The following is a 72,089-nucleotide window of genomic DNA, read 5'->3' on the forward strand; positions in this document are numbered from 1 at the left end:
AAACCCAAACCCTAACCCCAAAAACCCTGGTAACCATATCGAAAGCGAATATAGAGCTCTCGAATGCTTTCAAAAGTTCGCTCCGCCAAAGTTTGTTGGGGGACCCGACCCGGACGTTGCCGAAAGATGGCTTGAAAAGATGGTTGATATATTTGCAGCCCTACACTACCCTGACGAACGGCAGGTGACTTTTGCCGTGTTTCAGCTTGAGGGGGCGGCCCGTTCCTGGTGGAACGTAATCCGACAGAAATGGGAAAGGGAGCAGACGCCCAAGACTTGGGTGAATTTCATCCGAGAGTTTAATGCGAAGTTTTTCCCTCCTCTAGTTCAGGAGAGGAAGGAAGACGAGTTTATTAGGCTCCGCCAAGGGGCTCAAACTGTGGCGGAATATGAGAATCAATTCACCCGCCTGTCCAAGTTTGCGCCTGAGTTAATCATGACGGAACAACGACGGATTAGGAGCTTTATTCAGGGTTTAAATGTTGAGATTCAAAAAGACCTCGCGGTGGCTCAAATCAATGCGTTTAGCGAGGTTGTGGAAAAGGCCCAACGAGTTGAAAGTGCACGGTTGCAAGTCCGGAACTTCCAAGCGAAGAAGCGTGGCTTTCCTGGGAGTAGTTCTGGACAGGGTGAGAAGAGTACTCCCTCTAAATTTGGACGAGAAACGGGAGGTGGTCGACAATCTGGTTCAGGTAGAGGGACTCCATTCAGGGGTGGCCAAGTTGGGCGAAGACAAAGGGGAAATGCTCAGAGTGGCTCGGCTTCAGTATCTCGCGGTCCCTGCGGGCATTGCGGGAAGCCAAACCACAACGAAGATAACTGCTGGAGGAAACAGGGCAAATGTCTGCGATGTGGAAGCGCAGACCACCAATTGGCTACTTGCCCGGTCCTGAAACAAGATGGAAAGGGAAGTCAACCACCGCCGAAGACCAATACTGGACTAGCAAAGGGAGGTGGGTCCAAACCTAAAGTGCCGAGTAGGGTGTATTCCTTAGAGCCCCATCAGGTCCCAGAGTCTTCAGAGGTTGTAAAAGATACGATCCCTATTTTCCACCGCTTTGCCAAAGTTTTAATTGATCCTGGTGCCACTCATTCGTTTGTTAACCCTGATTTCATGTGTGACATCGATATAAAACCTGCTAGTTTACCATATGACCTAGAAGTTAGTACACCTACGGGGAATCAACGTTTGGTGACTAGTATGGTTTATAGGGATTGTGATGGGTGGGTAGGTGAAAAGAGATTTTTAGGAGACTTGATAAGCTTGTCCATTAAGGGGTATGATGTGATTTTGGGTATGGACTGGCTAGCCAAATATAATGCCCAACTGGATTGTAAAACGAAAGTGGTGAAATTTTGCATTCCTGGTGAGGCAACCTTAAGGTTGGATATAAGGGGTAGGTTAGCCTCATCTGTTTTAATTTCGGGCATTCGAGCTAGGAAACTGATAAGTAGAGGGGCGTTAGGATTTTTGGCCTTTTTGATTAACACCCTTACGGATAAGTTAAAAGTGGAAGACGTGGCCGTAGTGAGGGAATTTCCGAATGTATTCCCTGATGAGTTAGTAGCCTTACCTCCAGAACGGGAGATAGAATTCCAAATAGACCTGTTACCTGGAACCTCACCTATCTTAAAAACCCCTTACCGAATGGCGCCTGCAGAACTTAAGGAACTTAAGTTGCAATTACAAGACCTTTTGGAGCGGGGATTCATTCATGAGAGTGGGTCTCCTTGGGGAGCTCCTGTCCTATTTGTAAAGAAAAAGGACGGAACCTTGAGGATGTGTATTGACTACCGGGGTCTGAACAATGTTACGATCAAGAATAAATATCCACTGCCCCACATCGACGAGTTGTTCGACCAGCTGCAAGGAGCAGTGGTTTTCTCAAAGTTGGACCTCCGACAAGGATATTATCAGTTGTTAATTAGGAAGGAGGATATTCCGAAAACTGCTTTCAACTCGAGATATGGGCATTACGAGTTCGCCGTTATGCCCTTTGGACTGACCAATGCTCCCGCCGCCTTTATGGACCTAATGCATAGGGTTTTCAAACCCTATCTGGACCGATTTGTCGTTGTGTTCATTGATGACATTTTGGTCTACTCTAAGACACGCGAGGAGCATGAGGAGCATTTGAGAGTGGTGTTGCAGACGTTAAGGGAACATCAATTGTACGCCAAGTTTAGTAAATGCGAGTTCTGGTTGGAGAAAATAGCATTCCTAGGGCACGTAATTTCCCACGAAGGTATTTCGGTGGACCCGGCAAAGGTAGAGGCGTGACAAATTGGAAGAGACCAGAAAATCTCACAGAAATTCGCAGCTTTCTAGGGCTAGCTGGGTACTACCGACGTTTCATTAAAAATTTCTCCAAATTAGCAGGACCTTTAACTGACCTGACAAAGAAGCATGGTCGGTTTGTCTGGAACGCCCGATGCGAGACAAGTTTTTAGGAACTAAAGAGAAGATTGACCATGGCTCCAGTACTGGTTTTGCCAAATGGAGTGGACGGGTTTGCGGTGTATGCAGACGCGTCGCGAGAAGACCTGGGGTGCGTTTTGATGCAGAACCGTAATGTGATTTCTTTTGCCTCTAGGAAGTTGAAACTTCACGAGTAGAACTACCCGACCCACGATCTGGAACTAGCCGCAATGGTTTTTGCACTGAAAAAGTGGAGGCATTACCTATATGGGGTAACCTTCGAAGTGTACTCGGATCACAAAAGTCTTAGGTACCTCTTCTCCCAGAAGGAATTGAACATGAGACAACGACGGTGGATGGATTTTTTGGAAGATTATGACTGCACAATCAACTACCATCCGGGAAAAGCAAATGTGGTAGCCGATGCCTTGAGTCGTAAGGTGCAAGTAGCAGGGTTGATGATTAAAGAGTGGGATTTATTAGAATCCGCATGTGAGTGGAGACCCAGTCTTGGGAGCCATAAGGTGCTATTTAGCAATGTTAGGGTGACCTCCACTCTACTGGAACGCATTAAAGAGGCGCAAAACGAAGATTTGATGGTACGGAAGTGGGGAGAGAAGGTGGAGAAGGGAGAAACAACGGACTTCAATTTTAGTCTTAAGGGCATTTTGAAATATCGAAACCGAATAGTGGTACCGAAGGAGGAGTCGTTGAAAATAGAGATTCTGGAGGAAGCCCATCGGTCCAAGTATACAATCCATCCGGGCAGCAGCAAGATGTATCAAGACCTGAAAGAAACATATTGGTGGGACAATATGAAGAGGAAAATCGCTCAATACGTGCAAAAATGTCTCGTTTGCCAACGGGTGAAAGCAGAGCATCAAAAACCATCGAGTCTGTTACAACCCTTGGAGATACCCGAGTGGAAGTGGGAAAATATCACCATGGACTTCGTTTCCGGTTTACCGAGGACGCAAAGAGAACACGATACCGTTTGGGTGATCGTTGACCGCTTAACCAAGTCGGCCCATTTCTTGCCGGTGAACATGAGGTATTTCATGGACAAGTTGGCCCGACTGTACATGGACAAGATAGTAAGGCTACATGGAGTTCCGGTGAGCATCGTCTCCGATCGGGATCCACGGTTCGTATCTCGGTTTTGGCAGAAGTTTCAAGAAACCTTGAGGACTAAACTCAATTTGAGCACGACCTATCACCCTCAGACAGATGGACAGTCAGAGCGGACGATTCAAACTTTTGAGAACATGCTACGAACTTGCATTCTGGATTTTGGAGGCAACTGGGGTCAACACATGACCTTAGTAGAGTTTGCGTACAACAACAGCTTCCATTCGTCAATTCAGATGGCTCTATACGAAGCCCTCTACGGACGCAAGTGCCGGTTGCCGATTTACTGGGACGAAGTTGGCGAAAAGAAAGCACTAGACCCGGCAACTATTCCATGGATGGAAGAGACTCAAGAGAAGATCAAGTTGATACGGCAACGACTCCAAACAGCTCAAAACCGACAAAAGAGCTAGGTGGATAACCGAATAAAGGACTTGGAGTTTGAAGTTGGAGACCATGTGTTCCTCAAGATCACACCCTTACGAAATGTTACAGTGGGCAAAGGAAAGAAGCTCCAACCGCGGTACGTCGGACCCTACAAGATCCTCCAGAGGGTAGGAGCGGTCACGTATCGATTAGAACTGCCATGCAGTCTCTCTCGAATTCACGATGTCTTCCACGTCTCCATGCTAAAGAAGTATTATCCCGACCCATCCCATGTCTTACAACCGAAGGAGATCGAAATAGACGAATCGCTGGCCTATGAAGAGAAACCGGTCCAAGTGCTCGATCGAAAAGTCAAAGAGCTCCGCAACAAGCAGATTCCGCTAGTGAAGGTACTATGGAGAAACCATGGGATAGAGGAAACTACTTGGGAAGTGGAAGATGAAATGCGAAAGAAATACCCAAACCTTTTTGGGAGTTAAGGTGAGAAATTTCGAGGCAGAAATTTTTTTAAGGGGGAGAGAGTGTGAGAACCCGTAAATTTTCTAATAATTTTCCTAGGGTTTTTCCCCTTTAATGGCATCTTTTCTGCATTTTCTGGTTTAGGAAAATTTTTCTGGTGAATTTTATGAGTAGTTATAGTTTTTAGATGATTTTTCTTGTATTGGAGAGTTTTTGAAAAATTAAGGATATATAACGGACGTGGGACCCACTAGTGCGAAAAGTTTAAAAAAATTCGGTCAATTAGGATAAGTTCTGGATACTGGTTGAAATTTATCGGGTGTTAAGACATAAGTAGATGATGAGATGTGATTGATGTGAGAGGAAACAAAAGGATATGGATGCTTTTATGGAGTGACAAGTGTCACTTTGTGGGTGGTTACACTTGTTTGACACTATTCACCTTTTTTTACTTTTCTTACCAATTGAATAAATATCTTAAAAATCACCAAAAATTCACTCTTGTCTTCTCCATTGTGGCCGGCCACCTTGAGCCAAGAAGAAAGAAAAACTCTTCAAGATTCTTGCTTCCATCTTGCTTGAGTGTAACCATCCAACCATTTGATCTTGTTTCTACTCCATAAAACCTTTCCATTTGGTGATAGTAAGTGGTTTGGTGAAGTGTTTGGGGAAGCTAAGGTGACAAACAACTCTTCCTCTCTTGTTTACTAGGTGAGTGGTGATTGAACTTTCTCCTTCACTTAAGGAAGCTTAATTTGTGCCTAGTGGTGGCTAAAGTGTTGAATTTTGTGGTTTATTTCTTACTTTTGGATGAATTGATGAAGTTTTCAATTTATTGGTGATTTTTCTGGTTTAATGTGATCATGATGTTGTGTCTATCTATGATGGTTGGAAATGATGGTTAATGACTCTAGTAGCTGTACATGATTGGTATTTGCAAGCAATTTTGGGTTTGGAAGGAAATGTGGAAAGTTAGGGTTTCATAACCCTCATTTCTGTCCGGTTTTGTATCTCATGGTTAGAGGCCGAATTGGCCTTGGCTTAAAACATAAAAGTTGTAGGTATTGATGTGTTAGAGATGGCTGTAAAATTTCAGGTCAATCGGAGTAGTGTAGAAGGAGAAAAGTCGAAATTACTATTGCTGTTCTGGATTCATCCGAATGTAAGAACTGTGTCTGAAATTGCTTGTTTTGACTGGAATTGCTTTGGATTTGGTTGTTGAGGTCTTCTGATGAAATGTAGCTTGATGTTCTAGCTACCGTATTCCTTTGGAATTTCTGAATTTGGACCTGTATAGACTGAGTTGTACTGATTACAGCAGAATGTAGTTTGTGAACCTGTTATTGTGGTTCTGATTTAGTATCTTGCATATTTGACCTAGTTGTGCTAGGAATTGGACTGAGTGACCTTCTACATTGTTGTAGCCCTGTTTCTTAGTTTCGAAACAGTGGGTCTTACACCCTAATCCGATAACCGTAGTGTCTTTGGTGCTATTCCCGCAAAATGAGGTCAAGCATTGTTTTTATCAGGGTTAAAGCTAATGTCATTTCCTGATTTTCTGGTTACCTATGATGCTTGTATATACTTATGAAACCCTATTGGGGTTGTGATTGGCATTGCTTTATGACTCGTTATCGAGTCTCATTGTACTTGTTTGCGTGTTCTAGGGCGTGACGGTGGTTCACAACGTACTTTTGACGACGGTGCATGAAACATCACCTACTTGATTGGTGAGTGTACTACTCACATGAATATTTACAATGTGGCTTTGATATATATGATTGTGATGCCATGAAGGTTTACTTGGCCATTGAAATTGGTTAAGGTGAGGGTGTACTTGACCGCCCTCACCCCTTTTGATACTGTTAATGACTGTTTACCGTTTCACTGTAATACTGAACTTGATATATGAGTTATTGAATTCCATTTCATGGAAACCTGATTTGGTGTCGTTTGGACGAATATCCAACGGCCTTACTGTATTACTGAGCTCAACCCCGTTGGTAGTCAATTGAATCGAGCCGGCGAGGGCTTGGTCGTGAAAATTGACATGCCACGGGGACTGTACTGGGGAATCTTGTAGTAATGAGACTCTTGATTCCGGTATACTCGAGTATTGGCAAAAGCTACTGTTTGCAGTGTGGGCCCGGTTGGGGTATGTTGGGTGGAAGGAATGGAAGTGAAGTGAGGTCTACGGTTGGTACTCTTAAACATTGACGGAGGGTCAATGAGGTTGGATCAAGAATGTAAGCGTGGAAAGGGGCTCTTGAGAGCCGTCCGTATCCTTTACCGATTTGTTTTATTCCTTAATTGTGTACTTGAAATGAAAGGTTATGCAATATGCTCTTCGTTGCTTATGTGGTAGTAACTCATTGAGCTTTAGCTCACTCCGTTCCATTTGTTTTCCTTACAGGAAAATGATTATTTTGGGAAAGGTTGTGCTAGTTGGTTGTCAAGTTGAGCTCATGTAAATGTATATTTTGAATAGCTCCTTGAGGGTGAAAACCCTAAGTGTTTTGTTTCAACCAATGGTTGGTTTGTAATTGGCTAATTGCACATGTATGAGCTTGTTGGATATTTTGGTATGCCGCTTTGGCTTGTAAATGTTGAATTTCGATGTATATATGTTGGATTGATGTTTGGTTGAATTCCGGATTCTGACGTGGCCGGTACTGTTCATTATCGGCTTCGATTTTCGTTTTTTTTATTTTGTGATTTTGACTTATTTGCGCGCGTTGGTGTGTTCCAGAACGTAGTAGATCGATGTAAACTGATCCATTAGTTCTGGCGAGAGTTGGGCAGGCAGTCCGCTAATCCCTTTGGTTCGCCTTAGGGGAAGGTGGGGCTGTCACAATGCACAGGCTGCAATTACATATATAAAGAGAACTTAGATGTATATCAGAACTCCGTTTGTTTTTATGAAACTCATTAAATCAATGTAAAAGCTTGGTTGAGTGTACACCTTCCTAGCCTGTTTGCTAGTCATTGTGGTACTTCGTGCAGCAGGAGCTCCTTTACTAGTTGACTGTGGTTGAGTGGACGACTCAGCAATTGGTTCAGCTGCGCTTGCTTCAGGTGCCTATAAGAATGATATTTAACATTATTAATACATACAGATGCTATACAAATGACATTTAAGTGTACAAGGAAAATTACCCTATAAAATTTGGAGTTAGGGTGAATGGGATTCTTGCACGTCCGTGAGTTATGCCTTGACTGAAAACATCTCTTGCAATGTACCACAAGCTCCTTTCTAGTTGATACTTGACTCTTCTTAGGCTCATCTTGTGTTCTTCGGCGTAGTTTCTTTGGTCTACCAGGCATTCTCCTAACCGCAGGGGGGGTTTATGGACTCTTCTTCAGCTGTTATCCAGTAAATATCACTTGGAACAGGTGTGATAGTATATGCATATGTTTTCAGATATTCTGCTCTAGTGTAGCAAGCATGCACATAATTTTTAATAGGTAATCTACATACTCCTATCACCGCACATGCATGGGCACAAGGATAACCTGTTAATTGAAAATATCCACAGGTACATGTCCACTCACGCAAGTCTACTACCACACATTTTCTCACACCACAGTCGACCTCATACTTGTGACCACTGTCCCAGGTCACAACAAATGTCCTACTCAATCTCTGATTCTTGTCGATCTTTTCTGCTATATTAGGACAGATCTCTCCTTGAAACTTTTGCATTCCAGATCTCTTTGTTTGAATTCTCTGCATCAATCTCCTCCTTATCCATTCAAGCATCCCAATGATAGGTAACTCTCTTGCTTCTAATCTATAGTTGTTGAATGACTCATTTAGGTTGTTTACCAGAATGTCACATTTACTATAACCTGTAAAATGTGATCTACTCCAAAGGGCTGGTGGAATTCTGCTCAACCATTCAGTAGCTTTTTTGTTTGCCTTTTCTAGTTCAATCATTGCCATTTTCCATTCCCTTTCATTGCCAGCACTTGCAGCAGCCCAAAACATGTCTTTCATTTCCTTTCCTTTGAACTTTTGGTTAAAATTCTGGTACATATGCCTCAAGCAAAATCTATGCTCTGAATTTGGAAACAGTTCATCCACAGCATGCACAAGCCCTTTCTGTCTATCTGAGATAAAGGTCCAAGAAATGTTATCTTTTCCCATGCCCAAATCAGCCATTAGCAACTCCAAAAACCATTTCCAGGAGTCATACCGCTCTACCTCTACCACTGCAAATGCTATTGGCACCATGTTGTCGTTGCCATCTCTGCCAAGTGCTGATAATAATTGTCCACCAAATGTTGTCTTAAGGAAACAGCCATCTAGACCAATTATTGGTCTACAACCATCAAGAAAACCCTTCTTACAGGCATATAAGCAATAATATAACCTTTGAAATGTACCCCTTGAACCATCAGGAGGCTTGTCAATCTGCATTTTTACAGTACTTCCAGCATTTTTGTCTCGAACTGTGGCTGCATAACTCCAGAGTTTTTGATACTGCTCCATGTCCGTGCCTAACATCATATCCTTTGCCTTACGTTTAGCTCTACCAACCTTAGCAATTGACACGTTGATCATTAAATCTCTTCTGATGTCATTCTTCAACCCCATCAAATCAACTTTTGGATTATCCCTGATCTTCTCTTGATATTTGTTGCTCAGATATGAGGCTGTTGCATGCTTATTTTGATATTCTCGAGCACACACATGCTCACCCTTCAGTGACTTTATTTGGAAGGCCGATTCATTTTGAATTGGTGTTGCCTGAATCCTCCAACTACAACCTTTTGCACAGATGGCAATAATTTTTTTAGAGTAGTTTTTCACCCAAGTAACTTCATAACCCTCTCTTACTAGCCATTCACACAACACAGATCTAAACACTCAAAAATTAGTAAACCTCTGCCCCACTTTCAGCTCAAAGTGTGGCTTCCCAAACTCAACTTCAGGATTGAAGTCAAGGCAGTCCTCTTCTTCTCCACTACCAGATCTAAATCTATCCAGCAAATCTTCATTTGGAACCACAGGTTCTTGCCAATCCTCTTCAGTCACCTCAGTATTCCCTACCCTTTCATCTTCTTCTCTCAAATCTGATTCTCTAAATGTTGCAGAAGATTTTTTGATGTTTGCAGCTTCATCTTCTGATGGCCCTTGAGATGAAACAAGTCATTTTTCAATGCTTACATCTTCAACATCTGATGGCCTTTGAGATGAAACAGGGGGGTCAATTTGCCGAATCACATCTGGCCCTCTAGATTGTGAAGTTTTGCTGGCCCTTTTCTTTCTCATAGAACCCTTTTTAGGAGAACTTTTTTCATCCGTCTTTCCACCAAATGAGAATACATGCACTGGCAATTTTTTTATGTCTCCATCTGCCCCTGCCCCACATTTTTTGTTATAGTTGCTGGGTCCAGCAGTATCTTTCTTGGGGCTAAAGATGTCTTCATCTTCTATTGTTTCCAACCCATCTTTTAACCATTCTAGCTCTTCATCATCTTCACATGCACCTGTCCCCGTAGTGTTAGTGACCCCACTATCTTCATGTCCACAGGTTGTATCAGGGCCTTCATTTTTTATTCCATTACTGACCCCACCATCTTCTGGCTCCTTTTCAAATGGCTCATCCCCACTACAAGCATAAATTAGCCTTTCCATTGGCAAGTTCCAGTAGCACTGCTTCATTAAATTAATATCATTATTGTCCCTAATTGGGTGTAGACCACCTTCTAAATCAACATTTGGGACACAAAACCAAAACGTTACTTTATTTGCTTCTTCATCTACTTTTTTAAATATTCTGCACAGGCTCACTATCGATAACTGATCTTCAATTCTGTCTTTGAAAATAGCCATGTGGGTTCCTGTGTAGTGGAGCCTTGGTTTTTCTCTAAATCTCCCACCAAAATACATATGTATCTCAACTTTGTCCTCGGATTTCTCCTCTGTGATACCATGACAAGCAATAAATTCTCAGAGTCTTTCACAAGTACACAAAAAACTAACATAATACAATCAGAACAAACAATTGAGGACCACATTGGACCACAACATGTCTCGATATAAGCCATATTAAGATAATGACAGATTATAGAAACTAGCATGCTTGACTAATCATGGCATTTAACAGTAGTAATTGATCAATAGAAGTAATACCGCACTTTGATAGTATAACTTCAAGCCAAAAAGACGGACTGTCGGACTCAACAATTGAGTTTGACCAAAAACAAGGGATGACCAGATTAGGACCTGAAACACGTAGCCTTATCATCCCAAACAACTGAGGCATTGGAACCAAAGCTGCTAAATGCATTTTTGGAGGGACCTCTTCTATAAAGCTGTCTCTTTTTAAGCTTTCAAAAATTATCAAAACTTTACCAATTTGAAAGTGATGCTTAAACTATCTATCTATGCAGCTAGGTTTGCTGGGCATACGTCAAAAACCTTTATCTTCATTAACAACATTCGTAAATTAATCAAAAAAGCTATCTTTGTTAAATAATGGCCTCCCAATTTAATCTGAAACCAGTAAATAACAATTTTTCTTGTACAACATACCCCAAAACCCGAATTGAAATAGATGAGAGATGATATACTAACCCATTTTTCTTCGATTTTTTACCGCAAATCTTCACTTCCTCATATTCTCCGTTGATCTTGATATTTGATTGAAATAACAATCGAAATTTTTGCTGAAAATTGGCTAGAAAAGGGGCTGCTCTATCTCTCTCTAGGGTTTTCTATTTCTTTCTCTCTCTCTTCGTTGGTTTCGATAGAATGAAAGTGCAAAATTACTTCTGCAATTTTCGCTTATATCAAAAGGGTATTTTCATCTATTCACTCATCTCCGTCTGTTTTGCTGATTTCCGTCCACTTTTCAGGTTAATTCAAATCACGGGGTATCGACTGGTATGATATAAAATCACAGGGGACTTTTATATATGATTGCTTAATTACAGAGGGCTTTTTTGTTGTTTATCCTAAATGATACAACTTACGTTTTTCCATCCCCAAATTTCCACCAATCTGGTTCATACCACCTGTGGCTCCTGCCAAAGTTCCAATCAAGTGTCAGGACAACAAGAATGAAGGCAAGAAACGATGACGTATGAAGCAAAGTGATTTTAGTAGGACGATGTCGTTTTAGCAAAATGTGAGAGTTGTTGTAGAAACACGTGATTGGTAACTGAGTTAGTTAGGGAGGTTATTTCAGCTGATTTGTATAAAGATGACTGGAGAGAGAATCCATGTAAGCATCTAACAGAAATATCATTTTTTCTCTTTTGTCTCTCTCTCTCTCTCTTCCCTTCCGAATCTCTCTCTATCTCTCTCTCTGGTTTCCCTCTTCTTCTTCTTCCCCTCTTCTCCCTCTGCAACTCTTTCAGCTCGCCTGAGCTGAATTCTTCCCCAATTCCAGATTATGCCACTTAGTTCCTGACAAGTGGTATCAGAGCTTGTCGAATCCTCGGAACTGAGCAGAATGGCGGAGAGCACCAGATTCAAAACACTGGAGGAGCAGATCAAGAAGCAAGAATCCAAGCTTCAAGAAATGATCGAAGGTCTGCAAACATCGCACCACCAGCAGCAACAGCTACGCAATGAGCTTCGAGCTGAACTGGAAGAAAACAACAAGCGGATGGAAGGATTAGTGGCAGGAATGAAACAGAAGGTTAGCGCCTTCATCAAGCTGATGATGGAAAGAGAAAAGTCCTGTACGGAAACTGGAAGAACCCTAAGTGATCAACCGCCACTATTGCCGACGCCTCCACCCAATCAGAGGTTGCAGTTAGGGGGTGAGGCTGTCAGGAGTGAGAGGAAGGAGTCAGGCAAGATTCTAATTCCTAATCCCCCCAAGATTGACTTACCTTTGTTTTCTGGGGACAATCCGAGCGACTGGATCAGGAAGTGCCACAAGTACTGTACGAATTACCAGATTTCGGAAGATCAAAGGTTAGAAGTGATCGAGATGTACTTGGAAGGTAAGGCGGACAGGTGGTTCCAAGGAGTGAAGGCAGAGAGACCGGGGATAACCTGGGAGATGTTTGAGGAATTACTGTGTAAACGATTTGGTTATCAAGCAGGAAAGGATGTAGTGGAGGAATTCAACAAATTGCACCAAGGTGGGAAGGTCGAGGAGTATCAAGAAAAGTTCGAAGAGCTCAAGGTATTGATGACTGTAAGGAATCCACATCTGAGTGAGGCTTATTTCATATCAAGCTTTATTAGTGGACTGAAAGAAGAAATTAAGACTATGATTAAGATGCTAAGACCGACATCCTTATCTGAGGCTTTTGACTTAGCTGTGTTACAAGAAAATGCATTGAGCCTACAGTACAGAAATTCCAAGGAAAGTGTGAAAGTAAGCTCAGAAAACAGATTTGGAATGTCAAGGAGTTCTTCTCAACAGCTGAATCATAATTCGAACTACAGGGTGCCTCCAATTAATTCGTTTAAAAACACTCATTTTAAAGGCAGGCCAGTTTCATCTGCAGATTCGGAATCCAGGAGGATTTCTGCACAGGAAATACAGTACAGAAGGAACCATGGCCTCTGTTTCAAATGCGGGGAGAAGTATGGACAAGGGCATCAGTGCAAGCTTAGCCACTTAAACTTCATGATTAGCGAGGAGGAAGAGGAATCTGACTTTGAAGATGCGGTGGGAGAACAGGATGAGGCTACAGGCCAACCTGGTCAGGTGATGGAGATGTCCCTGCATACCTTGTCTGAGGCTCTAAAAAGGAAGACCATAACATTGGTAGGGAGGCTTGATGGAGAGGAAATGCTGATCTTAGTGGACACAGGTAGCTCAGACAGCTACATCAGCAGCGAGAAGGTAATTGCATTTGACATACCATACCAGCTGGGTAATCCTTTTTCTGTAATTGTGGGTAATGGTGCCTGTGTAACAGGCAAGGCAATTTGTCCTAAGGTAGTTTGGGGAATTAACCAACACAAATTCTGCTATGACCTTAAAGTGATGGATCTGAGTGGCTGGGATATAATACTTGGTGTAGATTGGATGACTCAGTTTAGTCCTATAACCTTTGATTTTCATAAATTGACTATCTCCTTGCAAGATCAAGGGGAGGCTGTACACTTGCATGGACAGGCTGAAGACTGTGATCTAGACCTCATTAGAGGAAATGACTTGAGGACTTTCATAGAGTATAAGAGGCAACTGTGCATGAACATGCGATTGGGACAGGGTGACAGGGTCCAAGAGACTGTTATTCCTACGGGAATTCAGAATGTTATTGATGAGTTTGCAGATGTTTTTGAAACCCCTACTAAGTTGCCCCCATCAAGGGGAATAGATCATGAAATTCCATTAAAGCCTGAGTGTCAGCCTTTCAAAATGAAACCTTATAGATATCCTCACTCTCAAAAAGAGGAAATCGAACAACAGGTTAAAGACATGCTGCAGCATGGAATAATCACTCACAGTAACAGTCCTTTTGCTTCGCCAGTTTTGTTGGTGAAGAAGAAAGAAGGGACTTGGCGTTTCTGTGTAGATTACCGAAGGTTAAACGAGATGACTATAAAGGATAGGTACCCTATTCCAAATGTGGATGAACTTCTCAATGAGTTGGCCGGATCCAGGTATAAATCCAAGCTGGATCTCACCTCAGGGTATCACCAAATTAGAGTCAAGCCCAAGGACACGTATAAAACTGCCTTCCAGACTCATTGTGGCCACTATGAGTTTCTGGTAATGCCCTTTGGGTTGACGAACGCTCCAGCTACATTTCAGGCTCTCATGAACCAAGTATTTCAGCCATACCTGAGGAAATTTGTTCTAGTTTTCTTTGATGACATCCTAGTCTACAGTCCCACACTGGAGTCACACTTGCAGCACCTGAAGATAGTGCTATCAGTTCTGAGGGAACATAAGTTGTTTGCCAAACGCTCAAAGTGCTCATTTGCCCAGCTGACAATGGATTACCTTGGCCACACTATAACAGAAGAAGGGGTGTCTATGGACAGATCCAAGGTTACCAGCATCATGGACTGGCCAGTCCCACGAACAGTGAAGGAACTGAGGGGATTTTTGGGATTGACAGGCTACTACAGGAGATTTATCAGACACTATGGGATTGTATGCAAGCCTCTCACGGAACTGCTCAAAAAGGACAGCTTTACATGGACTCCAGAAGCTCAAGAGGCTTTCTGCACTTTAAAACACATAATGTGTACGGCTCCTGTCCTGAGTTTACCAGACTTCCAGAAGCCTTTCACTATTGAAACAGATGCAAGTGGAGGTGGTATTGGGGCAGTCTTGATGCAGGAAGGTCATCCTATAGCTTTTTTAAGCAAGGCTTTGTCACCAAGGAATCTGGGATTATCAGCTTATGAAAAAGAATTATTAGCTTTGGTTATGGCAGTCACCAAGTGGAGACATTACTTGGTAGGATACCATTTTGTTATCAAAACTGATCATCAGTCATTGAAATATCTGTTGGATCAGAAACTCACGACTGCGCTACAACACAAGTGGCTGACCAAGTTATTAGGCTTAGACTATGAGATTCAATACAAAAAGGGGGTGGAAAACAAGGTGGCAGATGCCCTTTCTAGGCTGCAGGAAAGAAAACAGATGGACCCTGCTACTACAGCCTCATGTCTAGCACTGTCCACAGTCAAACCAAGCTGGATGCGGGAACTCCAGGAGAGTTACTCAACAGATAACCAATGCAAAGACATTATTGCTCAGTTATTATTAGACCCTACTTCGCAACCAAGGTATGAGTGGAGTAATGACCTGCTTAAGTACAATGGTAGGATATATGTAGGAGCTACCACTGGATTAAGGAGCAAGATCATCCAGGCCCTACACTCTTCTGCTGTGGGAGGACATTCAGGACAGAGGGGATGCTGGCAAAGAATTAAATCCCTTTTCTATTGGCCTTCCATGAAACAGGATGTTGTTCAGTTTATATAAGCCTGTGACATTTGCCAGAGATACAAGACTGAGCATGTACATGCTCCAGGTCTTCTGCAGCCACTGCCTGTTCCTCAGATGGCTTGGACTCACCTGACCATGGACTTTATAGAGAGTTTACCAAATTCACAGGGGTATGACACCATACTGGTGATCATTGATAGGTTCACCAAGGTGGGACACTTCATAGCGTTAGCTCATCCTTTCACTGCTAAGTAGGTAGCTCAACAATTTTTAGACAGCATTTTCAGACTGCATGGCCTGCCAGAGTCTATTGTCTCTGATAGAGACAGGATCTTCACCAGCACTTTCTGGAAAGAGCTGTTCAAAATGATGGGAACGGAGTTGCATTACAGTTCAGCTTATCATCCTCAAACTGACGGACAAAGTGAGCGATTGAATCAATGTGTGGAGTCCTACCTCAGATGTATGACTGGTGAATTTCCAAAACTTTGGAGTAAGTGGTTGGCAATGGCAGAATGGTGGTACAACTCATCTTACCACTCCAGTCTGCAGCTAACTCCATTCGAGGCCTTATATGGTTATAAGCCAGTGCCCTTGCCATTGGGTCCCTACTTGGATACTATGATACCTGCAGCGGCTCAACTTCTTCAGGAGAGGATATGGATCTCTAGCAGCATTCGTGATCACCTGACTAAAGCTCAGCATAGGATGAAGTTTTTTGCGGATCAGCATCGAACAGAACGTTCCTTTGAAGTTGGAGACTGGGTATTCCTTAAACTGCAACCGTATAGGCAGCAGTCAGTCGCCATCAGGAAATGTCTCAAATTGTCTGCCAGATTCTATGGACCCTTCCAAGTAGAAGCTAAGGTGGGATCAGTGGCATACCGCCTCAAGTTACCTGCAGGGGCCAGAATACACCCTGTGTTCCATGTTTCACTATTGAAGAAGAAGATTGGACCAGTGCAGCAGGTGTCAAACAACCTGGCTGAGTTCGACAATGCTGACCAATGCCCCTTACAACCAGAAGAGATCTTGCAGAGAAGAGCTATTGTACGTAATGGACAACCAGTCGTTCAGTTTTTAATCAAATGGAGCCAACTGGGAAATGAAGAAGCCTCATGGGAGGATAAGGATTTCATCCTTGCGCAATTTCCTCATTTCCAGTCTTGAGGACAAGACTTTTTCTTTGCGGGAGGCATTGTCAGGACAACAAGAATGAAGGCAAGAAACGATGACGTATGAAGCAAAGTGATTTTAGTAGGACGATGTCGTTTTAGCAAAATGTGAGAGTTGTTGTAGAAACACGTGATTGGTAACTGAGTTAGTTAGGGAGGTTATTTCAGCTGATTTGTATAAAGATGACTGGAGAGAGAATCCATGTAAGCATCTAACAGAAATATCATTTTTTCTCTTTTGTCTCTCTCTCTCTCTTCCCTTCCGAATCTCTCTCTATCTCTCTCTCTAGTTTCCCTCTTCTTATTCTTCCCCTCTTCTCCCTCTGCAACTCTTTCAGCTCGCCTGAGCTGAATTCTTCCCCAATTCCAGATTATGCCACTTAGTTCCTGACATCAAGACAACTCCATGAATACTGACTCATAGCACAGTTTAAAAAAAAAAAAAAAAAATTCTGTAGCCGCTCAGTTCCGAAACCATTTTTCACTAATCAAAATTTGTGGCCCACTCACTGTTCAGAAAACACTTCGCCTGACATCATACACCCAACATATACGCGAGACTTGTCCGCATATCTAGCGAGTGTATTTCCTAATGCATCTGCAGCACAAATGTAGGAAAAGCCTTTTATATTTGACAGCGACAATCCGGATCTGAAATTATTTCAGCCCCATTATAGAATTCAAAAGGTGCGTTCATGAGTACGAACATAATCTAATGGTTAGAATCACAGTATCTTGTCTCACAGTGAGGGTGTGATCCACACACTGTCCCATCCCCTTTTCAACTTCTGCCTTCCCAACACTACCTTTCCAAAAAAAAGTTGAGAAAATGAAGAAAAGGGCGGAGAAAAGATGAATAAATAAAATTCAAAGGCCACGTCAATGTTTAAGTATCCCAACAAACCATGTATGCCAGACATTTACAGTAAGATCTACTGAACGCTAGAAAGTTTTGCCTGCAGTTTTGTCTAATAATTACCAATATTCAAAAAGACATCATCATTGATTTTTGCAAAAGAAGTCAGCATCCCAATTTTCTGCAGCATAAGCAAAAAATGACCTTGTCTTGTTTGGCTGTTCTTCAGGTGCCTCAACATGCGATCTGGGGTTGGAACGGTCATCAGAGCAACCGTTTCGAAAGGTGTAATATCATTTGCACATGATATAATATCATCTGTATAAAATGTAATAATAGAACAATAGCAAGTAACATTAGAACAATATTTTTATGTGTCTCACACGACGTGAAAATCGAATTACAAAGAATGATCTGAGCTGCATAAATTTTTTTATCCTAATCATGGCCGTGAACCTTCCGGTTGTCAGAGAACCGTTTCAGCCCCTCCTCCCTCAACATGGTTTTCCTGCCAAAAATAGAAGTAAAGATGTCATTATCAACCAAATAGTATACTGACTGTAATGAAAACCCAAAAAAAGGGGCAACAAGATGTAAGAATATCGTTTGTTGAAAAAGATGTAAGAATACAAGTAATTTCTGAAAAGACTCAATGAGTTGACGTAACATACAAGAATGAGAAAATCATTGGTCTCTTTATTTTCATTGTAGGAATACAAGTAATTTCTGAAAAGAATCAATGAGTAGACGTAACATACAAGAATGAGAAAATCATTGGTCTCTTTATTTTCATTGTCAATGCTTCTGTCCAAGCTGTCTGAACGGTTAAAACTGCAAGATAATTCAAATCGCAGACTCACAGCCACCGCTAGAATGGCTTCCAAGAGAGATCAGTTGAAGAAAAAGAAATGAAATATGGCAAAACAAAAGAAATGATACCTCCTCCCAATAACAAAACGTGCAATTATTCCCTTCTCATCCTCTACCTTTTTCAACACTTTACCTGCAAAGAGGTATAACATGTAGGATTACACAAACAATTACAACTGAAAATCCACATAACAGAAAACTTATAAATGTGAACATTTAAGCAAATTATTATAAAAGCCTTACATGATAAAATGTCATATAAGCTATATCAGAAGAAAAAAAATGGTAATACTTTGTTTGCTTTCAATAATTACTGAAATTTTAGAACATTTATATTTTTCCCTTTTCTATTTTATCATATTATCTCAGACATGAGATTACAAAAGCATGCATGAAATCCTTTTAGAAGGAATCCAGGATCAAGAGTATAAACATTGACATATGAACATCAAGGAAGTCAGCCCTTTGAGTCTATGAAGTTGACCTAAGAAATTATACAAAACTGACCACCAAAATAATTTCATGTTGGCAATATGATTTGTTAGTGGATTTTTCCAATAATGGATCCTGCAACGGAGTGACATGAAGATTAAGTGGATCAAGGAACACACATATATAATTGAGCTTTAGGTAATGAATCATGGCACTGATATCTTCCTTCTTGGAGAGGTTGGAGCATCTTGACAAGACGACAGTCTTTTTCCTCTCCCAGAATGTGTGAGAGAAGGGGGAAAGGGGGAGGGGGGGGGGGGCTGAATTCAGAGAGTGCATACTTAGCAGGTGCAAAATGAAGATTCTATAAATTGATAATCACATGTCTATGCTTCTAATAATCTGTATTCCAACCCTTTAACAGGGAGGCAACCTTCAGAGAATAAAAACGTAGAACCTCTTATTAGAGCTACAGTATTTTAGAGTCTGCCAAATAAATCGTCTAGATCTTTTGTTCTTCCAAATCTTTTAACAGGTCCATCTGATACGTAAATTCATTTGGTCTTCCATAGAAATAGATGATTGACAAGACAAGACCATGAAGCCGCCGCACTCTTAATACCGATAGAACTGAGCCCTACTTCTATCCACAAAAACCAAACGGGTATAAGAGCATAATGTATGTGAGATAAAAAGGTGATAGGGAAATGTGTTCACGGAAAACGTAACAATTTTTCTACGGAAAATGGCTGTCAAAACACAGCCAGCTACCAAAACTGCATAGATAAACGAAGACGGATCTGTAATAAATACCAGTTCCCATCCAAGCCTTGCGTACAGCATCTCTCTTGCTCTTGTGACTAAATCCTGTAAGTATTCCTATCACTACTAGAGGCCTTTTATTAGAAATACTGTCCTATTTTTCTCTGGCAAGTGACTGGAAACGAATCCCTCCTGTCTAGCTGCCACCAGTTCCATCTCCAATGCAGACAATTTCTTCTTTTGTTCCCTGAGAACAGAATATTTTCATTAGAATTGTAAGTAGTAGTAGACATAGATGATGTCACAACAATCATCTTATTCACCTGCAAGCAATAATTTTTAGAGTATCGTCCACTGATATTGCTGAATGTCCCTAAACAGCAAAAGCAACTGTCTGTAGCAATTCACATTTGATCTCCACTTGCACATTTGAACCAACAAAAAATGTTTTCATTCTGATTTTTACACCAGCGGATCGGCATTGTCATGACAGCTTACTGAGAAGGGTAGGTCCAGCAATAAATGACAGACCATACCATCCATTAAACAATTCCAGCAATTCATGGAGCAAATTTCATCATCAACAAAAGATCAAGTACCTGCCCAGTAATTCTATCAAGCTCCTTTGTCAAGAGAACCCTCTCTTCTGCATCCTGCCATAATCTGTATCCACGATTTAATGACAACAAATAAATAAAAAGAAAACATGTATACTCTTTAAAGAAGGTGTTTTAGTGAACAAATATTTATACAACGTAACATCGAAATTAAGTTGCTCCGCGATCATCTCAGCTAAACAACAATTTCCTAGGATCCGCTACGATCCACTCATACTCGGTAATTTTTTATTGCTCACAACTGACGCTAATATCCAAATTTGCCTCTGATTATTAACGACAAACACTAAAATACAGGGAAAGAAGACAAAAATTATATAATCTAACCGAAGAAAAATCACATTAATTCAGTGAAGAATTTGAATCATGGTAAAATGAAACTCACCTGCCGGCAACTTAAAGGAAGCTAAGGCGGCGAACATGGATAACATCGTTGAAGTCCGAGATCGAATCACTATTCCGGAATGCCGATTAGCATTTGAGACCTTAGTCTGCATTTTCTTCTCTTTTTTTTCCTTGTTTAACTATTATTTTTTTTTCCTTAGCGATTAATCAATCGAAGAGCGATCGGGCTACAGCCAACTCAGCTCAATCCGAGTGAGTAGAATTACAGTTGACTCATTGCTGATTTGCGGGAATCATCCAAGAGGAAAGTAGACAGTTCGGTTTCGACGTTCCCAAGTAAAGATTTCCGTTGTGAGAGGGGAGGGAAAATTTTGAAATAGCAGGGACACCGATGGTGCAACATCTCAGGCACATGGTACCGCATTCTGACTCCAATGCGTTTTCACTCACACGGAGATAGTTGGGCTCACCTGGAGCCTGGGCTGTCTCAAAAGCTTTTTGTATCTTGAATCCCCGGCCACTTAGTCGTTAGCCCAATCCATGACTACCAGTGTCGGTGGATCCTCCTCTAATATGGACTCGAAAACTATGGGCTGTCTCGTTTTCTCTGACCAATAGCCTATAACGTCGGGGACCAACTCCCTTCAAAAGTTGCCATTTAGAGAGAGATACAAATGTTCCCATTTTTTTTCACTAGCATTTTGTTTTGTTTTTGTTTTTTTTCCGATTGTTTTCATTCAACTTTTGCTCCTCCAACTAAAAATAGAAAAATGATCAATTTCGTCCCTAAATTTTTTGTTACTGTCGATTTAGTCCCAAACTTTTATTTCTAACTAATTTGATACTTGAACTTATTTCGCAGTTCCAATTAAGGACTTTCGCAGTGGCACCACTATCTAAAATTGATCTGGCCCCTAATTAATTAATTAATTAATTAAGGGTATTATCACGAAACTGTAATAAAACAAGTAAAACATATCAAAAATCACCAAATAAAACTTTTAAATCATGTAAAAAATCGCTAGGTAAAACTTTTTAAAATTTTAATATTGTAATTTTTTACACAATTTACTTGATTTATTATAGACCCATAAGTGATGTTTCCAATATACCCTTATTTAGTTGGCCAATTAAGAGCCAGATTAGTTTTAGATGGTGAAACCGCCACAAAAGTCCTTAATTGAAACTACAAAATAAGTTTACATATCAAATTGGTTAAGAATAAAAGTTAAATACTAAATCAACACTAGTGAAAAATTTAGAGATGGAATTTGCTATTTTCCCGCTAAAAATTTACAATTGCCCAACTAAACTGATGCAGTTGTTGACAGAAAGGTGCTTGATTGGCAGTTCACCTAAATTCAGCTTTAGGATCGCTATTAGTAATTGTAAAGACTCAATAGGCTGTCCATCCGCCTGGCTACCATATGATGGTATAATGAACGCCACACGAAACGTATTCACGTGATTCATCATCCCAAATGCTTGCGGTCGATCCATGGGTCACGTGTACGGTATTTCCCGATTGATTGTTTCACAAGTTGAACAAAATATAATATATATATATATATAAACATATACATACATATGTATATGTATATCTTCATCATCATCATAATCATTGAGAGCAAAGTACGGAATATATATATATATATTCCAATATGTATCATCATCCATAGTAGGATTCCTGTGGGAAGACCACCTAAACTTTTAGCAAAATTAGGAGAAAGAGACCAAGAAAATGACAGAGACGTTGGTGACGTTGATGGATGGACTAACAGTAACCAAATCCAGACAAATTTTAGGCTAACGCCTCTATTCTCGCCGTTTTCCCATTCCAAGGTGCCAACAAGGAGTATATATATTTACCTCAAAAAAAATGCAGAATTAATTCTCTATATGTTGATAATTTATATTAATAACTATGGATGCATAACATCCTTGTATAATTTGAATTCGCACTTTGTAACATCATTTAAATTAAATTTGTTAGCGTAAAATAAATTACACACCGACAATAATGTATAAATATTTATTCAAAAAAAAAAAGAGTATCATATGTATTTCAGAACCACTGATGCTTTGTGAACTTTAATAACATGCACTAGAAACATTTCTTTAATATCATCACTTTATCATTCCGTGACTGTGGTACATGTTTGAAGGCAATAAGGTAGGATGTATATTGCTTCAAAAAACAAAAAAAAAAAAAGAAGTAATACTTAGGATTACATTTTGAGTCATTTTCCATTTTGCTTTCCACCGCTGGCCTATTACAAAACTGCCCTACCGAGCCCTACTTAGGATTATATTGTAAAACTGCCCTACTTAAGATTTAAAATTATTAAATTTTAATTTTTTTTTCTTGTTTCATAAATCTCACTTTTCTTTTATTTAAAAAAGAAGAAAAAAAAAGAATCTGGCACGCATTAAAATGTGTAGGACTCCACACATTTCTATTACTCTGTCAACGGACGCAGAAAACACCCTTGGCTTAAACATTTTTAATTTTTTTTAATTGCAAAATACATTATTTTAAAAAATGTTTTTCTTAAAGAACTCTCTTTTTTTTTTTCAAAGCCTCAAAGAACTCCATTCAATGCATCTTGTCATGTGTATTATGCGCATTAATACATAATACATGAGATGGTAATCTAATTAATATTTTTTAGCTGTCAAATGATAATGTAATTTATAGGAATACCATAAATAAGAGCTTTGGCGCTATTTGTTTTACCATTTTTCTTCAAAAATTTTTGCGTTTCCTAGGAACAATCATTTTTTTTATCTTACATATATCAAACCACTATCGTATTTTTTTTTTAACAAAAACTCCAAAAAATAGCAATATAAATAGGGTTTTTATTATCACTCGGTATCTCTGAGATATTTGAAAATGAAGAAAAATACCAACTAGTTGAATAAGTACTCTTCCAAAGGAAAACAAGTACTCTCCAAGAGTACATGTGGACAGCAGGATTTTTTTTCTTTTTCTTTTAATTTTTTGGGAAAATTACATCTAATCCACAAATAGTGAACAGACTATTACAATTGACAGTTCAACAATACCACAAACCAACTCGCCAATTGTGGGAGCTAGTAACAATAGTGATATTTCTTTCGACCAAAAACTCTCCGAGTCCTTAGATTTCAATGAAAACCCCGACAGCCGTACAAGTTTGGTTGGGGCCGATAGTGATATTTCGTGTACCTTTGAAAATTTGAAAGTAGCTTTCAATTTTTAACGCACAAAGCAGTACAAAATAAATTTTTTTTTTTTGGATCCGATAAACCTACACTCACTTTATACTTTCATTTATTTTATATTAAGGGAAGGGCGATCTCTTTTTTTTTCAGATATAATAAATCTGCACTTACTCTATATTAGGAAAAGGGGAACTTGAAGAGACTCAAAAAGAATTCAGAAGGGACAGAACCATCATTGATTCAGACGGGTATCTATGTACTCGCTGATAATATTTTCTAAAAAATCTAAATTTCACAATATAAGCAAGGAAAATTGATCTCTTGATCTATATGCAAATAAAATTTTAAAACTCTCTTGATATTCAATTATTTTAGGAGTAGTTGGTTGGTACAAATGATTGTGTGGTGGTTGTAATGTTTACTTTTTTTTTTGCTTTTAGAATCAATCTGATTTTATTCGCCACTAGTCAACAACGTTTGAGTCAGTTTAAAAAAAAAAAAAACGAGAGATCTTGGGCCTCTGCAACTCCATACTTCATATTTTAAAAAAATCACTGTTCTGGGGTCAGATTCGTATAAGGATTTAAAAGATCGCTACTTTAATTTAACCGTCTCTATCCCGAAAAATACCCTTAATAGAAGATAAAATTAGCTTTTTAATCGCACAAGCCACCTATTCTATTCACCCCTCTTCCTTTTTACATAGGACAGTGATTGGGTTACAGACACCAGTAACTTTTGAAAATGTTACATACGACTGTTCTCCAAAATTTCGTCAATTCATTAAACACGGAACGCACCAATATAACAAAACAAACCACGTTCCGAATCTTGCATGGCCTCCCTGCCACTGCAGCCAAAATCCCTACACCCCCGGCCCCGGCCCCGGCCCCGGCCCCGCCCCCGGCCCCGCCCATCCACACAAATCCATTGTCTCCCCACTTTTAATTCACCCTCTGCCTCTGCCTTTATTTTTTCTCCACTTTGATGCTTTGCCATCAATCTTGCAATCTCTCTCTCTTCGCATGTTCCCTTCATCCTCTGGCCCCTATTAACCACTGATGGAATTAAACTAAACTGGACTGCCAATTTTTTTTTTTTTGTAATATAACAATTGTATAACATATTTTATCTTAATCTACAGGAAAGATGGAGTTTAAGAAGATTTGTATGTTAGAGTTTAGTAGGTATGCAGACTTAATTAAATCAAGAGAATGTTATGACATAACATTTGAATTTTTTTTACTGTTGATGGGGTTGCAAATAGGATTTAAATCCCCACCTACGATCTAAAGAGAGACTTTGGTGGCCAACTTTTCTTTTGAGGTTTTCAATTTTTTCATGTTTCTTTATTGGCTGCAAAATTTCCTGTTGTCTCCGTCGAAGAAAGGGAAAAAAATGCCAAAAAGAAAACGCCAAACGTGAATAAGCTTGTCGTTTTCACGGCAGGGATCCCATGGGGTTTGGGCAAGACTACGGCGGAGATAAGATGATTTGTGTCCGCCACTTAAGGAACCAAATTGCATTTTTCAATATTTTAAGAATTATTAGGAGAATTAACAGGACAAGCTGGTTGACTATCTTTCCTAAAAGAATTAAAAGGACAAGCGGGTTGACCATGTTTCCTAAAAGGCTGTATGGTACCGAAATGTCCGTAAGTCCAAAATGACTTATGGACTATAATAACAGTACTCCCTCCATTTCAGTTTGATAGTCCTATTTTCTTTTTTCGTCTGTCTCAAATTATAGTCCACTTTTCAATTAAAAAATGTAGTTATATTTTAATTTTTCTAAAATATTCTTATTCAATATAAGTTGTTGTTACTATAAACCTACCCTATTTAATAAGAGTTGATCCTTTTTTTACTATCAATTCAAGTTTTCATAAAGTTGTATTCTAATTAATGTGAGGGTATTTTAGAAAAATAACTACCTAAATTGATTGTTCCAACAAAGTTAACTACTTTTCTTAAACGGTATGAAAAAAAATCAGGACTATCAAAGTGGGACGGAGGGAGTAGTATTTTCCTTTTCCATAATTTGTATCATTACTAAACATAATTTTAAAAGAGTAAATTTTATATATTATTATAGCTGAATGAAAAATACAGGAGTAAATTTTAAATTTAAATTATATATATTATATATATTTAATATTGATAGTGTATATACTTAAGATTAGTTTATTTTAAAACAGTGCAGCCATCATGAATTTTACATAAAAATATTTTTTGAGAACAAACTCAAACCTGCATGGCGTTCTCACGAGATAGTGTGGCACTCACTCTGGCTAGGCCGTATGATTTGTGATTTGTCCCCGCGCCATCATCTCTGACTTGTCAACGATCCAAGTCCAGTGGCTCCTCGCGTCCCTGTCGGGTCTTGCAGGTTGTTTTGGTAGACTACTCTTCTTTATAAAATCAATACTGACAACATCTCTGCCGTACTAGTGTATTTTCTACTTCTGTCCTTTGAAGTGTGTGCCTTTCTAAAGTGCATTGGTATCTCAGTGTCGTTGTTTTTTTTTTGGGTAAAAAATAATCTGCACCTGCATTGCATGTGCCTATGTTGAGACGGCGGGGCGATATGTGAGAAACGGGAAGAAGCGGAGAAATACGAGTAGGATTTGGATTCTATTTTCAACACATGCTTAAATAAATAAACACAAAGAAAACCAACACACACCCCTCTGCTCTCTTGGGAACCTGTTTCCTTTTTCATGGTTTTTTTTTTTTTTGAGTTGATCCAAAATATTGTACTATGCCCGAGCTATTTTATTTGTGTTAGTATTGATTTCTGGTCCACATCGTCATTTCTTTGTGTATAGGAAAGACAAAGCCGTGGAGGGTTGGTAATAGTATTCTATTATTTATGATCCCCATCGTCATTTCTGTGCATAGGGAAGACAAAGCCGGGGAGGATTGGTAATAGTACTCTATTATTTGCAATCTGGAGGATTTGAGAGTTTTGAGGGAGGACACCTTTGCCAATCCAAGGTATGTTGTCGTTGTCATGCTTGCATTTTTGCTTGTTAGTACCAGTTATTGAGCAAGTTTTCTAGGTGATTGAGATGGGTACGAGTACAATGAGATGGATGCTATGAACATATTCTACCATGACTGGTCATGCAGTTTTTGATCAAACGAACTCTGCCCGCAGTGACTAATTAGTCCCATTTTCTTGTCTTCAAGCAGTCTAAAGAATTTTTTGCTGATCATGTTTTTTGATGTGTTGCATAATTTATCTTGCAAGTGTGTGGTCTATTGGTTGGCTCTTCTATTTATTATCTCCACATTCTTTAAGCAATAAGCTGTGCTTCTCTTGATCCTTCCACTTCCTTGATGAATTCAAAATGATCAGAACCTTTTTTTTTTCGGTGCGTCGCCTGTTTGAATGGTGTGGTAATCATTTTCTCGTGTTTATCAAAATTCAGAATCAACAGGGCAAAGACGGTTTAAGGACGAGATGGTGGATCTTTGGAGTATATTTTGCGGGGCATCTGATTGTACTGACAGCAGTAGGAAGTTTTGCGGTGCTAATTTAGTCTCTGCAGCACTGTCCTCCACGTGTATTAATCATGCCTTGATCATTTCCTTCGATGTTTTGCTCTTAATTGTGTTCCTAGCCATTTTTTTCTCCAGAACCTCGTCAAAATTCCCATGGATGCATGCGCAAACTCGTGCTATTTCAGGATTGCAGTTGATATCTGCCACTTTCAATGGTCTTCTTGGACTTTTATATTTGTGTGTGGGGATTTGGATGTTGGTAAGAGAGTTACGGAAAACCCACGGTGCATTGCCTCTCCATTGGTGGTTGTTGCTAACTTTCCATGGGTCGACGTGCTTATTAGTGGGTTTAACTGTGAGCCTTAGGGGAAAGGTTTTTTCACAAGCGCCTTTGAGGCTGTTGTCCATTCTTGTATTCTTGTTTTCGGGAATTGCTTGTGGGTTCTCTCTTGTGACTGCCATTCTCGATAAAGAGGTGTCATTTAGGATGGGGTTATACATATTGTCTTTGATAGGAGCATGTTTACTGTTGTTGTGCACCTACAAAGGTTACAAAAATGAGGACAGCACTGAAAATGATCTTAGGGCCCCCTTAAATGGCGTGGCCAGTGGAAAAGGCCAACTTGATTCTGTTGGCTGTGTCACTCCATTTGAGAAAGCTGGATTTATCAGTAAAATGTCATTTTTGTGGTTGAATCCATTGATGAAAAGGGGAAAGGAGAAGACTTTGGAGGATGAAGACATACCCAACTTGCGTGAGGAAGATCGAGCAGAGTCCTGCTACTTGCTGTTTATGGATATATATAACAAACGGAAACAAGTTGATCGACTAGCCCAACCATCAGTGTTGAAGACAATCTTAATATGCCACTGGAGGGAGATCTTCACATCAGGGTTTTTTGCATTTCTGAAAATAGTTACCGTCTCTGCTGGTCCTCTTCTACTACAAGCCTTCATTCAGGTTGCAGAAGGAAAAGAGAGTTTTGAATATGAAGGTTATGTCTTGGCTGTTTTGCTTTTTATCTCAAAGAACTTGGAATCTTTGTCCCAAAGACAGTGGTATTTCAGAAGCAGACTAGTAGGTGTGAAAGTAAGGTCCTTGTTAACGGCAGCCATTTATAAGAAGCAACTAAGACTATCCAATACTGCCAAGTTGATGCACTCAAGTGGTGAGATAATGAACTATGTTACAGTGGATGCCTACCGGATTGGAGAATTTGCTTTCTGGTTTCATCAGACGTGGACAACGGGTCTTCAGCTCATCTTTGCACTTTTAATTGTCTACCGTGCTGTGGGGCTTGCTACAATTGCATCCTTGGCGGTAATAGTTCTTACCGTTCTTTGTAATACTCCCCTTGCAAAATTACAGCACAAATTCCAATCTAAGCTTATGGTGGCACAAGATGACAGGCTAAAGGCTATTTCAGAGGCACTTATCAATATGAAGGTTTTGAAATTATATGCATGGGAAAGCCATGTCAAGAAGGTTATTGAGAATCTAAGGCAGGTTGAAGAAAAATGGTTGTCAGCTGTTCAGCTGTGTAAAGCATATAATAGCTTTCTTTTTTGGTCAACCCCTGTACTCGTCTCTGCTACAACATTCGGGGCTTGCTATTTCCTTGGTATTCCACTATATGCAAGCAATGTTTTCACATTTGTGGCAACATTACGACTGGTTCAGGACCCTATTATATCTATTCCTGATGTTATTGGAGTAGTCATTCAAGCTAAGGTTTCTTTTAACAGGATTGTGAAGTTTCTCGAGGCACCTGAATTGGATGTAGCAAATGTGAGGCAGCTATGCCTTGGAGAAAACACAAGTCGAAACATTATTATAAGATCTGCTTCTCTCTCGTGGGAAGAGAATTCATTGAAACCCTCTCTTAGAAACATAAATCTGGAGGTTAGACCTGGTAAGAAGGTTGCTATATGTGGGGAGGTGGGCTCAGGTAAGTCAACCCTTCTAGCTGCAATTCTTGGAGAGGTTCCAGTTACCTGTGGAACTGTAAGTTAATTTCTTGTTTCTTTGACGTACTTCTATTGAACTGATTTTATCTATGCCTATGAAACTCCCTAACAATTTTTGTCATAGATGGGATTCTTGTAGAAGGCTTTAAACATAACCTGATCATCTCTTATGTGATAAATTTATCTTCATTCTACAGGTTCGAGTGCATGGAACTATTGCCTATGTTTCCCAATCAGCATGGATTCAGACTGGAAGTATTCGAGACAATATTTTATTTGGGTCTCCAATGGATTACCAGAGATACCAACAAACATTAGAAAAATGTTCATTGGTAAAAGATTTTGAGTTGCTCCCTCATGGTGATCTCACTGAAATTGGAGAAAGGGGAGTTAATCTCAGCGGTGGACAGAAGCAGCGGATTCAACTAGCACGGGCTTTATATCAGAATGCTGACATATATCTACTCGATGATCCCTTCAGTGCTGTTGATGCACACACTGCCACAAGCTTATTCAATGTCAGTACTTTATCATATTATTCTCATCTTCTTATTTTCTGGTAGTCTGGAGTCTGGGAGGGAGCGTTGATTGCATGACCTCATAATTCTGAGGCTTGCTTTACATCGATTGACCTCCTCCTGTTGTGGAACATGCTTAGTAACACTCCTTTGTGATGATGTACAATCTCACACCATTCTTGGCAGGATTATGTCATGGGAGCTCTAACTGGGAAGACTGTCTTACTTGTAAGCCATCAAGTTGATTTTCTTCCTGCATTTGATTGTGTTCTGGTGAGTTTACCCCTGGGAAATTTTTACGCTGTAACTGTTGTTGTTTTCATTTGATTTGTACCTTTAGGCATTTTTTCTGGTAACCTGATTCCACTTCCTGTGATAAAGCCTGAGAAATATATCTTTTTAGATGACTTTTCAGTTAAATCTAGGATTAAGCCACTGCACCCCCCCCCCCCCCCCCCCCCCAAAAAAAAAAAAAAAACAACAACAGCAACACAGCAAAGGGAAAGCCTCTTTCTACTAGATGCTATGATGTCTGAAAATCTTGGTTTTGCGTTATGATTTTTTTCTGCTTTCATAGGTCAATTGATTACAGGTTTTCAGATTGATCACATTTTCCTAGCAATAAAAAGTTATTTAGCGTTGGAGGTGTTGCACATAGCCATCTATATTACTAAAAATTTGGATATCAAGTTACTCACGCAGTGAGTGCTTTTAGTTATTAGTGGAAAGCAAAACAGCTGGTTTCGTTACCCTGAATATTACTCCCAAGGAAACTGGCACACTAAATCTACTTGACAACAATATACTTACTTCTACCTTGTTTGACAGTTTATGTCAGATGGCGAGATTCTCAATGCGGCTCCCTATCATCAGTTACTAGCCTGTAGTAAAGAATTTCAGAGTTTGGTTGATGCACACAAAGAGACTGCAGGTTCTGAGAGGATTTCAGAAGTTACTTCCTCCCCAAGTTATAAAACTCCTAACAAAGAAATCCACAAGACATACAGTGACAAAGGTTCTAAAGCATCAGCAGGTGATCAGTTGATCAAGCAAGAAGAGAGAGAAGTCGGGGACACTGGCTTTAGGCCTTACATTCAGTATTTAAATCAGAACAAAGGCTTCTTGTTCTTTTCTTTGGCTGCTTTCTCTAATCTTACTTTCGTGATTGGTCAGATATCACAGAACTCTTGGATGGCTGCAAATGTTGACAATCCTGAAGTTAGCACGCTGAAACTAATTGTAGTCTACTTGGTCATTGGGTTTTCGTCAACATTTCTTCTGCTCAGTAGATCTCTGAGCACAGTTGTTTTGGGTCTGCAATCTTCAAAATCATTATTTTTTCAGCTATTGAATTCTCTTTTCCGCGCGCCCATGGCATTTTATGACTCTACGCCTTTGGGAAGGATATTAAGCCGGGTAAGGATAGTAAGAGTTTCATGTATGCCAAGTTGAGTACACATCTAAAGGCTTGGAACTAAAAGTAACGCCCATTGATTTTTACTTGAGCAGGTCTCGGTTGATCTGAGCATTGTTGATCTCGATGTTCCATTTAACTTGATTTTTGCTGTTGTAGCAACTTTGAATTTTTACTCTAGTGTTGTGGTGCTAACCGTATTCACCTGGCAAATTTTGGTTGTCTCGATACCACTGGTCTACTTGGCTATTCGGTTACAGGTAACATGCTGGCCGGCTTGTTTCATAAAAACTTTTGCTTATCAATTTAATGACAAGAAAAGATTATAACTAGTGTGTTAAAAAGGGTGAAGACCTCTGAATCTTTTATTAGTGTCAAATGGCTTGCTTTTCCTTCTTGTCAGTGAAGTAAGTCGCTACGTCATAGGTCAGTTAATTGTGGTTTTTCTATCTGCAGTAAAATGGTTTGCCCTTTTTCGTGGAATATCCAGCTGAAAGTTCTAAACTTACTATGCCAATATCTAGGTTTTGCATAAATTGGAAAAAGTTCCTCCTGTTTTATAAGTTGCTGGTCTTCTGACATAATGTTAAGAGGTTTTTGCGCTGATTGCTATACTAATACCATCGTGCGTTTTCTTGTCAACAGAGATACTACTTTGCCTCTGCTAAAGAGCTAATGCGTATTAACGGCACAACCAAGTCTTTTGTTGCAAATCATCTTGCTGAATCTTTGGCAGGGTGCATGACAATCAGAGCTTTCGAACAAGAAGAGCGTTTCTTTGTTAAGAACCTAGAACTTCTTGACACAAATGCCAGCCCTTTCTTCCACAATTTTGCAGCTAATGAGTGGCTGATTCAACGATTGGAGACAGTCAGTGCCACAGTTCTTGCCTCTTCAGCTCTCTGCATGGTTTTACTTCCTCCTGGAACTTTTAGCTCCGGTCCGTGGTGTTCTAGTAATTGATGCTAGCAAAATATAGATTCTTATTATCTAGGCATTTGCCCACTATACTGCTAAAGTTTGAGAATGAAAATTTTTTCTTCTAATCATTATCCTCTGTCATTGCAGGATTTGTCGGAATGGCTTTGTCCTATGGTCTTTCATTAAACATGTCCCTTGTGTATTCCATCCAAAACCAGTGTACTCTGGCAAATTATATAATTTCTGTGGAGAGGCTTAACCAATACATGCACATACCAAGTGAAGCTCCTGAAGTCATAGAATGTAATCGACCGCCAACCAATTGGCCAATAGTGGGTAAAGTAGAGATTCAAGGTTTGCAGGTATATCTATTTGACTACTTTTATATGTATTCGATCTTTGTTTCAACCTGCTAACATCAGTTCAATTACAGATCAAGTATCGTTCTGATGGCCCACTTGTTCTTCGTGGGATCAGCTGTACATTCGAAGGAGGGCATAAAATTGGTATTGTTGGACGAACTGGTAGTGGGAAGACTACTCTGATTGGTGCTCTCTTTCGTCTGGTGGAGCCAGTTGGTGGAAGAATCGTAGTAGACGGAATCGACATCTGTACAATTGGACTCCATGACTTGAGGTCACGTTTTGGGATTATACCACAGGATCCTACTCTTTTCAATGGAACTGTGAGATACAACTTAGATCCTTTGGGGCAACACCCTGATCCGGAAATATGGGAGGTACTTAAAATCTTGGCATATCAAAGCATGAATTTTGCATTTGCAGCTTATGTTTGGTTAAATGTCAATACTTTTAGTTCAGCATTCCTATTGCCAGTGGCTATTGCATTTGAGAAATTGCTTTTTTCTTTTTTCAACTTTCCGAACAGCGTTGCTTTAACTGCTTTGTAAGAATTTTTTTTCTGTTTCGAGAAGGTTCTTGAGAAGTGTCAACTCAAAGACGCTATTCAGGAGAAAGAAGAAGGCCTCGGCTCCTTGGGTAAGCTGGTCCAGTTCTAAGGTAGTGATGAATGATGAGCAGCTGCAGCTGCTGGTAAGATTTACTAACCTATCTCTTTTAATTTCAGTTGTGGAAGATGGATCAAACTGGAGCATGGGGCAGAGGCAATTGTTCTGTCTTGGCCGTGCTCTACTGAGAAGAAGCAAGATATTGGTTCTTGATGAAGCAACTGCATCAATAGACAATGCTACTGACATGATTTTACAGAAAACTATCAGGGCAGAATTTGCTGATTGCACGGTGATCACGGTGGCTCACAGAATACCAACAGTGATGGACTGTACTAAGGTTTTGGCTATTAGTGAGGGTGAGCTTCATGTCTTGAGCATTTGTTTATGCTGAATTAGTCTTTTGACCATAATCATTATGCTAAAAATTTGTCTGACAAATATAATAGGGAAACTTGCGGAGTATGATGAACCAATGGAGTTGATGAAAAGAGAAGGTTCACTGTTTGGCAAGCTCGTGAAGGAATATTGGTCTCATTATCGCTCTGCAGGATTACAGTGAAGTTAAACCGCTGAGCCATTTTGTGATCCTTTCCCCCTTTAGTGCATGGGCAGTTACAGGACAACTGCTCAAATAGCTGACAGAAAGCCGTGATACTTCAGTATCGGTTTGGCACTTTTGTTTTCTAGTTCACCGGCATGGCATATACCGGTGCGTTCAACTCAAGTCGAGCTTGAATAGTGCAAGGCAAAATTACTAAGGTCGAGCTCGAGCTCGACTTCAATTTACGTTACTTGACCTCGAGTTTAAATAAATCTATTCAATTCAAATTAAGTTCAATCGAGCTTATCTGAGCTCAATCAAGTCTAATCAAGTTCATCAAATAAAAATTAATATTTTACATATAATTTTAAATAAATGATATTATTGACATTTCACAATAATAAATATAAAAAAATTAAAATATATATTATAAAAAACTCGATTAGACTCGTTGAATTTTCGAGTGCAAAATATTAAAACTCGAGCTCGATTCACTTCTTTTATCAAGCAGTTCGAGCTTAAGCCGAGTTGCTGATTGACAGGTTGTCGAGCCTGTGCAATAATAAATACCTGCTCAACTGAAATATAATTTCTGTAGATAGTGATAAGTAGGGTCGAATCCACAGGGACTGGGGATATTTGTCTCTTATGGGGTTCAAACTGACAATGGGGAGGGTTTTTATAGCAATGACAATAATTAAACAGTATGAATAAAATCAAATAACTCACTAAAAATTAAATGATAATCTACTAAAATCAGATTAATGATAACTAAAGGTCTAACTAAGAAATAACTTCAACAATGGTTCATCTAATTGATCATCGATGCATAGACAATTCCAATTTTTTACTAATAAATAGATTATAACTGCCAAACAAGCGATGACAGTCAACCCCTCCTTACTGTATCGGTGATTAAGGTATGACCACTAATCACTGCTCTAAATGAGAAATAATCATAGGTACGCTTGTAAGATTTAATTCTCCAATTGCCTTACGTATTATACGAGCCCTATTCACTACAAGAAATTTGGTCATTAGTGACAACATTTCTCAGTGATGAAAAAAAATCGTCACAGAATGGGGTCATTTAACCACAATACGGCAAGTTGTCACAATTGAGTCAAGGAAGCCAACACATCAGTGACGACCTTGCATTGTTGTCACAATTCGATTCCCGCCAGGAGTCACGGAGAGAGCGGGAACTGCAATAGTGACAACTTTCTACAAGTCGTCAGTATTAATAGCACTTTCTTTGACAACTTTGCTATTGTTGTCACTGATAACATTATATAGCCGTTAGTGACAACCTAGTCTTATCACTGTTTGATTTAAAATATTTATTGCCTTTTGCAACTATTAATCCTAATTTTTTGTAACCATTATGTGTTCTCTAATGATTTTTAACTGTTGTATACTTATCAGCCTCCTTATTAGTTTAATTTTCTTGTATATGTAATAACTTCATTAGAATAAAAAATAATTAAAAAATAAAAAATTCATTAGTGTAAATAAACTTGTGACTACTTAACTTAGAATGATTATTAGTTAATTTGATATGAATAAATAAGAGTTTTCAAATTGAACCGATTATCGAAGTGGATAAATCCTAAACTCCATAGTTAATTAACTAATACACTTTATGTATTAGTTGAATTGTGCATTTTTTTTCTTATTTGAAGATAATGGATTAATAGTGAAGTTTTATAAATAGTAGTTATAATTGATATAAAGTTTTAGCACCTATAAGAACTATTTAAATTTTATGCTTTTCCATTTATATGAATTTAAAAAGTTTTGCCACTCATACTAAAATTTTTAAAATTGTGACACAAAAATAATGAATAAAAATGAAATCTATATTTCAAATACAATTATAAAAGACAAAATTGCACCAATTTTTCTTGTGTAAAAAGGGCGGAATTATGATGTCCAAATCTAGTTAAAATTCAAGACAAAAACAAAGTGGCGCAATTTTAAAATTCTAGGCAAAAAAAAGAGGCGCAAATTTGTCCAAGTCTCTTGTACTACGTAGATGCAAAACAATAACTTTCTAAGTGTTGAACTCTCTCTCAGACTCTCACAAATCACCTCTCTTTTACTCAGCCCGTTAGCCCACACTCACCTCTACCTCCACGGCTCCACCTCCACTTCCACTTCCATTTTCACCTCCACCTCCACCTCTACCACACTCTCGATCTCTTCGACAATTGAAGACCAGTGAAGGACCGTGGCTCTTTGGCATTGAAGACCAAGTAATTCTCCAAGTTTCTGCAGCAAAGGTTAATTCTTTCCCTCTCTTCTTTGTCTCTAAGATAGTTTGCAAATATTTTGGCCCTACGCTTGTTTTTTTTTTCTTCTGAAAATTTCTACCTGCATTCTTGTTGAACCTGTATTGAGGGTGTAATTTTATGGTTATTTACATGATTAAACTTTTCATCCCCTGAAATTTTATTGCCCTAAATTTTAACTTAGGGAAAAAATTAGGGAAACTTTTTTGCCTAGTTATCGTGAATCCCCTAGATTAATTGTATCCTCTGCTTTTTGGCCCACTTGGGAAGGACTTGCAGCTTCCCAACGATTTTGTACAAAATCAGCTACGGCTGGACTTGGTAGGGGGAGAATTGAATAATAATGACCAAATTAGATGAGGCAATTAGACAAGCTTTAGATGAGGCATAATAGCATACTCATTTACCTCAAAATATTTATTGCTTTATTCTTATTTAGAAAATTGTAGGTTTTAAAATCCTTCTGTTGTATGTCTTGATCCCACAAAAAAGTTGCAGGGGAAGGGGTTGGTTGCTGCCAATCCTATTGCTATGTTGTTATGCCAAGATTGGCTAACGGTTAGTTGACGAGTTAAAGAAATTAGTAGATGTTCTGTCTCTTATCCTTGAAGCAAGCTACTTCCAAAAGGGTGGTTCTACTAGCAGTGACGATTGTAGTTCATTGGAGACTTGGCTTTCAAAGAAAGATGCAGGTCACATAATTGAGTTTATTACTTATTATGTTGCCTATGAAAGAGCAAAGGTCTCTAGATATATTTTAAGTCAAAATTTGGAGTATTTGACATCAGAAATTAGCTTTTCACCTAGTGTCTCTAGGCAGAATATTGAGATCCACAAAAGAAGAGAGAAGCAATTGCTTACACTTTTAGAGGTTGTACCTGACACAGATTGGGATGCTCCTTACCTGTTGCATTTGTGTGAAAGATGTCAGTTTCATCAGGTATTTCACATGCTGATGAAAATAATATCCATTGTTAGGCAAATCCATGGATATCGAATAAGTTGATTGTAATGTTTTTATGACCTTGTTCAGGTCTGCGGCTTAATTCATTCAAACAGATGTCAGTACATTGCTGCATTGGATAGTTATATAAAAGCTGTAGATGAATCCATTCATGCCTTTTCTTTTATCCATGATATGTTGCAGCGACTGAGTGAGACTGATTCAGAAGCCTTCCAAGCAGCAATCTTTTCAAGGATTGGTGATCTGGTCAAATTAGACAGGTAATTTTGCGCAAACTCTGATGGTAATTTCTCAGTTACACTCTCACCCAGAGAGCCTTTTTCTTTATTTAAAGACACTTGTTGAAGTTCACACAACTGGAAATCTCAAATTTTCTTGCTTAAGAAAAGATGGAATATCAGAAATTTTCTTGTCCATCACAGTCTTTCCGAAGTTTCTGTAGCATATTTTGTATTTACTGGGGACGGGCAGCTTTACACATTCATGGTCCTCATATCAGAAATGACTACCCAGAAATCAACATGAGATGGCATCTTGATATTTCTGGATTGAAGAGGTCCAATGTCTACCTAATTAACGGTGTCTTTATTTTTTGTGGCTAGCTGATGGCAAGGATTTTGTTGTTTGTTTGCATGTTTCACCATGTTTACATTCACGATAGTCAGGTCATCCAGATGCATTCAGTTGGTTATTTTCTAGTATTTGTTGTGCCTTACGCTCTTTCTATCATGAATTTGATGTGGTTTGGTAAAATTATCAAGGGGCTCATAAAAATGTTAGCAAAGAAGCAGTGAGGAACAGTAATGCTCTGATTTCTTCTATTACCACAGTCAAATTTTTCCCTCGCGTTCCTACTTGTACAAATCTATAGGAGAATGCCAGCAGAAAATAGAGAAAGATTAGTTCAACTTTTGTATGTGATCCGTGCAATTCAACTTTGGTTACTTAAGTATGGTGAAGTAGTTTAGACATATGTTATGCCATTGTGCATGGGTAATTCCTGTGCTTTTTGGTTCCAATTATCATCTATGTTCTTACCTTAATTATCTTTTATTTCTCCATGCAATTCAGTTTTGGTTACTTAAGTATGGCAAAGTAGTTTATACTTAGGAGTAGTTTGTGATTTGAAGTGTAATTTGAAATGGTTTTTGTTAGTATTCTACCTTAGGGCATAAAATAGGATATGGTGAAGAGGACAGGGTGCTTGTTTTTCTTTCTTGAAAAATAAATGTACCTGATAAATCAATAGCCTATCTGATGCCACTGGCTATGAGGTAATTTTTTTTCTCAACAAACATAATATTTTTCATAGTTATGTTCAGCTTATTATTTACTTGAATTGATGACGAGTATTTACTTTGTTAGATTTGAAGCAATACTGAATTCTTGAAGCTAGGAGGGAGTGTTAAAGATAGAGTGGCAACGAAGATTATCAAAGAGGTGACTTAATTGTTTTTCTTTAATTTGCTGCTTTTAAAGTTCTCTTATTTGACTTTGAAAGTTTTGAACTTTGGATCTTTCATTACAGAAATTTGTGCTCTTTAAGCTTAGCATATGTTGTTTTGAAATATTGAAGTGATTTGAGTTTTTGTATGATATGATGGTGTTATTGAGGTAATGTGTTTGAGCACAAGCTAGGATAGTGATGAGTTCTGACCTTGGATGGTAGCTATTAAGTCTTGCAATTTACAATATTTACTGCTTTAACAAGCATTTACACGGCAATGCCAATGCTTTTCAGTAGCTTTTAGTTGTTTTTGTGATTTGAGTAATTTGGGTATATGGGTTTTGATAATGTTAATATTGTTTATGCAGTACCACTCCATGTATTCATCCTCTAGTGGTTTGGAGAAATGGGTTGTAAAGATTGAGCAACCCATAGACATCTTTCTCACGATACCCATTGCATCAATTTCTCTTATATAAATGAGATACACATTGCCTCAGTTTCTCCTATATGAATGGATAGCTCGACACCTTGTATCGTGATCCACATTACTTTGGTTATCATACTGGACACGTTGTATCCTCTACTATGCATTACTTTGGATTGTTTTGGTTTAGTTCAGTTTAGTTTATTTGAATGTTTAGCTAAGCAAGCGAATCAAAGTTGCTTTTCCTTTAGTGTTGTGCTTGTAGTCTTATCAATTGGTTATATTGTTCATAGCAGTACTTATAGCAGTGCTTGTTGCATTATCAACTTGTTATATTATTCCTTTGAAGCTGAAGTTTAATAGCAGTACTTATTTCTTGAGCTGATTTTGTGCAATAGTTCGGGGCTGATTTTGATTTTCTGGGGTTGATTTTGGTTTTATTTGGGGTTGATTTTGAATGTACAGTTTTAATTATTGAGGTTCTTATTGGATTGCATATTTTAGCTAAGCAACCTAAGTATTGTTACTTCTCCTTCAGTGTTTTAATCCTCCCCTTATCTACTTGTTTTACTACTTTATTACAGATAAATGCTATTTAAACAAAATTTTGGGAGCTGTCTATAGCAATGACTAAAGGACGTTGAAGACAAAGTCGCAATTTCTCATGCAAGGGTTCGCTTGGATGTTCTTTGGTTTCTTGAACTTAATTCCTTTTGTAAACGTACCTTATGAATATGTGATATTTGGGCACAATGTTACTTTTATAGACCTTTGTTGGGTAATGTGCACCTCAATATGACATTTGAGTACTGAATATGCTATATTGGCATGTTGCCTAATGCAACAACTACTTTTGATTATCGATTGTTTAGATTACTTCTTTCTATTTATTTTAGATAAATAATTTACCATGTTAAATTGTGAGTTTATTGAAATGGAGCTGACAATGTTAAAGATCACTAATGACAAAAAAGAGCTGTCGCATAACAAGAATAAAAAACTTTTTGTGACAACAAAGCTTGTCACTAACTCCAAACTTCAATTGTGACAAGAAATGTTGTCAATAAGTATATCATATAAGTGACAACTTCTGGCACTTTTCAGTGACAACTTTGATCAATACATCTCTGACAACATGCCAAGTCGTCAATAAAACTCTTTCATACTGTTGTCACTAATGACAACCATTCACTGACGACTTTTTGTGTTGTCACTATATACTTTTACCGACGGAGATATAGTGACGACTCTGTGACGACTCAAAAGTCGTCAATAAAAGTCATTAGTGACAACATTTCTATGTCTTGTGATGACATATTGTTGTCACTGATGACCAAATTTCTTGTAGTGATTTTAACCAAATAACGCACTACCAGGGTTACTTTAGATTAGTCTGTGTATTCCCTTGACACCAACCTAATCATGCCAGTTGTCACTATTTCAAAGCAATTAAACAATTACGAATTTAATGCTCTAATTGACAATAGGTTACCAAATCAATTCGACATCTGGATCCAAGATAATCAGTTAATTAAATAACCATAAACACTGCAAATAGGGAATAGATAAAATTAATTCGATCTCACAATTTTTAGAAGAATCAAAACCTCCGTTGTTTCTTGACTAGAAAAAGGGAATTTAATTCATCCCTGATGAGTAACACCCACACAAAGTTGATGAAATAGATGCGGCCATTGTTTTTGATCGGGAGAATTCAATTCGTTCGGATGAAAAGAAAGAGAAATGAAAACTACAGAGAATGATTAAGTCCTTCAATTGCTCCTGACATGCGAGAAGAAAAGCTACTGAGAGACGAAAAAAGAAAAGTCAAAGTTCTAAAGCTAAAAAGTAGTCTCCTCTTCTCTGCTCTATTTCCTATCTAAGTCATATTTTCTACTTTGCGGCTGCTCCACAGGAGGAGAAAAAAGAGGAGACTCCAGCCTTCTTCCATCTCTTCTCTCTTCGGTCATTACCAAAAGGGGAAAAGTTCCCCTTTTTCAAAAATGCCCCTGGATGCCGTATTTGCCCCTCTGTTGACTGCTACTTGAACTCCTTTCCTGATAACCGTCAAATTGGCACTTGTTATGTTATTTTTGTTCTACTCTCTATAATAAACGCAAATTTCTAAAAGTGAGTCGAATCTGACAATTAATCCACATCGGGTCAGATAATAAGGGAAATTAATTATGAAATAAATGATAAAATTCCAACCTATCAATTTTCCCACACCTAAACCATGCTTGTCCTCAAGCATGAGACAGGTAAACAAACGCCAATATTCAACAATGGCTATTGCTCCATCTACCATATTGCCAAGATACCAAGAAAAATATATATCAAGCATCAATGATCAAAATCCAAAAAACATCACCTCGGTTAGTTTCTAAACCACAAACTCCTCCAATTTAAGGCAAACTAATCTAAGGAAAAGGAATGGTCGCCCAACATTATTAGCAAATGGTCCAACTAATTAACCAAAATCTTAATAGTAAATTCACAAATTGGCAAGCTGACTTTAATCACATATTGACACTACCTCCACTCTTTTATCACACTTTTCTATCTTTCTTTTTTTTGTCCTTTTTTTTCTGTTTCAATAGTAACGAAAGACTTAGTCTCCAGCCATTAGAGTTTTTTGATGCGAACTCTAACATTTGCCAAATGGAGGAGCCTGATTACTCAGCTCCGATCGCTATGAGACCACATACTCATAGAAATTACTATTTTTTGATACGAGAATCAACATTTTTGGTGAAAATCCTCGGTTACTTAGTAGTGATAACTAGCAGAGTACAGTCAACTTTTATTCACAGATCGATAACACAATAACACAACAAAGAAAACAAAAGTGGCAGCAGCTAGCCTCATTTCTTCAAACATGGAGAACTAAAGTTAATAACTGGACCAATTCACATGAAAATGCTAACAATCATTCCCTATGCCTAGAAAAGTTAACCAAAAATTAGAAGAGTCAAACAATCACCGATATTCACCAAAAAGATGTTCTTGGACTCAACCACATTAATTTGATACACTTTTATTATTAAAACTTGGCAATAGCAGAAGCAGAGTCAACAATCCAACATCAAACCTTGATATTCACATGAGAGCTGATCACTAAAAAGAAAGTAGACGAAAACTAGATAAATAAAAATCTAAAAATAAAAGAAAAATATCTAAAAACTAAAAATTAGAAATACTAGCACTACAGCTGAACACCTTCCACACCTAAATGACACATTGCCCTCAATGTAACAAATAATCAGCAAATACAAGAAGAAGGGCAACGAAACTTCCCTGAAAGCACAGGGACCGTGGCGGGGTCACAGTGGTGGGTTAGGCCCAAATGGAGGCGAAAATCCCGTGTGGTGCATAAATGCTGCCAAATTTTGCGCCATATTGGCCACATTGGCATCAATGTTGATCATCTGAATCTCCAGATTTTGAACTTGTGTCCGAAGTTGGTTCCAGTCATCAGCCCGAATCAGCGCCAGCAGTGGAGGAACGGGCAAAAGAGTATCAAGGGGGGACGCGAGTCGGTCCCGGGGGAGTAACCTTCCACCCATTGTCACCCTCCCGAATCAAGCCCATTTTCTCTAGGCAAGGAATGTCTAAGAGCTCTATTTGACAAACTACATGCAAATCATGTTTAAAGAGATCAACCACATGCAAATTAACAGAAAAATGGGTAATATAGAACCCGAGAATCAAGGGGAGCTTCTTTTTAGTCAAAACATACTTGAATTGAGAAGCGAGCCAGCACCCTAAATTAACCTTAATGTTGTTGTGCATGCACCAAATAAAGAAGAATTCTAGTTTAGACAAAATACCCGAACTATCTCGCCTACTCGAGAAACTGTAGGCTAAAAATGCTGGATGTAGTGAGATACCGGGTCCTTCAAATAAGAGCTCTTAGACTGACGAGGGGTCATAACTTGCACGGTCTACAGACATATCCTCCCAAATATAACCATAGCGGGAGAAGAAGGGTTCTACGTAGTCACAAGCACTCTCGGCATATTCACGAGAGTCGGCATAGTCCCGATCAATGAAACCAAAGGCAAGGTTAAAATCAGTGATGGAGTGGTGGAACTCTTGACCCGTTAAGCTAAAACGGATGACGTTAGGGGTAGAGACTGTATAACCGGTGGGAAGGTCGAACTCGAAGGTGGCATAGAACTCCCTAACCAACTCAACAATTGCTGGACAGTCAATAATATAAGTGTAGGGACACCACCCAATGGTTGTGATCAAACGGTCAAAGTCGACCCTAATATTTAGAAGACCCAAAGTGGCGGCATCCTGAAATCTGCAGGGGGTAATTCGCCGATCACAACAAACAGCATATCGCTGCTTGTCGGCGGCCCTAGTGAAGTTCAAGTTACCCAAAAAATGTGAGGGGTCAAAAATATGGATGCCTCTTTGCCTCCCAAAATGAGCTCTCCTCCCAAAGGAAGAAAGGTCGTGTGAGGGATTAGAGGCTGGAATGATGGGTTGGGGTGGGGAAGACTGGGCTGAGAGGTTCTAGATATCCTAGACCTAGAAGAGAATTTCAGTCTCACCATTTTCTCTACATCGCACTCCAATGAACAAGAGATAACAGTTTCCAACAACTACAGGAACCAGCAAATTCAAAGCAATAACAATTTAATAACCACTGGAGCCGCCCTCGTAGTCAACCCAATCAACAAAATACACAATTCAGGCACCCAAAGGCTCTACAAATACCCCAACAACACAACAAGTGCAATCAATAATCACTGGTGGGCCCAATTTAGTCAAATGCATAAACAATATCGTCCAACGGCGTAACAAATGCTTCAAAGAACCTAGCAATTGAAATGAATAGACAGAATACTCCTAGCAAGGCAATAGAGTCAACCAACTTCAATAAGCAATGCAAGTGTCACGGTCACCCCTCAATTCAACAAACAAACTCAGAAATTACCCACTAAAGGCGTAATAGAAGTCTCAAGCAGTCGAAACCCAAATAATGCCCAACAATTTAATCAACACCAGAAAACAACCCCAAATAACTCCCAACTAAAATGACTGTCTGAGGTGCCCTCAAATACCAACCCCAAAGGTGCAATATAGGGCAATCAATAAGCAAAAGGGACAACAAAAATTAACGCACGATAGTTCAGAAATAGATGTCTCAGAGAAGTAACTAACAATAGGGAAGATGCAATACCTCCACCTGTCAAAAGGTGGTGCGGCGTGGCAAGGACGGTGCGTACGGCAGTGGCGGCGCACGAGGGAAACTGTTGTTGCGGAAAGTGGCGAGGGGAGAGTGATGGCAGTCGCGAGCGGCTGGCCTAGGCTGTGCTGCACGCGTTCGTCTGCGGCAGGAGGAGCAACGTCGCACTACTGTCGCGCGAGAGAGTGTGGCTTCTGTGTCTGCGTCGTGCGCGTAGGTCGTAGTTGGTGGACTATGGGCTGAACGAGGGAGAGGGAGAGAGCACGGCGTGGATGGCACGAGCGGCGGCGGCCGTAATGGGCAGCGCGTGCTGGGGTAGTGACCCATGAGGGAAGAGAGGAGGAGGAGGCGTCGCGAATTGGCGATGGAGGTTTGCGGTGTGGTGTGGGTAGGGGCGGTGGACAAAGAGAAGGGAAAGGGAATTGGGGAAGAAGAAAAAAAGAAAAAGGAAGAAGTAAAGAAAGAAAGAAAAAGATAAAGAAAAATAGTTTTTTTTTTTCGAATTTAAGTTTCAAAATTTGAACCTTGAAAATTGAAACTGAAGGTAAAAACTGAAAACCCTCTTATTTTTTAATTAAAAAAAATATATTTTTTAAATTATATATTTTTTTTTTATTTTTGAGTCGTTAAACACGGCGCGGGCACACCAAGATTGAAAAACGTATACTGACCTTGAGAGTCACTTTTTGCAATTTAACGCGTGCCCTCCTTGCATAGGCACACCATGATTCCACTTCCTGCCAACGTCGCGAGATGTTGAGATTTTACCAACATGGCATGGGCACGCCATGTTTTGCAAAAGTTTCCTGACCATGAGGCTGGGGTCTACACGATTACTGCGTGCCCTCCTCACACGGGCACGCCAAGATTACCTGTTTTGGTCACAGTGGAGGAAAATATCAAGAGCAATCAATACCCAAGTAAGAAACGACGAATTGAAACAATTGAACAACAAAATAACATAACCAATATTTGGGTTGCCTCTTAAAAAGCGTCTTTCTTTAACGTCTTTGGCTAGACATGGCTAGGCATCACTAATTTGAACAAGTTGGTGCATCTAGACGTTTCCACTTCTCCACTTGAAAAGCCCTCGTAATAGTGCTTGAGATGATGCGCATTCACCACAAACTTCTTGTCTGTTTTAGTACTTAGGATTTCCACTGCACCATAGGGAAAGATATGAGTGATAATAAAAGGACCGATCCAACGAGAACGCAACTTACCTGAGAATAGTTTAAACTTGAATTGGTATAAGAGAACCTTCTGACCAACTACAAAGGTCTTCCTAAAAATTTGTTGGTTATGGAGCGCCTAACTCCTCTCCTCGTAAATTAATGCATTCTCATGCACTTTGTTCCGGATCTCTTCCAATTCCTGCAAGTCCAACTTTCGATGGGCCCCCGCCTCTTCTAGATTTACGTTACATTGCTTTATCGCCCAAAAGGCCTTGTGCTCGAATTTTACTGGAAGGTGACATGGCTTCTTGAATACCAATCTGTAGGGTGACATGCCGATAAGGGTCTTATATGTAGTCCGATAAGCTCAAAGTGCATCTTCCAACCTTTGGCTTCAGACCTTCCTATTCGATCGTACCATTTTCTCCAGGATGGACTTGATTTCTCGATTCAATACCTCCGCTTGACCATTGGTCTGAGAGTGGTACTTTTTTGGGACTTTGTGGAGTACACCATATCGTCAGAACAGCGTAGCTATGGTCTTATTGCAGAAGTGCGTCCTTCTGTCGCTAACAATGGCTCTCGACATCCCAAGACGCACAAAAATATTAGACTTGATAAAATCTGCAACCACTTTCGAGTCATTAGTTTGGGTGGTTTTAGCCTCTACCCATTTGAAAACATAACCGACTGCCAACAAGATGTATATAAAACCAAATGAGGTAGGAAAAGACCCCATAAAATTTATACCCCGAACATAAAAAATTTTCACAAAAATCAACGGGACTTGGGGCATATGATCTTTACGGGCTACATTTCCTACCTTTTGATATCGATCATAGGATTTATAAAACACATACGCATCTTTAAACAATGAAAGCCAATAAAACCCACTCTCTAATACCTTATGAGCAGTTCTCTTTGGTCCAAAATGACCTTTACAGGCAATAGTATGACAGAAAGTTAAGATTGACTGAAATTCAGCTTCACTTACGCATCTTCTCATTACTTGGTTAGCACATCTTTTTCACAAGTACGGGTCGTCCCATATGAAGTACTTGGCATCGCTCTTCAACTTGTCCTTCCTTGATTTTGGCCAACCTGCATAGGTAATTTACTAAATCTACATACCAAGGCAACTGAGAATTAAAGAAAATAAGTGTTGCTAAGGGAATGTATCCCTCAATGGCTCTTTCTCCTCTTCCACTAGTATGCGGCTCAAGTGGTTGGCTACCAAATTCTCCGACTCTCTTTTATCTCTTATCTCTAGGTCAAATTCTTGCAGGAGCAATATCGACCTTATGAGTCTCGGTTTCGCATCTGATGGGTAATTTACATTATGTACAAGTTAAAAAAAGCGAATTACACCCGTTCACTGCAAGTATACAGGTCAACTAGTAGTTTAGAATATATATCAGGTCGATCCCACAGGGAAGAGTGACCAATTACCGGTATTACTAAAGTTTCTCTATTATTTAGACTATCAATGAATTATAACAAATTTAACCTATTGAAATTATACAAAATAACAAATAAAAGCTCCTTAGGTTGTGGTATCCCTAACTACTCATGCAAGTGCTATATTTGGATCATTGAGTACTACATCTAGGCTAGTTATGGTGTAATTTCCTTATGCATTTGAATCCTACTTTCATAGTGAATCAATTATACTTATAACTAATCCATACCTATTCTCATGGTTATGAAATTAGTTACAAGTTCATTTTTTCAATGAAATTACATGAAATGAATCACTAAAAACCACATAGGTGCACCTCTACTTTCGTGAGTGTACACCCTATATTTAGCACTTCTTGAACTAGTGTTAAATCTCAATTTTCATTGTAGAAACAATACCTTAGATAATCACAATCAATGGTATCAGATTAATCATGATTTAAAGAGTCAAAGTGCTAAATAACTTGCTCAAATCATAGGAATCAAATAACCAAATAATAAACACTAACAATTATAGAAAGTTCAACCAAACCCAAGACATAAACTTTAGAGACACATATTGAACACAAAATCTAGAACTTGCATATTAACTATACTTAAGAATCTGATACAAAAGATAAAGAGTTGGAGAAGAGATAACCCATATTACTTGAGTTTCAACTCCTCCTTCTTCATCTCCAGCTTCATCCTAATCTAGCTAACATTCAAGAATGGATGAACTATACTAGTCTACACTAATGCTAACCTAACACTCAGAAGATGAAAGAGCTACATTTTTGCACTCTCCAAGTTCTCCCATATACCGCTCTATTCTCCTCAATCTTGTAAGTTTTGGCTATATAAAGATGAAAGGTGGTCAAGAAATGAGGCTTACACCTTTCTTTTATAGCTGGTAACGTTTCTCACATGTCTAGCATTAAATGTGACTAAGTGGAGGTGAAATTGAGTTTTCCGCGTAAAGAGCAGCCTTCTCTGACCACAATCCGGCCACAAATCCAGCCAAGTTCCGGCCGAATTGCTACTGTGACATTTTGGTGCACTTTTGTTCAATTTCCAGCTCTGTTCCAATTTTACGTCAACTTAAACTGAACTTTTCTTGATGATAAAAGCTGGTTTAGCTCTTAACCAAAACATAAAACTTGTAACCCTTTGAGTTAGCTTTCCAATGCATTAAAAATCACCTCATTTGGATCTGTTTAGGCGGAGAAATGATTGAAATACGCTTGACTGCTCACTGCCCTGTTTCAGCTTCGACCAATAGAAATTAGCTACTGTAATTCGGCTTTTTGACCTGGAAAACCTTCAAACTGGATTCAGATGTTTTCACCAAAGTTGTAGATCTATCTCTTATCTTCAAAGTGGTTTAAGAATCATTTCAATCCGATCATTGTAGTTCAAGTTATAGCCAAAATACGAAAATGTGTCAAAACTGTCAAAATGCACAAAATCCAAGTAAAAAGTGATAAACACCTCATTTAACCACTTAAAAGCATTTTTCACCAATTATAGTCAAAATGATTCATTTTCTTCCAATAATATACCCAAAGTGACTAAAAATAATATAAAATGTCACACAATTAAAACGTAAATTAGTCACTTATCAAACTCCCTCACACTTAAATCATTGCTTGTCCTCAAGCAATCCACACATAATCAACTACAATGATTCGAGAGGTGAAACAATATATGCATTTTTGTCAAATTTAATTCCTCATGACTTGGAAAATAATCATTATACAATTATTCAATTTACACTAAATACTCATAATATCAGGTAAAGGAAAGATAATTATACCCTAATTTAACAAGTTAAATTTAATCTCTCACCCTAACCTAATTTCACAAATAAGCAAATCACATAATCAATTTATAGCATTTCTCCTCTTATAATCATTCTTTTTTTATTATTATTATTTTACAACTAAGAGGGATTTATTCACACTAATTTTACTTAAATAGTGAAAATGCCTTTTGACACGAAAATCGATACTTTTAGGTGAAGATCTCCGGTTACTCAACATTTCACTTATTCAAGTTGCTATGCATACTCTTAATTCAAATACCTTTTTACGCGAAAGTTGACATTTGTAGATGCCAACCCCCGATTACATGGTACAAGAATCATTGGAGTACAACCATTTTTATTTACTTTCTTTTCTTCTTTTTTTCTTTTTATTTTTCTTTTTTTATCAGAAAATAAATAGATTTTTCCTCATAGAAAATTAAATCAAGGGAGGAGTATAGCTTTTATTGACTATATCAATCACTTACTTGCAAAATTAAGTAAAGAGAAGAAATCTCATTAAATATGTAAAATTATAAGCATAATTTTCTTCACTTTACCAAATATACTTTCTAAAATGCAAAAATTCTAATTGCATAATAATAATTTCCAAGTTAAATAAGGATTAAACCTTCTAAAATACACATAAAGTTTCAACAATTGGAAGAATTAAACACTTAAAGTTGGAACAAATTAGCTCTTTTTGAATGAAAATGCAAAAATTTAAAGAACTTTTGGGCCATAGTGAAATATTAGAAAATTTTTTACAGAGTTTCTCCTTATAAATGGATGAAAACTCCCTGCCAACAAACCCAATTTCAGGCAAATTAGCGACATGGCAAATAATTCAAACACAATTCCAATATTTCTAAGCATTTAAATCCACAAAATATCATCACATAGAAAGTATTTGCAAGTTCAAATATTTCCTTCCCTACACTTAAACTTCACATTGTCCTCAATGTGAGAAAAGGAAAATAAATAAAGAGTAAAAAAATATAATACTCATATGAACTTGCCTCCGTCCAAATCCATGGTCAAGTGATGAATTTCCAACCTTATTTGGAAAAGAATGGAGAGTTTAATTATTATACCCTGGAAAAAGACAAAATCAAAACAAATCAACTTCTTAAAAATAAAAGTTTGCAATCAACAAAAACATGCAATTCAAGGAAAAAGAAAAAATGATCAAGCATGTGGAACCATACAATGTTCAAGGGATAAAAACATGAAATGAGCTAATCTTTGCTAATCAAATATATGCATTAGTATCCAAAGCAAAGGGAAGCTAATTTCACATAATAAATCCACCATCATGAAAAAGTAAGTTCCATTTACACATTTTGCCATCAATGATCAAGTTCCCTCAAGTACAAAAGTAATCTCAAAATAGAGGCAACCACACCAAATCAAAATATACATGACCTTCGTGAGAATTCATGAAAATACTAAAAACTATTGAACCACAAAAATTATAAGTGCATTTATGAATTTCATCAATTAAGGCCATCTTCAATTCACCTCTTCTTTTAGAATTATCTAAGAATTCAAGAAATCATTCAATCAAGCACCTTTTCATTCATTAGGTAATCTAAATTACTCACATGAATATCAAAAACTCCCACTAAGCTAATTAAAATGCTACATTGGCCACTTAATATGCAACTTTGTCACCAAGCCAAATTAAGCATAAAACTAGCAAGAATTCACCAAATAAATACAATAAATGCAAATCACAAAATATATTTATCACTAACAATCACCAATAGTATCAATAAGCTCAAATAAATACATCTAACTTCACATATTAAAAATTGCCTAAAAATAGAAAATATTCAATCATGGCAAAATTTAAATAACAAAGTTAGGTGAAGATTTGTTACCTCAAAGTGGGTAGGTGATGTTTAGTGATGAATAAGATGTGAAAGCCCTCAAGAAACTTACCCCAATTTGACCTCAATTGAGTGATTTCAAGAAGGTAGAACCCTAACTAATGGTAAGATTGAAACCACTTTAGAGTTGTTTTTGAAAAAATATGAACTATGAAATTCACTCTAGAGGATGAGAGAAAGTAATTTGGTGAAGGTTATTTGAAGATTAAATGGTGAAAAGTGGTGTTTTAGTGAGTGGTGTGTGTTTGAGGTGTTAGTGTGTGAGTTGGGTTGAAGAAGAAGGGAGAAAAATTGTGAGGAATCCGTGAAACGGATTCATCTTACGCTGGTTACTGTTCATATCCGGCCACAAATTGGAGGGATTCGTGGAGGGATTGCTGAAGGGATTCTGGGCAAAAAAAAATTTTTTTGGGCTGCTGCATATCCAACCAGTTTCTGGCCGGATTTCTGACCGGATTTACGGCCGGATACTAGCCAGTGAGCCCAAAAAAATTTTTCTTTCTCCCCTGACTATCCGGCCTTCAATCCGGACAATATTTGACAGGATTTATGGCCGGATTTGCTGTAGAAAAAGCTATTTTCTGCAGTTTTTCCTCCAAATTTGCTTGGCCAACCTTCTACATTCTACTAGTATCCACTTGCTTTCATATTCTTTGAATAAAACCCAAATTTAACATGATCATGCATGATTATAATTTTAACATGAAACACTTTAAATGCATGAAATGCAGCAATTGAACATGAAAACTCCTTTTTGCCTCAATATAGACACTTTTGTCATTGAAATCATTTGCATGAATCCATGCCATTGCCACTTACAAAACATACAAAACCACTGGTTAAACAACTAAAACTTACTAAAAAAAAGAAATCGTTAGGTTGCCTCCCAATAAGTGCTTCTTATAGTCATTAGCTTGACTATATCACCTCATTATCAAGGAGGTTTAGTTAACGAATAATCCACGATTTTAAGCCTTGATGGATCATTAAATGGTGACTTTAAAGCAAAAGTCATATGATCTAATAATGTGAGAAATAAAAGTGACTTACATATTCCAAGTGTTTCATAGATATTACCTTGAATATGCACCACTTGAGAATTCACCAAAGGAAATGCCATGAGAGTATCTTGGGTAGAAATACCTTTAAAACCTGTACTTTTTAAACACTCCTCAAGAGGGGTGAAAAATAAGTCATTAAAGCTCACTTCTTGAGATTCAAAGTTAGCTTCAAAGATATTATTATGTGAAATGGATATTTCCTCATTGAAACACAAGTTAGAATCATAATTTTGATCAAAATGCAACCCATTTTCACATAGAACATTTCCACCATTCATGCTAGGATCATTTTGCAAAGTATTAGAGGAAATAACTTCACACAATGCATTCAATTGCTCATGTATTCTACCAAAGTGAGAAGCTAATTCATCTATTCTTTCCTCAATCCTATCAAAACGGTCAGAAGTTGCATTTGCTAGCTTTTCTATTGCTAAATCAAATTGATTAGAAAAATTTTCTACAACTAGCTCCTAAGATGCATTAGAAGCATTAGCTAATGGTTCACTTTCTAACTCCCAAGGTAGAGGTGCATTAGCTAACTTCTCTACTACCAACTCCCAAGATGGTTTTGATTCATATTGGATACTTTCAGGTTGGTAATCATAAAAATATGGATAATCACTATATGTACATTGATTATCCCAACCATAAGCAGGAGAATTGCTCCAATTAGCACTATATCGATCAAAACAAGGATTGTAATGCTCTAATTCATCATAATAATCTACATTTTGTGCTTGCATACATGTATTAGTAGCATGATAATCTCCACACAAGTCACAAATCACATGATAAGAATTAAAAACATTAACATTCCTCCCTTGCTCAATTTCATGCATAATTGTGTCCATTTGAACTTGTAGCACCATAACATCAAATTTAGCCTTTAAGCACCTTAAACCATCTTCAAAAGACATAGATTCAGTAAATTCTTAGTTACCTATATTGAAGGAGTTTTGCACTTGGTAACCATCCATTGCTAATTTTCCACTTCTCAAGCATTGCCCTCCAAATTGATCTATCCTCCTCATCACCTAAAATTACTTTTAAACAACTTAAGAGCAAGATTAGTAAGAAAAATAGATGATAAAACACATACACACATAAAACACTAAAATAGCAGAAAATAACATTCACAGTATAACTAATAATATGTCTAAACTAATAAAGTTACTCTTCACATCGATATTGCCAAATCATCCCTGGCAATGACGCCAAAAACTTGACAGGTAATTTACATTACGTACAAATTAAAAAAATTGAATTTGGGTATATATCAGGTCAACTAATAGTTTAGGGTATATATCAGGTTGATCCCACAGGGAAGAGTGAACAATTACCGGTATTACTAAAGCTTCTCTATTATTTAGACTATCAATAAATTATAATAGATTTAACCTACTGAAATTATACAAAATAACAAATAAAAGCCCCTTAGATTATGGTATCCCTAACTACTCATGCAAGTGCTATATTTGGATCATTGAGTACTACATCTAGGCTAGTTATGGTGTAATTTCCTTATGCATTTGAATCCTACTTTCATAGTGAATCAGTTATACGTATAACTAATCCATACCTATTCTCATGGTTATGAAATTAGATACAAGTTCATTTCTTCAGTGAAATTACATGAAATGAATCACTAAAAACCACATAGGTGCACCTCTACTTTCGTGAGTGTGTACTCCCTATGTTTAATTAGCACTTCTTGAACTAGTGTTAAATCTCAATTTTCATTGCAGAAACAACACCTTAAATAATCACAATCAATGGTACCAGATTAATCATGATTTAAAGAGCAAAAGTGCTAAATAACTTGCTCAAATCATAACAATCAAATAATCAAATAATAAACACTAACAATTATAGAAAGTTCAACCAAACCCAAGGCATAAACTTTAGAGACACATATTGAATACAAAATCTCGAACTTGCATATCAACTAAACTTAGAATCCAATACAAATGATAAGGAGTTGGAAAAGAGATAACCCTTGTCACATGAGCTTCAACTCCTCCTTTTTCATCTCCATTTTCATCATAATCTAGCTAATATACAAGAATGGAAGAGCTACACTATTCTAAACTAAACTACCCTACTACTCAGAAAGTGTAAGAGCTACATCTTTGCACTCCAAGTTTCTCCCGTATGTCTCTCTATTCACTCTTCAATCTTGCAAGTTTTGGCCATATAAAGGTGAAAGTTGGTCAAGAAGTGAGGTTTACACCTCTCTTTTACAGTTGGGAATGTTTCTCACATGTCTAGCATTACATGTGATTTAGTGGAGGTGAAATTGAGTTTTCCGCGTAAAGAGCAGATTTCTTTGACCACAATCTGGCCAGAAATCGGGCCAAGTTCCGGCCGGATTGCTACAGTACCGTTTTGGTGCACTTTTGTTCAATTTCCAGCTCTGCTCCGATTTTACGTCAATTTCAACTGAACTTTTCTTGATGATAAAAGCTAATTTAGCTCTTGACCGAAACATGAAACTTGTAGCCTTTGAGTTAGCTTTTTAATGCATCAAGAATCACCTCATTTGGATCTGTGTAGGCTGAGAAATGACCGAAATACCCTTGACTGCTCACTGCCCTGTTTCAGCTTCGACCAAATGAAATTGGCTACTGTAATTCAGCTTTTTGATTTTGAAAACCTTCAAACTGGATTCAGATGTCTTCACCAAAGTTGTAGATCTATCTTTTATCTTCAAATTGGTTTAATAATCATCTCAATCCGATCATTGTAGCTTAAGTTATAGTCGAAATACGAAAATGTGTCAAAACTGTCAAAATGCACAAAATCCAAGTAAAAAAAGTGATAAAAACCTCATTTAATTATTTAAAAGCATTTTTCACCAATTATAGCCAAAACGATTCATTTTCTTCCAATAATATACCCAAAGTGACTAAAAATAAAAAATGTCATATAATTATTACGTAAATTAGTCACTTATCAAACTCCCCCACGCTTAAATCATTGCTTGTCCTCAAGCAATCTACACATAATCAACTACAATGATTCAAAAGGTGATACAATATATGTACTTTTGTCACATTTAATTCCTTAAAACTTGGAAAATAATCATTACGCAATTGTTCAAATTACACTAAATACTCATAATATCAAGTAAAGGAAAGATAGTTATACCCTAAATTCAATAAGTTAAACTCAATCTCTCACCCTAATTTAATTCCACAAATAAGCAAATCACATAGTCAATTTATAGCCTTTCTTCTCCTATAATCATCTTTTTCTCAAAATTTTACAACTAAGAGTGATTTAGTTACACTAATTTTACTTAAATAGTGAGAATATCTTTTTAAGCGAAAATCGACACTTTTAGGTGAAGATCTCCGGTTATTCAACATTTCACTTATTTAAATTCCTATGCATACTCCTAATTCGAATACCTTTTTACACGAATGTCGACATTTGTAGATGCCAACCCCCGTTACTTGGTACAAGAATAATTGGAGCAGAACAATTTTTATTTAATTTCTTTTCTTTTCTTTTCTTTTTTTTTATTTTTCTCTCTTTCTTTTTTTCTTTTTTTTTTCTCATAAAAAATATATAAAACTAATGAAAGGAAGAGTATGACCTTTATTGATTATATCAATCACTTACTTGTAAAATTAAATAAAGAAAAGAATCTCATTAAACATGTAAAATTTATAGACATAATTTTCCTCACTTTACCAAATATAATTTCTAAAATGCAAAAATCCTAATTGCATAATAATCATTTCCAAGTTAAATGAGAACTAAACCTTCCAAAATACACATAAAGTTTCAAAAATTGGAAGAATCAAACACTTAAGGTTGGAACAATTTAGCTCTTTTTGAATACGAATGCAAAAATTTGAAGAATTTTTTGGGCCACCGTGAAATATTGAAAAAGATTTGAGAAAAATTTTGTCGGAGTTTTCCCTTATAAATGGATGAAAACTCCCTGCCAACAAACCCAATTTCAGGCAAATTATCCATATGGCAAATAATTCAAACACAATTTCAATATTTCTAAGTATTTAAGTCCACAAAATATCATCACATAGCATTAAAATGCAAGTTCAAATATTTCCTTCCCCACACTTAAACTTCACATTGTTCTCAATGGGAGAAAAGAAAAATAAATAAAGAGTAAAAGAAAATACTCCCTTTATGACTTGCGCGATCCAAATCCATGGCAATGTAATGAATTTCCAACCGTATTTGAGAAAGAATGGAGAGTTCACTTATTGTACCCTGAAAAAGACAAAATCAAAACAAATAAATTTCTTAAAAATAAAAGGTTGCAATCAACAAGAAGAAAACATGCAAGTTAAGGAAAAAGGAAAAATGATCAAGAACGTGAATTTTATACCGTCGGAAAGGTTGGAATGTCTAGTTTCAAATTCCACTGACGGCACTCAATTTTGACATCGGAACACAAAATTATGGCCGAAACACAAAAGCTGGTCAGAGCATTACGGGAACAGTTCCAGGTTTACTAGCTTTGTGAAATCAATTCATTTGACCCACCAAACTTCAATATTTTTCAATGAAATTTTATACACCATCTATACAACATATAAACATCATATATAAGTCATTACAATCCAAAATTCCATAGAAATAGATACGTTCAAAGCAGGGGCAGAATTGGAACTTTTCCTCTCATGCATTTCTTGAAGTTCATACTACTAATACACCATTAATCTACCATTTTGAGCCCTAAAACAACATTAAATTCATCATCAATCATCACATCAGCCATCAAGACAAAGGGGGGAGTTGATAGAGCCCACCTTCCAAATTTCCAACAATAACAACTACCCCTATGAATATCCAAGGTTAAAGGTGTTAAACAACCTCTATAAACCAAGTTTAGAGTGTTGGATCATTACCTACTTTGGTTTGATGTTTAAACAGAATTTATGGCCCCCCCTTTACTCCAGTAAAACTGTGATTTTCAGGTCCCCTTTGCAGCTCAAATGATCCTTAAGTGTTAAGCCACGTGTGGTTTAAGTTGGGTGTGAATTGGATGAAGATTTGTGTAAGATTTGGAGATGGAATTTGCAAAACTTGGAGTTGTTTTGTTGCAGCTGATGTTTCAGCCAAATGAGAAAGAAAGAGGCGTGTGATATGCTGAAATAAAGCTTCTAAAGTATGCTTAAATGTGTGGCCACAATTTGCCGAAAGTCAACTCTCTCTTGCGCGTATAAGCGTGCATTTTGGGCTCGATTCCTTTCGAGTTTATATCACTAGTGCACTAAACCTCTAATGCACTTATATTCATATAAATATTATTCACTCGTAATTGTTCCAAAATAATGGTCTAAAGTCCCTCAATTAATCGCGAGCGTGAAAACGCATATTTCCAATTTAGGCGCGATAAAGTGAAACTTTCGACAAATTCTTATAACGATCGTACCACTAACTATCACTTGAGTACTTAAACCTAAATTTACCTATTTTAAAACCATTGTACATGTCTCCAATTTTCCGGACTTAATGTACTCCCAATTGGTTAAATTTTCCAAACGCGTTTTCACTTTTTCACTAAACAAGCTTCTAAGAAAATAATTTTTGAAACGAGATACTTTAAAAATATAACGAAGCTATAATACCATGTACATAGGTCTAATAAGGCTAGAAAATATTATTCATGGCAAAAAATCCAAATAAATAATTAATTAAGCCAAAATTAGAGATTTAAAAATAATAGATTTTCGAGTCCTCACACTATACCCTTCCATTTGCTCTTGGTGGCGGTGTTGCCGAGCTCGGTATTCGCAATGATTGAAAAGGCTTATGTAAATTTCTTGTGGGGATCACTGGATGAGACTGGATATGATGGTCTAACTTATGCTACCCGGTGGAAGAGGGGGGCGCAGGATTTCACAGACTTCAAGATGTTTATCGAGCCTTTTCGTGCAAGTTTTGGTGGAGGTTTTGGACTGGTTCTTCGCTTTGGGCAACTTTTTTGCAAGCTAAATACTGTAGGGGGGAGCATCCATGTGCAATTCCATTGAGGTTATCCACTACGGCTACTTGGAGACAAATGTGAAGTGTTAGTCGACAGGTGGAGTTGTCAATGCTATGGCAGGTGAACGAGGGTTTATGCCACTTATGGTATGATAATTGGTTAGGCAGCGGTGCTTTATTTCTTCGGTCTATAGTCATCCCGAGTCTCACTTTTGGGGACTTTATCACAAATGAGGAATGGGACGTACAGTTGCTATCTCGAGCTTTACCACAAGAGATTATTCCGTCTATCTTACAACAGCTGGTACCGGTAGAGGGTCGTGCAGATGAGGCGGTATGGATGGCGTCAACATCTGGTAAATTCACGCTGGCCTAGGCTTTTGGAGAGGTTCGTCAGGCCCACAACATATCTGCTGTTCTATCACGCGTCTGGCACCATCGACTTCCATTGAAGATTTCCTTCTTCATGTTATGATTATTAATGGGACGGTTGCCTTTGGCAGATACACTATGTCAGCTTGGTTTCCAGATGCCTTCGAAGTGTCTTTGTTGTCAGAGTCCTTCCTGCGAATCTATTGAACATGTGTTCTCTATGGGGCAGGTGGCATTGGAGGTATGGGGTCATTTTGAGAGTGTGTATGGGGTAACCTGTACAGGGTTCTTGCTGCGTGCTCGAACGGGTGCATAGTGGTTTGTTGAGCAGAAATCGAAGAAGAGGCATTTTATGTTTACTATCCTCCCTAGCCTCATTTGCTGGCATATTTGGAAGGCTAGGAATAAAGGCGTCTTTGAAGGCAAACCATTGCATCCAGCAGCTGTTGTTCAGGCCATATTTAGGGAAGTTAAAATGCCATTGGAGATTCAATTTAAGAGCAATATTAGGGCACACACATTTCAGCAGTTATATGATTGGTCGGCTCTCCTAGTGGGTGGTTTTGGCTTTCAGTTGGTGCGATGGACAGAGCCGGAGATTGGGGTGCTGACGCTCAATACGGATGGGTGCTCAAAGGGCAATCCAGGTCCGAGTGGTGGTGGTGGTGTCCTACACGACTCGTCAGGAAGTTCACTATTTGCATTTTCGGCTTATCTTGGGGAAACCTCCAGTCTACATGCGGAGACTACAGCCCTTCTGATTGGGCTTCGCGAGTGTGCTCAGAGGGGGTTTGGCAATGTGGTAGTCCAGTTAGATTTCTTGGTCTTGGTGGGGGTTCTGCAGAAGCAATTCCAGTGTCCTTGGCACATCTGAAGGGAAGTTTGGCATATATGGCAGTTGCTTGGTGACTCTCCTCGGATAGCTCACGGCTACCGGGAGGCGAACAAAGTTGCGAATATTTTGTCTAATGTGGGAGTTACCCACCCTGACCGGTAGATTAGGGTTTATGAACACTTACGATTGATTCCATAGTTGGCTCATGGCGAGCTTTGTCTGGATAGATTAGGTTTGCCGTCAATTAGAAAGATTCGGATGGCACAGTTTCTGTGTTGGGATAAGGCTTTAAGCTTTTTTGTAACTTTCAGTTTGAATAAATAATATACGGGGTAGCACCCGCCCCCGTGTACGGGGTTAGCCACAAAAAAAAAACAATTAAAACACATGTCAAGTATTAGTGGCAATTTTAAAAAAAAAAATCTCTCTAGTTAGCTTTCAAAATCAAGGACTCTTTCAATTTATGACTAACTAATCTAAGAATATAAAATATTCAACCAGCATCCATTGGCAAATCGTTCGACTATTAAGCAAAATCTCAACATTAAAATTCATGGATCAGCGGGCTAACAATTCATTCAAACACTTCCATATTTTTCACTATTAGCTCATTTTTTTTTTTTTAAATATCCCTATACTTAAGCTCTCATTTTTTTCTTCTCTTTTAACTTTTTTTAGGAGAAAAATCTTAGTCCTTAGCCATTCAATCCTTTTGACGCGAACTTCGACATCTACCAAATGAATGAGTCCAGTTACTTAACTTTTATCGCTAAAGGACCACATACTCATAGTTATCATTACTTTTTGGCGCGAAAGTTGACACTTCTGGTGAAAACTCTCGGTTATTAGGCAACGATATCTAGCAGAGTAGAGCCAAATACAATTCAAATAAGCACCAAAAATAAAATTAAAAATCACACAAACCCGCTTCATTTCTTAAATATATAGAACTAAAATTAATAGTTGAACCAATTTGCACAAAAAATGTTAGACAAATATTTACAATATTTAGAGAAGTTAACCAAAAAGTGTAAAAATCACAAAATCTTAACTATTCACCAAAGAGATACCCTTAAATTTAATCATGTCATACTTAACACCTTCGAGTGTAAAATCTTATCAATAGAAAAATTTGAGATGTTTAACCATCGTTTATCAGGTACAACCACAAGTATGCATAAAGATAGGCAAAAATTGGATAAAATTCGACAAAAAAAAAATCAAACAAAAATTTTCAACAAAAATGCCTATATTTGCACTTTTTCAATATACTATCATATGCTATCTCCCCCACACCTAAATCTTACATTGTCCCCAATGTAAAAGATAAATAATCAAAAATATGAAGTAAAAGGGACAACGAAATTTTTCTGAGAACTGAGGGGTTCGTGGATAGTTACGTGTGACGGGCAAATGATTGTGGAACTCGATGTATGTTGATGGTTGGTGGCGGTGGAGTTCGGATGGAAGAAAGAAAGAAAGAAGAAAGAAAAAGAAGAGAGAAAGAAAGAAAAAGAAAGGAAAAGGAAGAAAAAAGAAAGGGAAAAATTTTTTTCATTTTTTTTACCTTTCCTTAGGACACGACGTGGGCACGTCATGATGATAGGAACCCTTCTGCCGATGACTCGTTGAATTGAAAGTTACCACGTGCCTTGTTGACGTGGGCGCGTCATGAGGGTCGAAACTCTTCTGATAGGGAACTCAAGAATTGCTCATTACCACGCACCCTATTGACGCAGGCGCGTCATGTCAGTCAGTCAGCTCCAGGATCGAAGAAAGCGCTCTCCAGGTGACTTGATGCGGGCATGTCATGAGAGTGGAAACCCTTCTGATGAAGAACTTGAGAATTGCACATTACCACGTGCCTTGTGATGACCCCACCTCTCTCTAGGGCGAACTCTAGAAGTTAGCGGACCGTCTGCCCAACTCTAGTCAGGACTCACTAACTAACATTAACTTCAAAGATAAAATTAACTTCAAAATAAGCATGAAACTCCCCAATAAATATTACAAACCACCCAACATCACAAAACATCCATACATAGGTATACAACTAAGTGAAATGAGATACAAGTAGTTCAATCACTTCACTAAGTATAAATAGAATTTGCAATTACTTAAAATGAGAGCTACAACTTTCGAACTCGCTATTCTTTGGATACCAAATTACTAAACACTAAAATTCTTCAAAATAACATTTACATGCTACAAATCGGTCAAATGGACGAATCAAAGTACAAACTACAAGATGAGAGCTTGAAAACTAGTACCCTAATATAGTGCCGGCTGATTACAAGTTTAAGAATTTCTATTACAAACTAGTACTATTCTTTTCCCTCTTGTCTCGCACCCTATTAAGGAAAACAAATAAAGGGATCAGATAAAAGCCCAGTAAGGTTCCAAGAAAACAACAAACAGTTAGGCATTACAACATTCACATGTTGGCATGATCACATGTTCTGTGGAGCAAGTAATATCCAAATAACTCATTTAACAATGTATAGTAAATATACATTTACGACAAGGATATAGTCTGCTCTCGGGAGCAGGTTCCATCGCAATTTATCCAGGATCTATTGACACTCCGTCAATGATGGAATTATAACAAGTCCAATAGAGCATCACTTAACTCCAATCTCTGTCCATTGAACAACCCCCTACCGGGCCCGAACTCCATAGTAGTAGTGAGTGGTAATACTCGAGTATGCCAATTAGTCGAAAAGATAACACTCCACTCAACAAAACAGTAGACCCAGGGTGCGTTATCTAGTTGACCAAACCCTTGCTGACTCGACTCGATAACTAACGGATGGGGTTTAGGATCCAGACCGTTTCTTTCAACTCATGCGAATGAATATCAGTTCACTTGTAAACAATTCACTTATAGTAGTAAAACAGGAATTCAGTCAAGTTAGGTCAAGTGCGATGAAGTACACACTCACCTATGCAATAAGTCAATTCAAGTAACAAGTCATATTTGAACAACAAGTAGCATGAGACTTGCAGTTGGAATACTCACTACGGCAACAAACTTAAGTGTTTGCCTTAGGAGCACTTTCGGCCTCACCTTCAAGTTCTAAAATCGAGTATGTAAAGTGCCTTGAGATCCACTACTCCAAACCACCATATTCAAAGGGACAAAAAACACTTCCAAACCAACCAATTTATCTCCACTCCAATCATAAAATCAAGCTCAAAATAGTTCAACAATTCCAACTTGAAGTTGGAAATGAAAGCAAGAATAGCTTTCGAAGGACAGAATTTTCTCCAGTTTTGTGTGATACTATTTGAAAAATCATATCTCAAGTTTCTTAAGTCCAAAATTTATAAACTTTATACCGTTGGAAAATAAACTCAAAGGATTACAATTTCCCAGAGACACGTTTGTAAGATTCTATCCACAAATTAGTCAAATTCCAGCCTCAAATTGCTACTTCATCCAGTAGAAAATAGAACAGGTGTGGAAATTCAGTCAACTTTGGAAAATCACAGATATTCATAGGAATTGAGAAAATTTCTGAAATTTTCATGGTAGAAATCACCCTGAATCTAGTTTCAAACGCAAGAAGTAGAACTCAATTTGGATTTTCATACACTAAGATATGACAATTTTCCCAAGTCTGTGCAGTGACCACTGGGAAAGTTCAACAACTAATATATCTTAAAGCAAACTACAATTTCACCATTTAAAGCTCAGTCTTTTTGCTCAAATCAGCCTCACATACATGAATCAACATCTAAGCAAATAATAAAGCAATTTTTGCCAAAGTTACATCAACAAAAGAGGGTAAACAGTCCAGTTTTGGTCCCTCCATCGCTAATTCAGCTTGAACAAATTCCAGTTATGGTTTTGGTAAAAAAAATGTGAGGTTTAAGCCACTTAAAATGCATGATTTTGATCAAATTTCAGCACACACTTATAGGCTAAAGTAGTATAACATATTTTGAGCAAAACCAAGCCTAAATCATTAAGAAGATTTCGAAACAAAGGCTGCAATTGTAGCCCTTCCATTCAGCCAGCAACCAGAAATTTTCCTCCCAATTTTTCCAACTTTCCTCCAACTCATTGTCCCAAATTCAGCCCAAAACATCTAGTAATTCCATAGGGTTTCATCACCAACATGACCATAGATACATATGTAGCCATAATCACAATAAATAGCCGTCATAATCACACCACAATCATATGCATAATCAAACCCTAGAATTCAAATATAAGGCATAAAAATCATCAAATCATAGTCTTTCAAGATTCACCATAAAATCTTACCTTGAATCCAAAAATTCAACTTGTTTTCAACATAAGGTAAGAAAGAAGAACAACCTAACACTTTACCTCTTTGGCCTTCCAATCAAGATGAAACTTAATCCACTCACCCAAACTTCTCCTTTTTCCAAGCTCAAGCAAAGGTTGGTAGACACCCCAAGCTATCTTCTTCCTTTCCCCTCAAAGTCCAAGCAAAATTGAAGCTAGTTGGAATGGATCTTTTTCTTCCCTTTTCTTCTCAAGCTCACGGTCCTCACTCTTTTTTTTTTTTTTCTCTTGGTTTTTATTTTGTTTGGTCTTAAGTCAAGAAAGGAAAGAAAATGGTAAGACAAGATTGGTCAAAGGTGTCTTATAACAAAAACTTGGTCCCTACTTCGCCAAGTGTCACTTCCTTGTGATTTCTAGCTTCCAATTTCTCTAATCTCTTTCTCTTGTGTTGGTTTATTAGGTTTAAGATAAGTAATGAAAGGATAATTGGTAAGAAAGCTTGGTCAAAATAGGATTAAAGCTTGGTCAAAGAAGTTAACACTTGATGGCTATGGTGACACATGTCACCATCTAGATGTTTCTAACTCCAAGTATCCTACCTCTTCCTTATTGCACTATATGTGACGCCCCCACCTCTCCCTAGGGCGAACCCTGGGGTATCAGCGGAGCGCCTGCCCAACTCTCGTCAGGACTCACGCACTTATTCTAGCTTAATAGAGAACCACAAGTCAACCATTGACTTATAATTGAGAGATACTTTGAATATACAAATCCAAAACTCCCACGGCTACCATTTACAATTACAATCCAAAATACCCAAGTATAACAAAATTTAGACTTCAAAAGTTTCCAATATCATACAAAAGATATGCTATCTTCAACCACAAACCGCTAGTCTAGAATCTCCAACTTCCACCTCCAAAGCCTGTTAAGGAAAACAACTTGAAGTGAGTTAACGCTCAGTGAGGCTAAGAAGTTCAAGCAAGTAGCACCAATTAAATCGAATGTCACACTTAAAAGCAACTTTAATATGAGAACTAGCCAGTGAATGAAATGCAATGAATGAAATGATTAACTGAATGAAATGAACACTGAAGGAGTTTTCATTGTTAAATGTTTTTAAATATTAGAGGAATAAGGAAAATGATTGGAGACTGAATGATTGAATGAATGAATGGCTCTAAGTGAGCACGTATCCTTCCAATGATTGAATATTTGTTTCTTGAATGACTGCACTATTACTATGCAAAGTGTGAAAAGTGTTAAATGTGATACTTATATGTTTTATCTACTTGATTGCTGGTTTGGGAGCCTCACTGAGCTTTTAGCTCATCCCATTAGTTTGTTTTCCTTACAGGGGTGGAGGCTGGAGCAAGTAGTCGTGAACTAATGCATATAACCTCTCGCATTTGTACTTTTATAGATGAGATGTATTTGGAATCTTTGGAAATGTAATCTTATGTTTTACTCTTGGCTTGTAAATTAAGTTTGAAATGTAATCTTAATTTCGAGGCTTGAACGGCTATTTTAAGAACGTTAATGAGTGAATCCTGATGAGAGTTGGACAGATAATCCGTCAAACTCTTGGGTACGCTCTAAGGAGAGGTGGGGTCGTCACAATGCAATAGCTCATTATGCCCATCTAGGGAATCAGAATTATGATGCAATTTATCTGGCGCACTAGCTGGAATCATTTCCTTTGACATCTTTGCAACATAAGCTTGAGTTAACATTGACTTAGATTGCACGTTCCTCTCCTTCACCGGGCGAAGTTCAGGATGTTTTTTAAAACATTGATCTTGATTTTGTCCAATTCTCCCACAATGTTGACAAAAATCAGGCCAAACCTTGTACTCAATTTTTTGCCAGAACCCTTTAGAATCATGACCAATCCAAATCCGTAGAACACGTGGCTTATATGTATCTAGTTGAACCAAAACCCTAGCCACAGATGGCCTATGAAAATCGGAGATAGCCGCATCAACCTGCAAGGGTCTACCAAGCAACATTGAAATCTTGTTCACATACTTCATATTAAACAACAGTAACGGTAATTCCAGATATGTGATCCAAATTGGAGCTATGGAAGAATCTTTGGTTGTCTGATAATTTTAATCTCTCTGGATAGTAGGAAAGGCATTTGTATAGTGTACTCTCTGGCAAAAGCATGCAAGCAGTTTGATGTTTTTTATTCTTGGGAGTCCCTTCAATCACAATTTAACCAGCTACTGAGTTTAGACATTGACGAGTGCTCTATTCATCCATTATACTTTAGTATCAAAGATCATTTCTTGGTGAATTCCTTGCTAAGGATTTTTTTTCTCTTTTACTAGATGCCTGAACCTTGATAATTTCGGAACTGCATTTACTATCATGTGCTGGCAAGGCCTATAATTATGATCTTACTTGGACTACGGTTGTCTGCTTTTGATCTACTTTTCACGGCTTATTCAGCCAAAAGATGCTCGTGAAACATGGTTGAAATTTACAAAGTTGTGACTTTATTTCGCTTGATGCTTGTAACAGTGATGGCGATTACTTCTTATGTATTACATTGCTAGGATCATGCATTAAAATGCTGTTTTTATTACTTTTGTTACTATCAGGTGTTGGGCCTTTTAAATTTCAAAATGATATACAAACTTGTGGATATAAAACGTGCAGGTGATGTGGGAAATGATTAGAAGAGCAGAGTCAGAATTGATGCCACACCCTACTAAGTTTATGCAACACTAGCATTTCTGGACAAGATGGCTACTTTTCAGGAATTCAATCAATGCTAATATTAACTCCGTTAAAAACATAGAAAGGTTTTAAGAAAGTGTTGTAATACTTCCATATATGAAAGTTTGTGTCAACTATTGCAACTTCTCTGCCTTATGATGTTTTCAACCAGTTACAGTTCATTTCAGTTAACAGTTTTAAATCTTTTTCTTCAAGAAAATCATGTTTATCCTCCCCAGTTTTTGCTTTAGCATTATATTCTTTCCTTTTTCTATTTGTTGCAAATATCACAATAACGTTATAGTTTGATATAGGGGGGAAAAAAAGCCATGGAGTGCTTCACTAATTTATACTTAATCTTTTCCACTGTAAAAAAACTTCTTTGGAATTATAAAGTAGCAGCAGGTATATTAACAATATGATGAGTTTTTACAACTATGAAATTCAAGATTATAGCTAAACCTAACAATTGTGTAGATTAGGCGGGTTTTGGGAGGGTTGGTATTAGGTTTTTACTTAAATAGCATATACCTAATCCGTCCAACTAGAAAGTGGATTGATTTTAAGTTGAGTCATATTGGGTTATTTCAAACTCATTAACTCAAATATGATCCAACATATATTTTTATGCATTTTGATAAATAATACCCTCTTACACACATTTACACGTGCAAAATAATTTCTCTACACACAAACACATTTTCACATACATGCACATATTTTCACACACAAAAACATTTCTACACATACAAGCACTCTTTGTTTTAATCCACACACCTGTAATAAGCTCATGCTGACATATTCCTCCATATACACTTGGTTTCCAGAGAAAAAAATCCTACCAAAATTTTGTTTAGATCACCTCGATAGATTTTTTCCTCATGAAATACTGTTTTATTGACTAATTTGCCCGATTTTTATTTCTTTTTCTTTTTGCCTTTTTTTTGTGTGGTGGTTACGGATCGATGAAAAACAAAAGCACCAAAGTATTGACATAACCAAATATGTGAATTGGAGGGGCTGAATCTAGGATATGAAAAAAAGGATATGCCGACAGATTTGAGATCTGGATGTTGGTGACGCCCTTTAATGAAAGTTAATGTTAGTACTACAAGAAATTGATTTCCCTAGGACGAATCGTCTGGTTTACAGCATATTACATTTTTAAGTGGATACTCAACTCAAAAATCCAAACCGCCCAAACATTATTTGAGTTTCTTTCACCCAACCCGAAACTAATCCAATATTCAATTGACTCAACACAACCTCTCAAATTAGTGGATCGGTTGAGTCAGTTGTTAGATTTTGAATATTTTTGCCAGTCATGGTTGTAGCTTTGTGCTACTCATATTTGTACTAAACTAACAAATGAAAAACTAGTTTACAACTATTCAAAATTTTCATATAAAAAACTAAGTACTTTGCTCTTTTTCTCACCCAAATGAACCTACTAAATTAACACATACATAAAAAAGTAATATAGTACCAAAAATGGTAAAACAAAAAAAAATAACAAAAATATTTAAAACAAAATAAATGGTAAAGCAAAAAATAACAAAAATATTTAAACGAATAATTGAATATTTAAATAACATTTAGATTATAAATAAATAATGATTTTTTTATTTAATCCATTTAGATCCATTTATTAAATGGTTGTAAAGAAATTGGGTAAATTTCATCACCATCTATTAAGTCGAAATCATTTGTGACCATTTATTCTTATTAGGGTAAAGTTCACTGGAGATCACTAAATTTTTCAAAAGTTTCATTTGTCCATTAAACATTTTTTTGGTTCCAAACAACCCATTAAACTTCTGAAAGTGTTTTGAAGGGTTATTTTGGACATTTCGCATACAGCCCATTAGCCCCAATTGTGTTGTGTGTTTAGTAAGCTATGATGTACTTTACCCTTCATATTACCATCACTAGTAAAAACTCCCGACTTCTGAAATCCTCCTTTGCTACGCTACTCCTTTGCTATCCCCATTTCCTGTCAAAATGGAACAAAAATTGAACATTACGTTCAAAAATTCTTACTTAGTAAAGCCATCTGCACCAACATTCCAAGGTCATATGCCATTGAGTCTATTTGATCAAACTGGGTATTTAATCCATATTCCCACTGTTCATTTCTACAAACCTCCTCCACCACAATTCACACAAGATGGCTCCCTCATTAATAAACTAAAGAGCTCGTTGGCCATGGCTCTAGTGCACTTCTACCCTTTAGCAGGACGGATAGTGCTATTGGAAGGCGGACGAATGGAGTTAAATTGCAATTCCGCCGGAGCTCAACTACTTGAAGCCGTTTGTCGGGAAACTCTTGATCAAATAGGAGATTTGTCACCAAGTCCATTGTTTCATAATCTTGTCCCTTCACTGAACTACAATGATATGAAAAATCTCCCATTGTTGGTCATACAAGTGACAAAATTCAAAGATGAGAATATTGCTCTCGGCATAGCCATCTCACATATAATTGCTGATGGACAGAGTGCATTCCACTTCATTATAGAATGGGCTCGCTTAGTGAGTGGCAACAGCATTTTCACTAAACCTTTCCTAGACAGGAGAGTTCTACGAGGTGATTCAAGGGTTCCAAGAAGTGGTGGAGAAAGAATAGATGTGAATTCGCACGCTGCAAATCCTCATTTACCATTACCAATAGTGATCGGGGAAACAAGTGCAAAAATCCAACAAGAGAAGAAAACTTCAATAGATTTGCTAATACTATCGACAAAAGAAATTGAGTTTTTGAAGAGTCTTGCCAGTGATGGCATAGTTCCCGCTATGAAACGGCCCTATAGCACATTTGAGGTGATTTCGGCACACCTGTGGCGGTGTGCATGCAGGGCCAGACTACTCATCCATGAACAGCCTACAGTCTTGTCCTTCCCAATTAATTTTCGCAAACTTATTCAACCACCATTGCCTGTTGGATATTTTGGTAATGCAATTCTTGATATCCGATCCATGGATTTCTCTGGCAACTTGTTAACAGGTACATTGGCTAATACAGCAGCCAAGATAAGGAAGACCATCCTAGCAGTAACAAGTGAATTTCTATATTCCGAGATTGAATTTCTGCAGATGCAAACAGATTTATCCAAATTTCAAGAAAGACATGACTATATGGAATATCTCGGCAATCCTAACCTCACCATTTCAAGCTGGTTGACGTTCCCATTCAATGGCCTAGATTTTGGCTGGGGGAAATCATTAGGCATGGTTGAAGCATCTCACAATGGGGATGGGGATTTTGTTCTTCATGGTGACCTTCACGGTGGAGTAGTGGTTAGTATGTGTTTCCAAGAGGAATATATCAAGAGTTTCAAATATTACTTTTATGAGATATTTGGAGATATGAATAAGAAGGATTGAGGTACAGACAAAGACGATTCTACTAAGTTTCAAATATTTGTTTGCTTATTTGCTGTATAATTTGAATTATAATTACTCCTATGAGAACTAGTATTTTAACTTGTGCTTTAGCACGGCTTGTTTCTTTTTCGATGGTCATTTTTGGTGTTTTCATTAAATAATAATGATGGGTATCTTAATTTTGGTGACGGGATTTTTAATATACGTACAAGTTAAAAATCCGAAATACACCCGTTTCACTACAAGTATACAGGTCAACTAGTAGTTTAACGTATATATCGGGTCGATCCCACGAGAAAGAATGAACAATTACCGGCACTACTAAAGTTTCTCTATTATTTAGACTATCAATGAATTATATAACAAGTTAAACCTACTAAACTTATACAAGATAACAAATGAAAGCTCCTTCGGTTATGGTATCCCTAACTACTCATGCAAGTGCTATATTTGGATCATTGAATACTACTATCTAAGCTAGCTATGGTGTAATTTCCTTAAACATATGAATCCTACTTTCGTAGTGAATCAATTATACTCATAACTAATCCACACCTATTCTCATGATTATGAAATTAGTTACAAGTTCATTTCTTCAATAAAATCACATGAAATTAATCATCAAAACCACATAGGTGCACCTCTACTCTCGTGAGTGTACTCCCTATGTTTAACACTTATTGAACCAGTGTTAAATCTCAATTTTCATTGCAGAAATAACATCTTACATAATTACAACTAATGGTACCAGATTAATCATGATTTAAAGAGATAAAGTGCTAAATAACTTGTTCAAAAAATAGCAATCAAATAGCCAAATAATGAACACTAACAATCATAGGAATTTCAACCCAACCCAAGGCATAAACTCTAAAGATACATAATAAACACAAAATTCAGAACTTGTATATTAACTAAACTTGGAATCAAGTACAAAAGATAAAAAGTTGGAAAGTGAGTTCATCTTCTTGCCTTCTTCATCCTCCAACCTCTTTTTCATCTAGCTAATAAATAAGAAGGATAAACTAACTAGCTAAACTATCCTACACTAAGGAAATGGAAGAACTACATTTCTGCACTCTTCAAGCTTCTCCCGTATGATAATGTCAGACCTCCCCAAATGTCTCTGCATAAAAGTTGGTCCAAAACTCCTTTTTCTTGGTCAAATTTTCCACCCTTTGATTCCCAAATTTGAGATTTGTTAAGATAGTCAATAACCAATTTTTTTGACTTGAAAATAAGCCACCTTTCTTGCCCTTTTGTCTTCTGAAGCATGTGCATCGAATTCCCTTGTAACTTATAGCTGGAAAGTAGTCTGAACACAATCGAAATGGCTGAGCAAATTGCAGATTTTTCGGCTACAAAACGCGTCTATACAAAACGCGGCATCAACCCACGTTTTCAACTCTGTGTTTTTGGCCTCGCTTCAACTGTGATTTTCTCTATGATGGAGGCCGAACTAGTTTCTGTGTAAACCACAAAAGTCGTAGCCTTTTGTGTTAGCTTTCCAATGCTTTAAGAATTATCCAAATCGGAGCTTTGTAGTCTGTATAAAGATCACCTCAATCTGATAAGTGTAGCTCCAGAGATAGTCGAAATATCGAAGAGTGCCAAAACTGTCTTGAACTGCATTTCTTCACTTAAACGTTTTTTACCTCGTTTCTTTTTTAACCACTTGAATTCATCACCAATTATCTAATTTTCACCTCATTTGACATCCTTTGGTGATTGAATCATTAATCCTGCATGAAAATGAAATTTTACCATTAAAATCAATAGAAATGCAATGTTAGCTACTTTAACATAAAATGTAAACTTTTACCAAAACGTTAGTTATTTTAGTTATAAAACTAAATAATCAAACCAAAATTAACTAATAAAATGCACTTAAAAATACGTAAAATAAACCCTTATCATTTGGTATAAAGAAATTCATTTAGATGCATTTCTGAGAATGTTTGTTGATTAAAAAGAAAAAGAAAAGCACATATGAAATAACTAAAGCAATCGAGTAAATTAAATTAATCTATTTGGTTGAACATCAAACAATTAATAGTCCATATATCCTGTTGTGTATGCACGTTAACTGCTGAGATGATGTTATGTTTTATCTAATTTTGTACCTGAAAGGGTTGAAATGGATAAAAATGCATTTGCGGTCCAGTTGTGTTTTGAAAAATTTCAAATATAAACATGTGTTGTAATTAGGTTAGTACGTATCTAATTCTCTGATTCACTCAATTTGTGATGTCACCTGGTGCTCAATTAGTTATGCAACTTCATTATCAAAAAGCAATCCAAATGAAGAGCAAAAGTTGATTAAAACCGCTATATATATATATATATATATATATATATATATATATATATATGTATGCATGCATGCATGCATGCATATACACACACGTGTGTGTGTGTGAAGTTTTGTGGGCAAAAACGAAATCTGCAGGACTCTTGTGTTTTCTGTTCTAAAAATGTAGAGACCCGTGACCACCTTTTATTTTTGCTTGTCTTGTGACCTTTAGAATTTGGAAACAAATCCAAAGTGTAAATCTGGTCGTTACAGTTCTTATCCATGGTCAAATGAGATATTCTGGCATTGTCTACACCCGATTGGGAATTCTTTTAAGGGACAACTTATGAGGCTATCCTTGCTGCAACACTGTACTTTATCTGGTGTCAGCGAATTTTTAATAATAGGCAACTGAGTTCAGATCAGATTGTAGGCAAGATCGTTGCTGAGGTTCAAGCTATGTTATTAAGGTGGAGAGGAGTTTGGAAGGGTAAGGAAAGCTGGCAACTTAGTTCGGCTTGGACTTTGAGCAGAGTATTTTCCTTTGAGAAAAAACTGTAACTAGTCTTTTTCGTAAATTGGTTGTGTAGATATTGTGCAGGCAATAGGGTTTTTTTTTTTTTTTTAGCTCAAGAGTATTACCCTGAATAGTAACTGCTGTGTCGCTATGTATGATTGTCCAAGCAATATCAATAAAATTTCTTTTCCAAAAAAGAAAAAAGAAACCAGGACCAAAGAACTCCAACTATTGCAGACTGAAGATCCTCACCAGTCTCCATCTTGCAAATCGTTTCTTGCATCCATGATCCCTAAGACTCAAGTGTTATACTAATTATGTATATATAAATGTACTATGCAACGAAATCTAAATAAATTTACTTCTAATCATTGTTGTCAAGCACATGTTGATCCCTTCATGTCTCTATGTTTGATCCCTCCATGTCTCTTTGAAGTTAGACTAAGGAGCTTCTACGTAGAAGAAGAAGTTAGACTAGGGACTCTTAGAGGCAAATGCCAAAATATCTAGGGTTCCTTCTATCAAAGAAATCTTGTCATAATTCATAACTAAGAATAATATATCTGACTAATTGATTGATTTGATTGATTAACTAATTAAATAAGATATCAATTATTATCCAATAGGAGATACTAATTCATTAGTGATAAAATGTCAATCAATTAA

At 37.6% G+C, this 72,089-nt stretch overlaps 2 protein-coding genes across 2 annotated transcripts; both read left to right on the top strand.

Annotated features, from left to right (window-relative positions):
• Positions 1 to 26,024: 26,024 nt before the first annotated feature.
• LOC113691078 (ABC transporter C family member 10-like) lies at positions 26,025 to 33,678 on the top strand. The gene is made up of 13 exons (XM_027209266.2): positions 26,025 to 26,162; positions 26,371 to 26,539; positions 26,977 to 29,054; positions 29,215 to 29,535; positions 29,722 to 29,808; positions 30,364 to 30,951; positions 31,045 to 31,209; positions 31,595 to 31,889; positions 32,018 to 32,232; positions 32,304 to 32,609; positions 32,805 to 32,868; positions 32,957 to 33,196; positions 33,287 to 33,678. Exons 3-13 carry the CDS (start codon positions 27,009 to 27,011, stop codon positions 33,397 to 33,399), a joined length of 4,440 nt encoding a protein of 1,479 aa, XP_027065067.1. The 5' UTR covers positions 26,025 to 26,162; positions 26,371 to 26,539; positions 26,977 to 27,008; the 3' UTR covers positions 33,400 to 33,678.
• Positions 33,679 to 67,494: 33,816 nt separating this feature from the next.
• On the top strand, positions 67,495 to 68,613 carry LOC113689293 (spermidine hydroxycinnamoyl transferase-like). The gene has a single exon (XM_027207085.1). It carries the CDS (start codon positions 67,495 to 67,497, stop codon positions 68,611 to 68,613), a length of 1,119 nt encoding a protein of 372 aa, XP_027062886.1.
• Positions 68,614 to 72,089: the final 3,476 nt, after the last annotated feature.

The sequence above is a fragment of the Coffea arabica genome, chromosome 5c, assembly GCF_036785885.1.
Source record: "Coffea arabica cultivar ET-39 chromosome 5c, Coffea Arabica ET-39 HiFi, whole genome shotgun sequence".
NCBI lineage: Eukaryota > Viridiplantae > Streptophyta > Magnoliopsida > Gentianales > Rubiaceae > Coffea > Coffea arabica.

What these genes read in the sequence shown, in the direction of transcription:
- LOC113691078 (XM_027209266.2), top strand. Translation starts at nt 27,009, where the DNA reads ATGGTGGATCTTTGGAGTATATTTTGCGGGGCATCTGATTGTACTGAC. An exon ending in AGAAGGCCTCGGCTCCTTGG is followed by an intron (nt 32,869 to 32,956) that starts GTAAGCTGGTCC and finishes TTTTAATTTCAG; the next exon opens with TTGTGGAAGATGGATCAAAC. An exon ending in GGTTTTGGCTATTAGTGAGG is followed by an intron (nt 33,197 to 33,286) that starts GTGAGCTTCATG and finishes CAAATATAATAG; the next exon opens with GGAAACTTGCGGAGTATGAT.
- LOC113689293 (XM_027207085.1), top strand. Translation starts at nt 67,495, where the DNA reads ATGGAGTTAAATTGCAATTCCGCCGGAGCTCAACTACTTGAAGCCGTT.